General features: G+C 48.7%; 1 protein-coding gene and 1 pseudogene across 1 annotated transcript; both read left to right on the forward strand.

Moving 5' to 3' along the window:
* The first annotated feature begins 22,559 nt into the window (after window positions 1-22,559).
* On the forward strand, window positions 22,560-24,507 carry LOC123102369 (60S ribosomal protein L5, mitochondrial-like; annotated as a pseudogene).
* Window positions 23,865-25,410, forward strand: LOC123102368 (cytochrome c oxidase subunit 3). The gene has a single exon (XM_044523701.1). The coding sequence runs from the start codon at window positions 24,510-24,512 to the stop codon at window positions 25,350-25,352; it is 843 nt and encodes a 280-aa protein (XP_044379636.1). The 5' UTR covers window positions 23,865-24,509; the 3' UTR covers window positions 25,353-25,410.
* Window positions 25,411-72,089: the final 46,679 nt, after the last annotated feature.

Genomic DNA, 72,089 nt, shown 5'->3' on the forward strand with positions numbered 1-72,089 from the left:
GACTGACATCATGAGCATAAAATACTTTTCAGCACATCATTGTTATATTATACCTGTGTTCATAATGTTTGCGAGTACATTCAAAGTACTCACTGGCTTGTCCCTGGCTATTGTCTTGGCCAGATTTTTCTTGCTCGGAGAGGAGCGACGCGATGCCAACCCCGGAAACCACTCAATGGAGATAGCAGCCTCGCGAAGATAGGAATTTAACCTGGTCAGCTGTTCCCGTGGGGAATGGAGTCCCATAGACACAGATGTTTCACAACCCGCTTCCGCCATCAACCACTAGAAACCATTTGTTGTACCCACAGGCCAGAATGGTCTTGTACTACATATTTTGTATTTTTGCTTGGAGTTTCTGTATCAAGTTGGAGCCTCATCAGCTAACAGTAATCCTGGGGCTGATGAGCATGACGGTCTTTTCTGGAAATTTATTACCCGGAAAACCGGTCGTGACACCGAAAGCTAGCGTTCTTAAGGGAATATTCGGTCGGTGAACTAAAGATGATCTTTTTTTATTTTTATCTATAAGCCCCTGGATGTTTTTCCTCTGTTTCTTTTCGCAGCATGGACATGCACCTTAGGGCATGCCTCCCAGGGAAAGGAACCCCTAACGGAACGATTCTCCCTGGAAGATGTTTCTTACTAACCATGTAATATAACATAACTAGTCGGGCACTTGTCTGTTCAAGCCCTAATGACCTCTACACCTGGTCTCCATGCATTCCCCGGTTCCTATATAACCGCATGGAATTCGGACACACTCTGGACCGTCAGGTCCCGAGGCTGAAGCGAAAAGGTCGGCCATGAAAAATGATCTACAATCCGGCTAGAAGGCATTATAAATGTCAATTAAATTACATAGTCATTTTGACTGATTGTATTCCTCTTCAATACCATCCAAAAGGCTGTCTAATTTACAGTCCTGCTGGGAATACTTTGCAGCCAACTCTACTTGGTCGTATACTAATTTACAGTCCTACAGGACCAACCTCGGCCATGTGGTTGGGGTCAGCCTTTGCGTACCGCGTCTTCACCATGGCCCAGGCCTCCCTAGCGCCTTGACGGCAGGCTGATATCTTCCACAATCGGAAGCACCGCTTTGCCCCCTTTAGCTTCTCCGCAAGCTCTCCAAGCCCTTCGGGCATGGAGACGGATGGCCATAGGGCCTGGGCGATGCCTTGCATCCCCTGCCGAACTCGATCGAGCAGTCGCGAGAGCTCGAGAAGAAGGTCACCCGTAGAACCGGGCATCTCCTCTGCAGGACGACCTGTTAGCACACCTACAGACATTGCTCTGTTAGTCGACTTCCCCGCCGAACTTTCTTTCAAAGGTTCGTTCAAGCACTTACTAAATATGCCGCGCCGAAGCCGCTGCTTCTCCTTCACGGAGTCTGACAGCTGGGCACGAACATCTTTCAGCTCGATACCCAGCTTAGTGTTGGCATTTTGGAGATCGTTCTTCTCCCGCCTCACCTTTGTCAGCACCTTCTCACCAGCCTTTAGCTGGCGTAGGAGGTGTTGCCTTTTCGGATTCAATCTGGCGCCATTTGCAATTTCATTTGTCAAATTTGCACCAAGGCCGTGCTTCGCAAAATACTTATCTTTCGAAAAGTATATTACTAGAGGGGGTCTCCTTGGGCTCCCCTGCCGCGGATAGTGTGGCCTCAAGTTGGGCTTTGCACTCTTCCAGCTCCTTGGACAATAGGGAATTCTTTTCCGTAAGAACCTGCATAACAAATGATCCTTAAATCAGTTATTCTAACTATTTCAAGTCTCAGGGGCTACTGGTATATACATATAATTACCAGAATTTTCTTACCCGTATGTCTTTTACATACTGCTCCGTGGCTCTGGCTAGACCATTTTGAGCGGCACGGAGGTACGCATCTCCCGAGTTGAAGGCATCTAATGCCCCTTGGGAGAAACAAGTGTCGCGAAGAATTGTCCGGCGACGCCTGTGGTTCATGGCACTCTCCACCTCAGAGATGGTGGCAGACAACCCGTCCACATCCTCCGTCGGGGGAGCGTCTGGTGCGCGCCTTGCGTTCGCCTCCGCCTCCGGACCAGGCTTTGGAGCCTGGCTGGTGGAGGCGCGACTGGCAGCCTCTCGGGATATAGTCTGGCGAGGTCTCTTTTTCCTGAAAAGAGCGCGAGTGTCAATATGCCTCGAAGGTATAACACCTGGGATAAGGGGGCGCGCCATACCTTTGCGCTGACGCCTCAGTCCGGACTACACTTCTTTTCTGCCCTCGGGGCCCTACGGCCCCTGGGTAATCGGCCGTAATGGCCACCAAGGCGTTCTCCTTGCTCAATTGATGGAACACTCCATCAATCAGCTCCACAGATATGTCCGGATCCTCTTGAGAGGCCGGGTCGAGGGACCGTCCTGGGTCCTGGGGTTGTGGAGGAGGGCTGCTTATTTCCTTAATAGCCCGGCACAGTTCCTGCGTTGAAGTCGTCAGACTGAATATTTAACAATGGGAATACAAAACGGATGGACAAGTAAATACGACCGCTTACCTAGCTTGGGGGATTGTGCATGGAGAATCCACCCTGAGGGTTGACGCGGAGAAATTCCTCCTCTTCTCCCTTATACAAAGTGGACAAGATCTTTAGTAGAGCGGCAGCTGAATCCGGCCCCTTACGGCCGTAGCGGGTGGCGTCGTCCTCCCCGTTGAAATCCCACATGGGGTGGCTTCTATACTGAAGCGGCTGCACCCCCCGCATAATGCATTCAGCCATAACCCCGATCATGGTTAGTCCAGAATGGGCTAACAATCTTATTCGGCCCATCAGGTAAATGATGTCCCTGTCACCTCCCCTCCGAGGGCTCCGTGGGTGCCAGCTTAGGCGCTTCTTTAAGGGAGCACTGTTGAATTCAGGGAGGCCGATCCGGACAGGATCCGGCAGCGGGACGTCTTCTATATAAAACCACTCTGAGGGCCAGTCCTCGGACGCCATCTTTGGGGTTCCAGACAGATATCCGGTCCCGGCGATGCGCCACACTTCGGCTCCGCCCACTTGATACATTGACCCCTTCTTGGAACGGGGCACGAGGCAAAATAGCTCCTTCCACAGTCCGAAATGAGCTTCAAGACCCAAGAACAACTCGCAAAGGGCTACAAAGCCCATGATATGCAATACTGAGGCAGGCGTGAGATTATGTAGCTGGAGGCCGTAGAACTCCAGCAACCCTCGGAGAAATGGATGGATTGGAAATCCGAGCCCCTTATTAAGTAAGGGACGAGGCACACCCGCTCTCCTTTGGAGGGATTAGGGGCATTCTCTGCTTGCACTCCGCTGTTGTAGACTTCAAGACCAGCTCGAACTGGGACCATATAGGCCGGGCAGAGAAATCCCTTGGTCTGGAGTGTCACTAGCTCGCTATGCAGGATGGAACATCTCTCCCAATATCCAGGCTTAGGGCTGGGAGGGCGAGTGGAGGAGTTGCGACGGCTGGCCATGGTGGAATGGACCTTTGTCGGATGCGCTCTGATGAACACTCGTGGAGGGGAGAAGGTGTGGATTGGATCTAGATCCTCGTCCCCTTAAATAGGGCAGCTCATTTACGCGGCTAGGGGTGTGAATGTAAAAACACTCAGACTTTTCATATTCGTTTGACACGTGGGAAGCGGCCATTATTGAGCGTAGAAGCCAAGGAGCACAACATCTACAAGAAACCAGACTTTATTCAACAAGTACACGGAATTTGGAGGAGAACCCGCCTTGCAATGCTGAAGACAATCTGCGCCGGACTCATCGTCATTGAAGCCTGGTACGGGGGCTACTGAGGGAGTCCTGGATTAGGGGGTGTCTGGACAGCCGGACTATATCCTTTGGCCGGACTATTGGACTGTGAGGATACAAGATTGAAGACTCCGTCCCGTGTCCGGAAGGGACTTTCCTTGGCGTGGAAGGCAAGCTTGGCGATACGGATATGTAGATCTCCTACCATTGTAACCGACTTTGTGTAACCCTAACCCTCTCCAGTGTCTATATAAACCGGAGGGTTTTAGTCCGTAGAAGGGCATACACAACAACAATCATACCATAGGCTAGCTTCTAGGGTTTAGCCTCCTTGATCTCATGGTAGATCTACTCTTCTACTACCCATATCATCAATATTAATCAAGCAGGACGTAGGGTTTTACCTCCATCGAGAGGGCCCGAACCTGGGTAAAACTTCGTGTCCCTTGCCTCCTGTTACCATCTGGCCTAGACGCATAGTTCGGGACCCCCTAGCCGAGATCCGCCGGTTTTGACACTGACACCCACCGTCAAACTCCTAATGCTAAGTGAAAGTGTTAAAACTGTATAGTCCGATTGCCTTGTTCGCGCGCTATCACCTCCTTAATGGACTAAGACGTTGGGTCAAGTGTGAACACACGCTTTTCTGAACATCCCCGCATTATATGCGTGGGGGCTGAAGCCCACGACTGCGAACTTTTAGGTTATATACATACATAAACGGCCGCACAGGAGGCATCATAATACTTTCAGGCAAAAGTATAAACACAGCCTTTATAATCCAAATAGTATTATTTTTACAATTGGGATACATGTCACTCGAACATGATACTCTTCGAGCACTGAGCCTCTATTACACGAGCGCCTTCCAGGACTTCTTCAAAATAGTGCTCAGCCGAGACGTGGCCTACGGCCGGATCCTGGGTCGCAATAGCAGTGGTCTCCATCTCTGCCCAGTATGTCTTAACAAGGGCAAGAGCCATCCACGCACCCTCTATGCACGCCGACCTCTTTACAACGTCGATATGCGGCACATCACAAAGGAATCGTTGCACTAAACCAAAATAACTATTTGGCCTTGGCCCCTTCGGCCAAAGATGATCCACGACAGACCTCATGGCAAGTCCGGACGACCTATGGAGCTCGACCCACTCAGCCATTTGTTCATTCAACAGCAGCAGACGCATGGGAGCACTGAACTGTGACCAGAACAACCTCTCCACTTCATGATCTTTCTGATCTTTGAAAAACTTAGTCGCATCAGCAGCACTCATTGCCAAGTCCGAATACGCATCTGCAGCACTCCATAATTGATCCAGAGGGGCATATTTCGGATCTCCAAACTTCGACCACAACAAAAAGTGCTTCCCAGCCGTGATATCTCCGGCTTGACGGAGCTCCTCCTTCGCCGCTCTGATTTCAGAGCGGGTTTCCTTGGCTGCTTCCATGGCTTTCTTCAGGTCAGCCGCTTTCGCTTGGCTTTCCTTTTCAAAGAGCTCATATTGGCCGGCGGCATCTTTCAGCTCAACAGCCATCTTGGCTATTTCATCTTCGCTCTGGCAACGAGCAGCCTGTTCGGCTCTTAAGTCTTCGGCCGCCTTTAGGGCGGCCGCATCACTTCTCCTCGCTTGTTCCTTGGCTCGGGCAAGTTCCGTCCGAAGGGTCTCCACGGCCGCAGCTCCATCTCCAGTCACAACATATTATAGAGACTAGCATCAAGCTCCTCTTAATATTTTTTGACCATCCGAAAATACATACCCTATGCCTCGTCAAGCCACATGTTCACAAGCGCAATGTCGGCATCTGCCGTGTAAAGTTGCCACCTCAGTCCAGCCAGCCACCGGACCCTCAGCCGCCTACACATGAAAGCAGCGCGATCATTACCTGGGACTATAATCCTCTGTTTGCCGCGTCTAGACAGCAACCAAAGTCTCAGGGGATACTATCTGTATAGAGCACACCTAGCATGTGCGGTATAGTCAAAAAAATTATATATTGCTTTGCATACCTCAAAGCCTCTTAGCAGGCTCGTAAAACCCTCATGCAACCCACTTTTAGCGGATGAAATCCTCTCAGCAACTGTACCCATTAAAGTACGATGTGCCTCTGAGATAGACGCTTGCTCCAAAAGACCCATAAGTGCATCCGGTTGTGCACCAGACAATCCCAGACTCTTTCGTTGCTCTCCTTAGGAGCCGAATACTCCGGACTTCGGGTGGCCGAAGGGTCACCTTCTGGCCTTGGCGGATCAGGAGAAATCCTCCGTGATGACACCTCAGGGTCGTCCGCCCCACGTGGCGGGGAGGCAGGGGGAGGTGTTTCGCTCTCTATCATCTCCAGAAGAAGATCCCCCAAAGACGAACTCTGTCGAGAAGGGCTACAAGCCGGACTACAAGATATATGCCGCAGTTATTGTCCTTGGAGATAAAGCAGGATATATTTACCAAAAGTACTCTTGTTCACATATAGCTCTGTCGAGAGCTAGCCCCCTTGCGAGCACTATGTGGTAAGGACTCCCTCTAGGGCAGGGCCCCCTGGCGAAGGTTTCTTCCCTCGTTTGGAAATCTTCGTTTCCAAGTCTTCAGAGGCGGTCCTTTTCCTTCCTTGGGGAGAGGGGATTCTGGATTCTTCTCCCCAATTATCCTCCTTCGCGGAGACACTAATTCCCGCGGTTTGGATGAGTAATGCGTGAAGCCCGCTTTCGGCTTCTTTATTCCTCCCTTTATCTTCCCCTGATGGCGCTTGATAAGGTGAGCGCTCAAGCATCCTAGCTAGCACAGGATCTGGTGAGCCTTCGGGAAGGGGGCCGAACACCTGATCATCTTCACGTTTCTTATCCAGTCTTGGCCGAGAGCGATTTTTTCAGAATGATGTTGTGACCAATAAAAAGACAACATGTTCGGACGCAGAATTACTTACGTGGGTATCTGGACGGTTGCAGTTGAGACCCGCATCCTCGATGGTGTCCGGACACTTTATTCGTGATACGAAGAACAATTTGTACATCTCTTCCAGCGTCACACCGAAGAATTGCTGAATAGTTCACGATCCTTCCTGGTTGAACTCCCACATACGGAGAGATCGACATTGGCATGGCAGGACCTGACGGACTAGCATAACTTGCATTACCTTGACAAGACTGACATCCCTCTTGAGGAGATCTCGGATGCGACTTTGCAATGTCAGCACTTCATTAACTGGCCCCCAGTCCAGCCCCTTGTTGATCCATGATGCCAGTTGCGGTGGGGGGCCCGAGCGGAAGGCGGGGGCAGCGGCCCACTTTTTACTTCGGGGAGCTGTGATGTAAAACCACTCCGCTGCCATAAGTTGGACACCTCCGGGAAGGAGCCCTTAGGAGAAGGAGCATCGGCGCCTTTGCTTATTATGGCACCTCCGCATTCTGCGTGTCGCCCATCGATCGTCTTCGGCTTCACATTGAAGGTCTTGAGCCATAAGCCGAAGTGTGGGGTATTACAGAGGAGGGCCTTGCACACAACGATAAACGACGAGATGTGAAGGATGGAATCTGGAGCTAGATCGTGGAAATCGAGCCTGTAATAGAACATAAGCCCTCTTACGAAGGGATCAAGACTAAAGCCTAGCCCTCGGAGGAAGTGGTAAACAATTACGACACTCTCGTTGGGTTCGGGAGTGGGGATGACCTGCCCTTGAGCAGGCGGCCTGTGCGAGATTTCGGTGGTCAGATACCTGGCTTCCCTTAGCTTCTTAATTTTCTCCTCTGTGACAGAGGAGGCCATCTACCGACCTTGAAGGTTGGATCCGGACATGGTTGAAGGTCTGAAGCACTTAGCCTAAGCCTTGGGTGTTGGAACTTGAGGTGGGAGGGGAAGGATCGGGCGCGAGAAGAAAAGGACAGGTCTTGGCCCCTTTATAAAGAGGGTGAATATCAAGCGTCCTCCGCGTGGCCGTTTGGAACTTGCCTAAAATCGAGGAGTCATACTAACAAACATGATTGGGTTACCCACACCCGTATTGATGGGAATCCCGTGTTAAGGGGAACACGATCTCTGCTTCGACAAGACATGCCAATAAAACCACCTCACAACACGTGCAGTGGCAGGCAGGAAAAATGGTTCGTCATGACCGGGCCACGGCAGGACATCATGTTATAAAAAGTTGTCAGCAGATTAGATTTGTGGAATAATATACACTCTACGGTGGTATGTGTTATTTATTTTGCAGAGCCGGACACGATCCTTGTGTTCAAAATCTTCTATGGAGTATTCGGAGAAGGAACCCGCCTTGCAATGCCGAAGACAATCTGCGCGCCGGACTCATCGTCATTGAAGCCTGGTTCAGGGGCTACTGAGGGAGTCCTGGATTAGGGGGTCCTCGGACAGCCGGACTATATACTTTGGCCGGACTGTTGGACTATGAACATACAAGATTGAAGACTTCGTCCCGTGTCCGGGTGGGACTCTCCTTTGCTTGGAAGGCAAGCTTGGCAATTCGGATATGTAGATCTCCTCCCTTGTAACCGACTCTGTGTAACCCTAGCCCCCTCCGTTGTCTATATAAACCGGAGGGTTTAGTCCATAGGACAACAACAATCATAACCACAGGCTAGCTTCTAGGGTTTAGCCTCTACAATCTTGTGGTAGATCAACTCTTGTAATACTCATATCATCAAGATCAATCAAGCAGGAAGTTGGGTATTACCTCCATCGAGAGGGCCTGAACCTGGGTAAAACATTGTGTCCTTCGCCTCCTGTTACCATTAGTCTTAGACGCACAGTTCGAGACCCCCTACCCGAGATCCGCCGGTTGCTTATTGAGGGGACTATCCTTCGCTGCATCCTCCCGTTCCTCCTGTTATCATCAAGATCAATCAAGCATGATCCAGTGCCCTAGTTCTCATCTTCACTGCCCCAACAAAGCACTCCAACCATGTCCGGAGCGCAGGGCAAGTGGATGGCCTCCATCGTTAAGGAGAAGGACATCACCCAACTTCGGGAGGTCGGATATTAGGCCAAGGAGGTCGCCCATCACCTTCCAGTCGAGGGACAGATCATCCCTACCCCGGAGCCCCATGAGAGGGTAGTTTTCATCCCCCACTTTGTCCGCGGGCTAGGATTTCCACTCCACCCCTTTGTCCGAGGACTCATGTTCTACTATGGGCTAGATTTCCATGATCTGGCCCCAAATTCCTTCCTCACTATCTCGGCGTTCATCGTCGTGTGTGAGGCTTTCCTTCGTGCCCCCCTGATGTCTATTACACAACCTTCTTCTTGTAGACGTTGTTGGGCCTCCAAGTGCAGAGGTTTGTAGGACAATAGCAAATTTCCCTCAAGTGGATGACCTAAGGTTTATCAATCCGTAGGAGGCATAGGATGAAGATGGTCTCTCTCAAGCAACCCTGCAACTAAATAACAAAGAGTCTCTTGTGTGCCCAACACACCCAATACAATGGTAAATTGTATAGGTGCACTAGTTCGGCGAAGAGATGGTGATACAAGTGTAATGTGGATAGTAGATAATAGTATTTGTAATATGAAATAATAAAAACAGCAAGGTAACGAAAGATAAAAGTGAGCGTAAACGGTATTGCAATGCTAGGAAACAAGGCCTAGGGTTTATACTTTCGCTAGTGTAAGTTCCCTCAACAATACTAACATAATTGCATCACATAACTATCCCTCAACATGCAACAAAGAGTCACTCCAAAGTCACTAATAGCGGAGAACAAACAAAGATATTATGGTAGGGTACGAAACCACCTCAAAGTTATTCTTTCCAATCAATCCGTTGGGATAGTCCTATAGGTGTCACAAACAGCCCTAGAGTTCATACTAGAATAACACCTTAAGAAACAAATCAATAAAAACCCTAATGTCTCCTAGATACTCCAATGTCACCTCAAGTATCCGTGGGTATGATTATATGATATGCGTCACACAATCTCAGATTCATCTAATCAACCAACACAAAGGACCTTAAAGAGTGCCCCAAAGTTTCTACTGGAGAATCACGACAAAAACGTGTGCCAACCCCTATGCATAGGTTCATGGGTGGAACCCGTAAGTTGGTCACCAAAACATACATCAAGTGAATCATGTGATATCCCATTGTCACCACAGATATCCACGCAAGGCATACATCAAGTGTTCTAAAATCTTTAAAGACTCAATCCGATAAGATAACTCCAAAGGAAAAACTCAATTCGTTACAAGAGAGTAGAGGGGGAGGAGAAACATAAGATCCAACTATAATAGCAAAGATCGTGCCAAATCAAGAACATGAGAGAGAGAGAGAGATCAAACACATAGCTACTGGTACATACCCTCAGCCCCGAGGGAGAACTACTCCCTCCTCATCATGGAGAGCACCGGGATGATGAAGATGGCCACCGGAGAAGGATTCCCCCTCCGGCAGGGTGCCAGAACGGGTCTAGATTGGTTTTCGGTGGCTACGGAGGCTTTTGGAGGCGGAACTCCCGATATAATCTCTATTCTGGAAGTTTTAGGGTACGACGATATATATGGGTGCAGGAAGTACATCGGAGGAGCTATGGGTGCCCCACAAGGCAGGGGCGCGCCCTAGGGGGGGCGCCCCCCCACCGTCGTGAGCACCTCCCGTATCTCCTGACGTGGGGTCCAAGTCTATCCGGTGGCTTTCGTTCCAAAAATAACTTCTCCAGTTGATTTTGTTCCGTTTCGACTCCGTTTGATATTCCTTTTCTTCGAAACACTGAAATAGGCAAAAAACAACAAATCTGGGCTGGGCCTCCGGTTAATAGGTTAGTCCCAAAAATAATGTAAAAGTGGAAAATAAAGCCCAATATTTCCGAAAACAGTAGATAATATAGCATGGAGCAATCAAAAATTATAGATACGTTGGAGACATATCAAGCATCCCCAAGCTTAATTCCTGCTCGTCCTCGAGTAGGTAAATGATAAAAAGATAATTTTTGATGTGGAATGCTAGTTGGCATAATTTCAATGTAATTCTTCTTAATTGTAGTATGAATATTCAGATCCATAAGATTCTAGACAAAAGTTCATATTGACATAAAAATAATAATACTTCAAGCATACTAACTAAGCAATTATGTCTTCTCAAAATAACATGGCCAAAGAAATCTATCCCTACAAAATCATATAGTCTGGCTATGCTCCATCTTCACCACACAACAAATTTAAATCATGCACAACCCCGATGACAAGCCAAGCAATTGTTTCATACTTTTGATGTTCTCAAACTTTTTCAATCTTCACGCAATACATGAGCGTGAGCCATGGATATAGCACTATAGGTGGAATAGAATGGTGGTTGTGGAGAAGACAAAAAGGGAGAAGATAGTCTCACATCAACTAGGCGTATCCATGGGCTATGGAGATGCCCATCAATAGATATCAATGTTAGTGAGTAGGGATTGCCATGCAACGGATGCACTAGAGCTATAAATGTATGAAAGCTCAACAAAAGAAACTAGTGGGTGTGCATCCAACTCGCTTGCTCACGAAGACCTAGGGCATTTTGAGGAAGCCCATCATTGGTATACAAGCCAAGTTCTATAATGAAAAATTCCCACTAGTATATGAAAGTGACAAAACAAGAGACTCTCTATCATAAAGATCATGGTGCTACTTTGAAGCACAAGTGTGGAAAAAGGATAGTAGCATTGTCCTTTTTATTTTATTTTTTATTTTTTTATTTTTATTTGGCCATTTTTTATTTGGCCTCTCCCTTTTTTGGGACAATGCTCTATTGAATGATGATCATCACACTTCTATTTATTTACAACTCAATGATTACAACTCGATACTAGAACAAAGTATGACTCTATATGGATGCCTCTGGCGGTGTACCGAGATATGCAATGAATCAAGAGTGACATGTATGAAAGAATTATGAACGGTGGTTTTGCCACAAATACTATGTCAACTACATGATCATGCTAGCAATGTGACAATGATGAATGTGTCATGACGAATGGAATGATGGAAAGTTGCATGGCAATGTATCTCGGAATGGCTATGGAAATGCCATAATAGGTAGGTATGGTGGCTGTTTTGAGGAAGGTATATGGTGGGTTTATGGTACCGGCGAAAGTTGCGCGGTACTAGAGAGGCTAGCAAAGGTGGAAGGGTGCGAGTGCGTATAATCCATGGACTCAACATTATTCATAAAGAACTCACATACTTATTGCAAAAATCTATTAGTTATCGAAACAAAGTACTACGCGCATGCTCCTAGGGGGATATATTGGTAGGAAAAGACCATCGCTCGTCCCTGACCGCCACACATAAGGAAGACAATCAATAAATAAATCATGTTCCAACTTCATCACATAACGGTTCACCATACGTGCATGCTACGGGAATCACAAACTTCAACACAAGTATTTCTCAAATTCACAAATACTCAACTAGCATGACTCTAATATCACCATCTCCATATCTCAAAACAATTATCAAGTATCAAACTTCTCATAGTATTCAACGCACTCATAAGAGAATTTTATTATTCTTTAATACCTAGCATATTAGGATTTTAAGCAAATTACCATGGTATTTAAGACTCTCAAAATAATCTAAGTGAAGCATGAGAGTTCATCTATTTCTTCAAAATAAAACTACCACCATGCTCTAAAAGATATAAGTGAAGCACTAGAGCAACAACAAACTACTCCAAAAGATATAAGTGAAGATCAATGAGTAGTTTAATAATTATGCAACTATGCGAAGACTCTCTAACATTTAATAATTTCAGATCTTGGTATTCTATTCAAGCAGCAAGCAAAGCAAAATAAAATGACATTCTAAGAATAGCAAACATCATGTGAAGAAGCAAAAACTTAGGATCAACCGATACTAACCGATAGTTGTTGAAGAAGAAAGGTGGGATGCCAACCGGGGCATCCCCAAGCTTAGACGCTTGAGACTTCTTGAAATATTATCTTGGGGTACCTTGGGCATCCCCAAGCTTGAGGTTTTGTGTCTCCTTAATTCCTCTCATATCACGGTCTCCCTAAATCTCAAAAGCTTCATCCACACAAAACTCAACAAGGACTCATGAGATAAGTTAGTATAAACCATTGGAGAGTACTTTCCACCAGGTCAGAGCCATGGATCCAAATCCTACTAGTTAGCTTTGAAGGTTTAGGCTTGAGAGAAATCTTGAACAGAACACCGCACTCCCTCCTATCAACTTATTCAGATTTGCTTATTTCTTTCTCTTTCGTTTTTGTAGATATAGGCTTTGGCGTATTCTCTCAAGGCTCGAGTGAAGTGACAAGCACATATTACCGGAAGCTACTGATCCCGCCCGGCCAGCTCAGCATGCTTTAGAGCTCCTTGATTGGTACGAGGTAGTGATAGCAAGAGGCAACTCTCAATTGTTGTAATATAGAGACCTCTTTCAATGATTATAGATCCAAAGGATCGTTATTGATAGGAAACTGCCAGTAGCCCTTGACTTTTACTTAAAGAATTGAATCCGCCTTCTTCTTCTTATTCTTCTGAAAGTCTCCCAGGCGTGGTATCATCGGATCCACAAGGTCAAATTGTATCCATTTGTTCGGAAACCGGAAATGCCAACTACTCACTTCTTGCTGAGGATGAAGGTGCCATGGGTGATAGCGCCAGCCATTCCCTCATTAAAAAGAAAGCGCCAACCCTGCTACTAAAGCTAAGGCCAACCGCAGCCCAGTGAAATGAAATGCGTATGCAAAATAACATAGATTAATCTTGATGCGATCGATGCAGACACACTTCTTTTCTTAAAGGCTACAGTCAGAAACAACAACTTCGCAAATCACCCTAAGAGTGCCATACGAAAAAACAAAAGCAACTGTGGGTATAGACCAATTTCCTGCCCCAGAAGAGGCTCAGCCTACCAAACCCTGCTCTTTGCCTGCTTACCGAGCTCTCCTCATACCGAGTATCTAGGCATTTCTTCTCACAGACCGGTTGGGAGAAAGTTGGCATTCTTTAATATGTCACTGGGGACCCGTACTTACTTGATGGAATGGATGGGATGATGTATTTCAGTTCAGCCAGTAGTGGAGGTTTCCTCGGCCTAGTCGCGTAAGAGCCCCCTTCTTTTTCTAGTTAGTTGAAAGAAAAGCAATGGGGAAGGTTGGCTTACCAGTTAATTGGTCTGTATCATATCTTGCTATGGTGGGACATCCTCTTCAGTTTAGGTATCCGGGCTGGCTGTTAGCTTTAGTCGTTCGGCACTCTTCCTTCATTCTCATTTAACAAGGAGAAGTGTCTAATCAAAATCATTGGTTGAGCCTCGCGTATATTATATGATGTCGTCCTGGAATTGAACTAGCGTTTAAGGTCGATCAAGTTCAAACAATTCGGCTCTGCAAGATCAATCAGATATCAAGTAAGAGATAGGCGCTTCCTATTAGTTATAGACTGCTTCTGTGACAAGTGGATCCCTTTAGGTTTAGTTGTTAATTGTACTATTCTCTTCAATAATTAGGTCTTCCGTATTCCTATTGGGGTCAGTGGTCTTCACCACTCACTGAGTCTGGATTCGTTTCATGGGTATTATTTGATGAGTGATCATCAATCTCTTCCATTGCTCCTATGTGCTGCTATACATACAAGGTACATGGGCCATGGGGCCTAACACACACTATACAGCCCAGCCCAATACTCAACACTCCCCCGGCTAAAGATATCTAACATGCCTATCTTGTTACAAATTGCTAAACCCTCACAAGGACCTACTCGTTTAGTAAAACAATCAGCTACCTGTTCACTATACTTAATGTTACCCCCTTCTTCGACCGAACAATCTCAATCCGAAGGAAGTATCGAAGAGGTCCAAGATCCTTTACCTCAAATGCTTCTCCCAGTCTTGCCTTCAAACATTTTATTTCTTCAACATCGTCTCCAGTAATCACAATATCATCCACATACACCGCCAAAATGGTCATATGGATTCGTCTATGCCGGTACTGTATGATCTCCATTACACTGAGAGTAGCCCATACCACAAACAACTCTCCTGAACCTGTCCACGCCCGTGGCGACTGTTTCAAGCCATACAAAGATTTCTTGAGCCTACACACCTTCCCATCAGTCTGTTTGTTCCAAAACCTGGAGGAATGTCCATATGGATCTCTTCTTGTAAATAACCACCATGAAGAAAAGCATTCTTCACATCTAGCTGATGTAAAGGCCACCCAAAGTAAGTTGACTGCGCATGAGATTAAGGTTCTCACCGTGTCCATCTTCGCCACTGGTGCTTTGGTCTCATCATAGTCTATCTCCCGTCTTCCTATAACCTTTTGCAATTAGCCTTGCCTTCTATCTATCCACCTTACCCTCTGGAGTCTGTTTTACGGTGAACACCCATTTGCATCCAACTGCTCTTTTTCCTGCTGGGAGTGGAAGAAGATCCCACGTCTTGTTCTTCTGAAGTGCACCAAGCTCCTCCTTCATTGCGTCTTTCTTTCCACCGGGGATCCAGCTTTGCAGCCTTCCAATCCTTTGGAATAGACACTGATTGTAGAGATGCAATGAATGCTTTGTGTGCGGGTGAGACATAAGAGTCTGAAACTCCATTTGCAATGTCATGCTCATAGCCATATCGGACCGGAGGCTTTCCAGCATTAGTCCTAGTCTCTCTGCGTAGTGCAAGCGGCAATTCCAAAGAAGTATTACCACCTGTCTCATTTTAACCTCCATCTTGCTCTTGTGGCTCCTCCTCGACTACCTCAGGTTGCTCTTGTGGTTCTTCATCCAAGACCACTAGTGGTACAAGAAGAAGGGGTCCCAGCTCGGGGGCGGGGGTATCTTACTTCTTTTCCTCTGCGTTCGTGACAAGCTAGTAGGCACTCTTGTGTGGGTTGGCTCATTCCCCCGGAAAACGAATATTAAGAAGATAGATACCATTCCGTCGATACTAGATTCATTCTTTCTGCTCAAAAAGAACAAAGCCTCTATTGTGGGAAAAGTCTTTGAAACCCGAAGTTCTAAAATAGAAAATGGAATGAAGAAGGGGTGTGACCTTATGGCCAACTATACTAGCTCCCCTAGAGGGATAATATAGCTCCTAAAGGATGATTGTTTATGGTATATTACCGTAATTGGAGAATTTGACCTGGTGCTGACTTGCTGCTGTTCTGAGAAGGGGACCTTGCAAAGCTTGACAAGTTTTTTTATATTTATCGATCCAATCTGTCTACAGATAGGCGCCTGCTGTGGCAGCAATTAATTAATCTCCGCCTTAGCATACAAGGACCATGGCTCGCAGCGGGTAGTTACGGTGGTTTTGAGGAGACCCGCTCAAGGTCGCTGGTTCGGAGCTATTCCGAGATCTCAAGGAGCGCCAAGCTCAATACGTGCAAGAAGAAAGAAAGGCTTCCACCTACGACTGCAGCTGCTGGTACTTTATCTCTGTCGCTTTCAACTCCCACTCCTTCTCCCTTTGGTTTCTAGAGGAAGTGATAAATAATAATATATCTTGTGTAACTAATCTTTCTTATCGAAAGGTTATAGTTCGTAGATCATTTCTATAAGGACTATTTGAGCCATATCCGGTGCTTTGGACCTCTTTTAGCTGCTAGGTATCTACTGGGTTCAATCCCCACTTCCGCTTGAAATGAGTAAGTCAATCCTCTTGCTCGGCTGTGATACGAATACTATTCATACGCAGACCCGGATCCAAGATATGGGGCATAGACAGATAAGAATGGCTTCTGAGTTGCATTCATTGCACTCTGGAATGTGGGGCTCCTTGGCTGATGTGATGGAGCGGTATCAGCAGATACTTGCAAAGATCAAATCAAGCAGAAGAAACAAGGAAGTTAACTCCGCGCCATCGGCCACCTTAACACGAACAGCTTGGGACAGAGGTGTAATGCCTGACAGAGAATCAGCAATAGAATGAATTTTGCATGCATTTTTCATCAAGTGAAACTACTTGAATAAACTGGAAGTTTTAAACCAAGTACTCTTGAAATCGCTACCCCCTGGGATGGAAAAAGAGGCTCAGGTTTTAGCCCTCCATTTTACCCCGGAAGTCGTTGTTCGTCTTTCGATATGAGAGGATGGCAAGTGTCCGCAATGACTTAGCGACTTAGCCAATTGGTTACAGATTCTAGACTGATCGATCAGATCACATCATCTCGAGCAAAGAGCTGAGAGCAGAGAAGCGACATCGCTTTGACACTCCTTCCTCTTTTCATTATGAAACCAATATCAAGCAAGATATGAAGAAGAGGGCGGCTCCCTGGATTGAACACATAAAGTAGTGCCAAGATCTCCTCTATGCGAGAGAGAAGTTCTCAGAAATGATGGAGCTGTTGGTTTCGGTCATTGTACGCTTGGTTGCTAAACCGCACCCTTTACGGCATCTGTAGGAAGAATTCATTCTGGTCCCAAAACTTATAAGAGATCTCGGTAGTGAATATGCAATGCTGAATTCCAATAAGTTGGTACTTCGCACAAGGAAGAAGCTCGTGTTAAAGATAGTTTCATCGAGACCGAACCCTACCTTAGCGTCTCATCCCCACCCACCAAGTCTTTATCCGCGGTGAAAGGAGTGGTTTAATTCGATGCAAGGTGCAAACGAGCTTTTCCAAAGATGGAGTCCTTTCAGAAATACATGTGCCAGAAGAAAGCAGATTCTTTTTCTATCATAAAATGAATCTGCTTTCTGATGGCCATTTCGGTCCGTTGTGGGACCACGGCTTGCAAAGAAGGTATTTAGCGCAAAGAACTTCTTCCGCTTTTGGGGATTCCACTAATTGATAGAAGGAAGTGGATGCGGCAGGATTGGCCCCAATTGAATCACTAGTAGAAGAGATCCACGTGCAGAGACTGTTAGGGAGATGCAGATGGAGGGACGTTTGGATTGTTGCTAGAAGGGCTTACGACGAATAGATTGTTGGAATGGCTTTAAGTGAAAGGGAATCCGGCAGCTTATATAGCGCTAGTGAGAGGCCTCCTAGTCTATTTCGATGGACGTCTCCTAATCCTTCTTTTTCTATGGGTTCAGGAATGCCATGCCAATAACAGATAGAGCAGCTAATGGTCAAGCCAGAGGCAGCAGGTCTCATTCCAGACTCCACTCAGAATACCCGGCTCTTTTTCTAGACTCCACTAGGAAGACCTTGCTCTTTCACAGATACGGGGATCAGACATGGCTATCGCTTCGACAGCTTCTCCGGATGAAAAGACGCCGCCCAATGGATGGAGTTGGAGGGACACGGAATCCTTCCTAAGATGTGCCTAGAGAGAACAATCCTTTCAGAATCTCGTACGTCTAAGTGATCAACTACTTGTGCCTCCGAAAAGCTAGAAATCAGTAAAAGGAATGATCTACAGATAGAGGGTTCAAACCATATAGCAGCACTCATCCCGCCCTGACCCGAGTCCCCTAGCCTCTCAGCTCAGCAGTTGTTGTAAGGAGAAGTAGCAGGATTGTTAGTTTATGTGCCGAGCAGGCGCAGGGATGAGAAGAGAATTGCATAGAATAGAAGCAGCTAAGGCTCCTTCCTCTTCAGATTCCTACTAAAGGGCAGCAGGTGAGTGAGTCGGCCGCATTGTTCCATCAGTGTGTCAAGGTCCATCAGTGTGTCAAGCAAGTTAGAAGAATAGCTTGTGCTTGTAGTGCAACAGTTGCTGCAAGAGCAAGAGCTACTGGTAAGGTTTAGTGTACGAGCCAGATCAGAACCTGAACTCGATTTGTCACTGTGCGCCGCTAGGGCAAGGTCAGAATGAAGATAGCAAGGGACGTTACTCCAACTAGAGTAGTGAAATACCGAAATCAAGGAATCTCTCCGGGAAGACAGTCAAGGAAAGGGAAACATTACTCTACTAAGAAATAAACTCGTATAAGAAAGAAGAGACTTGGATTCCGGATTCCAATCTTTGATCCAGTTTTAGGCCAGTGCTCAAACTTGGAGAGAAAGAGCTTTTCCCTCAACTTCACTCCCTTGACTTGACTCCCGACCGATGATCCTACTAACGTCATTTTGACAGCTATGGATATGGAATTCAAGCATGCGTAGACACCGACCATATAGATTCTCTGACCTCTGCCCTGGAACCACACATCGGGAGGCTGCCAGTACGTACTGCTATTTGACCTCGATACCCAGTCCGCTGATAAGAAAACTTCTGTTTCACTTAGGTGCTGCCAGTGTGGAAGAGGAGATTCGAGCCTCATAAGTGAATACGGAAATCCATCTGAACTGGTATCCATCCCTGGTAAGTAAGCTTCCTCGCTCGGTTTGTTTGCTATTGCTATAGTTCGATCCTTAAAGAGAATCACTGGCCCGGCTATCTCGAGGGATGGGATGAGAATTGGAATGAGAATAGGAATTGGAGAACAGAAGCAAGTGTGGAAAATGTTACTAATGTCAATTAAAAGAGTTGGCATCGGATCAGTGGTGTCGTTCGGATAGAGGGAACGAATAGTGGGTGAAATCCAAAAATCTTCTTTCCTTTTGGGGATGAGAGCGACTACACTACATAATTGGAACTTGCCTTTGCTTTATTGCCTTAGCTTCATTGGTATTGGAATTGTCTTCTATGTGGAGATCCAAGGCTTGGTTTTCTAGCGCGAAAGCCGTTGCTAGCATCTGTTTGATTGCTGGGTTGGGTTAGCAAGTTATTTATTATCCATTGGCTACATCACGATAGCCGTACTAGAACTTGACTTTCCCATTCTTGAGCCTGGCCACTACTTTGTTTGATTTTCTTGTCCGGGGTTGATGGATTTGCTGCTCTAAGGCATTGGAGGTTTAAAATTAGCATCTCGTAATGATCAGGATCTCTTGCCAGGTCAGGATAGCATCCATTCACTAATCGAAATCCGCTTTTCATTCTTGTTTATGGATATGGATCTGTTGTATCTGCTGGAGCTTGCCCCGGGCATTCAAGCAAGAATTTCCTGCTCCCTGTTCTCCGATAGATCTGCTCTACGTTCCAGACTGGCCGGCCTATTATCACAACTTCTGATTCCCTGAAAGCCTAGCTATCAACCATCGACCGAGGATCAAGAGCAAGTTCATTTTCCAAATCCATATTCTGGTCTCTGGGCAAGGAAGTGAAGCACAGCTGTGTTTCTGGGGAAGCAGGTTTCCGCTCTTCCTTCGACTTCGATATATGTTATTTCTGAGGAATGTTACTAATCCGAGTAGTTGTTGTTGTTGATGGACGACTAGTTCGAGTAGTCGTTGTTGATGCCAGTCCAGTGTGGGTAGACGAACTAACCTAACCGTCAACTAAAAGCAAGCTGTAGAAATGGGGATCAGTGGCAGAATTTACATATAAGTTCTAAGTAAAGGTTTCAGGACTCAGTGGAAGTGATCCGGCAGACCAGTCAAAGAAAAGATTGATCAACCACTCACAACTGGAATGAAGCAATCCTATCCCAACAACCCAAGATCTTAGACTCGGCCAGGGATCATTTCTATCTCTATCTCTTGTGACCTGGAGAACTGCACTTTGAAACAGGCATGTCAATCAGAAACAGCCACAGGAAGCCCTCGGATTGAAGCTGAATCCGCCGTTCCGGATCGGCGGGAAGGTATCGGGCCAGAAATCTCAGGAAAAGCAGTTTTTCTTTAGTGAATTGACGCGATCTATCCTCTGTTATCAACCCAATGAGTAACGTATAATGTGTAGAAGAAAAATGGAAGCTTTATAGCACATTCCCTCTCTTTATCGGGATTTCCTTCAACGGGTTTCAAAAGTGAGTTCTAGGGCAGATTCGTCTAAAGAAACAGGGCTTGTCCCAAAGCCAACTCATAACAGGCTCCCTGACCCACGGAATAAAGATAGATTTCCTTGCTTGCGAGATCAAAAACTCAAGCGCCATCCGTTTCCTATTTGATTTCAGAACAGCGGAATATCATCACCCGTGGTTCACTTGAGCATGAATAGAGTTCGGTCTCCTTATGAATTCAAGTTGGTAAAGAAGTGGACTTCGGAGCTTTCGCTACAACCCCTCCAAGGCGGGCAACTGTCTCATTTGACACTAGCACTTAAATAAAGAAAGGTAGGAAGGGCTCCCTCCCTCTAATGAAATGGGCTTCTTTAAATTATGCAATACGTTCACCAGTCTCGGATCTTTAGAAAAAGGAACCAATCCTATTTCGGCACTCTTTAGAGGCTATCGCTCGTTTACCGCAGATCTCTACCCCACAGCTGGCTGATAAAATCACCTTGGCAATGTGTCAAGTCCTTTCAGTCAGAGTTCAACTCTTCAGCGAAGGTGAAAAATCTACGGTCTTCCATCCGCGGAGGTAGCCATGGACTCCATAGTATATGTTGGTAGCTAGCGTACAGGCTTGATGTGAGGGGGGGGGGATGTTACCTATTCTATTCCCTTGCTTGGATAAAAACACCCATCTTTCCGTACGAAAGACACGCAACTAGAGCAACTTGATATTACGTATGTAGACCTGGTCTCCCTCAATAATAGTTGGCTCACCCGATTGACGATTTTCAAAGATCTACGCCAAGCGCCTCGAAGCGGGGATCCACTTTTTACTACTTTAGAAAGTGAGAAGCCTTTGGCTTGATTTCTTCTGTGGCTTCTTTATGTTTACCCACGCCGCGGCTATTCAATAAAAGGATTGGTAGTTAGTTGCCTCACCCTATTGGTTGTTGGTTTTCTTTCTCCTCTGCGTTCGTGAAAAGCTAGTATGCTCGCGGAAATCGTCTAAAGGAAACTACTCGCTAACTCGCTAACAAGACGGACTTCTTCCTCTGGCTCTGCCAGGCTATGCTGCTCGCCTAAATCGGTATCAATAACTTCTATCGTACTTCGACCTCTCATTGCAATGATAAGTTGGCTACGACGAACTAATAAGTTTCTCTTCTTGTCACCTTCTTTAAGCCTTTCCTTCTGCTTCCATCGAGAAATATATATAGATAAGCTTGGAGAAGCGATTAAGGTGTTTCCACTCTTAGGTTGTTCAATATGCGAAGACCGTGTCAATCACTACACCAGTGATACGAAAAGCAAGCATTCTTCTCCAGCTGACGTACTGACACCTCACTACTACTTAATTAGTGAAAGATACGTTGGGATGTTTTCAATTCTCCATCAAGAGGCGGGCAACTATCTCTTTTCACACTAGACTTCGGATCGCCTTCCTACTGGTTTTCTTCTCGGTCTCCCCAACTAGGGGAAACCTCAAAGCAAACAACAGAGCAACACCTATCTTTTTTCTTTAAGCACTGAACATCCGGATCCCCTTCCGACTTGCTTTTCCGGGCACTGGTCTTTCTAACAACTGGAACTCGTCTCCCTTTTCCTGATTCGCATCTTCTTCGGCTTTTGCTACGGTCTTTCCTTCAGTCAGTCCTTCCTTCAATATTTTTGCCTGCGGATCTCTCTCTTCAAAACATATATATCTTTCGGCGCCAGTCTTTCCTGCCTTACCTTAACCCCGCTTTCACGTGGCGAATCGGTATGAGGTTTCAGTGATCACTTTACGGTATTATTTAAGCTTTCTTGGTCACCGGACAGAGTGAGAACTGCTCAGCTTGCTTTCTTTCCCTAGCACACACTTAGTAGATAGTAGGCACAGGTCCGCTAAGAGCTCATCGAACTTAACTTGTAGAGTGAGACCTGTGCTCGATATGGTTCATTTCAGTGCTCTTTCTCTCGGTATCGTTCACCACATGCCTGTGATCGATCTCTCTCAAGCTAGGTTTGGTATCGGTATCGGTGAAGTCCGTCATTGAATTGAAGTGGTAGAGTGGTAAGTGGGCGTACAGTCTATGGATTTCCTATCAGTGGCATTAGTTCCTTTTCATTCTCTAGATAGATGGGCAGAACAAGCTTCTCTTTATATTCTATTCTAGAAAGGATCAATTAGGTTCTCATCTCCTATTTGTTTGAGCCATTCATTATAGTGGTGGTGCCGGGAAGGCTGCTTAGCACTCTAGTCCTTTTGAGTAAGGAATTGTAGCATGGGCAGGCAATCTCTTCGATTGATTCCCCTCCAGGAATTACTTGAATTAATTAGCCGGCCCACGGAGTGAAATATCGAACTTAACCTATAAATAACTAGTATCTCAAAAACCAAATAAAAGGCTTTCTTTTAAGCTTGTTAATGGAATTCCACAGGAGTCAAGCGCTAGCAAAGAAGAATTGGAAATCAGTCGCTTCCCTTCTGGACTCAAGTCAGCAGAAGAGTGAACTTCATATTAATAGGTAAATCCTACATCAAGCGTAAAGGAAGTACACTTTTTTTGATTCGTCGCTTAATAACTCGTACTTGACGTTGGTTTCGGTTCGATCAACTATCCTTTTTGAAGCGGATAGTTCACAGTGCTCATTCTCAAAAAAAGCGGAAAAGCCATGATGTTTCCACTCCATTTTCATTACGAAGATGTATTACGTCAGGATCTGTTGCTCAAACTGAATCACGCCAATGTTATGGAAGTTCCTGGATTGTTTGAAATAAGATTAGTACCAAAAGCTACCTCTGATTTCAGAATCCAATTTGGAAAATTGGCTATGGAGATTTTGTGCGGTCAGAGATTCATACAGACACAAAGGGGCCCCTATTTTCAAGCAGGAAAGTCGTTTCGATCCAATCCATTCTTGGGGTCCGAAAAAGACACTGGATATGTCAGTGACTTTGCATGACAAAGCGTTCTCCGAGGGCATGGAATGTACCATTTTTTGGTCAGAATCTTTACAGTAATGTCTATGTTGGATTCTCCGGTCGAAATACGGGAAAACTCCATCAAATTCTTTATGGAAACGGAGTTTTGCGAATTCTCCCCGGAACTGGAAGATCATTTCGAGATCTTCGAGCATATTCGAGGGTTCAATGTGACTATTGTCATTTCGGCCAATACAAAAGATGAGACTTTACTACTGTGGAGCGGCTTTTTGCTAAAAGATGAGGGGGAAACTAAGTAAGATGCCGGAGAAGCGACGAAATATACGAGATCACAAACGTAGATTGCTCGCGGCTAAATATGAATTGAGACGAAAGCTTTCTAATTTTGTAACCCGATCTTCCGTCTGATATGCGGGACAAACATCGTTATAAGTTGTCCAAGTTGCCAAGAAAGAGTTCAATGGCACGAGTAAGAAACTGAGGTATTTTCACGGGTCGCCCTCGTTCCGCAGTTGAGTTCTTTCGCATTTATCGTATCGTTTTTCGTGGATTAGCATCTCGAGGTTCTTTGATGGGCATAAAGAAATCGTCTTGGTAGCAACCACCAAACCAATAGAACAAAGGTTAGCTCTGCAGCTAGTCCACAAGCAAGGGTTGTAGGTCCATTACCGTCCGGCTCCCGACCGAAACTAACGGAGTCATCCCAACTCTCGGATCGGAGATGCTAACGGGACAGGAATCGAAGTGGGGGACCTCTCTACCGCACCTGTCTCCCCAGACATAGACTACGTAAAGGGTAGTACTCTTGGAAAGAGAGAAGATCACCGCGTGAACAAAATCCAAAGTAACGAATGTCACTCCCGAGGGATCGACCACTATCATACATGAAATTTTGCATAGAATGATTGTTCATGTTCACGCCGGAGTGCTGAGGTTGTTCCCACCATTGAAGTCAGAGTCTGGGTGTGTTTTTCTTACTAATACGGAGAGGGTTCCGAATGATAAAGACCAATCAAAAACTTCTTCGTTTCGTTGGTAGAACCCACGCCAACTCTTTTCTCTAAATAATAGAGAGATCTTTTGATAGTCTCACTTCTATCAATGCAATGAAAGAACTATCCCTTCCTATTTGTTTGTCCTAATGAGACAAAAAAGAGCCTCCTTCTTTACCACTTTAGGGGATGGGGGTGAAGGGGGGTTTACATACAACCAGGGCAAAGTGGTTTATGATTGAATCTCAGAGGCATTCTTATCATTTGGTAGATCCAAGTCCATGGCCTATTTCGGGTTCACTCGGAGCTTTGGCAACCACCGTAGGAGGTGTGATGTACATGCACTCATTTCAAGGGGGTGCAACACTTCTCAGTTTGGGCCTAATATTTATCCTTTATACCATGTTCGTTTGGTGGCGGGATGTTCTACGTGAATCCACGTTGGAAGGGCATCATACAAAAGCTGTACAATTAGGACCTCGATATGGTTCTATTCTCTTCATAGTCTCGGAGGTTATGTACCTTTTTGCTTTTTTTTGGGCTTCTTCTCATTCTTCTTTGGCACCTACGGTAGAGATCGGAGGTATTTGGCCCCCAAAAGGGATTGGGGTTTTAGATCCTTGGGAAATCCCTCTTCTTAATACCCCTATTCTCCCTTCATCCGGAGCTGCCGTAACTTGGGCTCATCATGCTATACTCGCGGGGAAGGAAAAACGAGCAGTTTACGCTTTAGTAGCAACCATTTCACTGGCTCTAGTATCCACTGGCTTTCAAGGAATGGAATATTACCAAGCACCCTCCACTATTTCGGATAGTATTTATGGTTCTACCTTTTTCTTAGCAACTGGCTTTCATGGTTTTCATGTGATTATAGGTACTCTTTTCTTGATCGTATGTGGTATTCGCCAATATCTTGGTCAGATGACCAAGAAGCATCACGTTGGCTTTGAAGCAGTTGCATGGTACTGGCATTTTGTAGACGTGGTTCGGTTATTCCCATTTGTCTCTATCTATTGGTGGGGAGGTATATGAAAGAAGGGAACGAATAAGTGGATTGAGGAATAAAAGCTCGAAGACAAAGAGAACTTCTCCGGGTACTCAAGATATTGTGTTTGGAGAGGTGTAGATTGTAGATTCCAGCCGAGCCAGACCCAGGAAGAATACGAAGACCAATTTCCTCAACCGCGCACACGGATAAGACGCGAGACAGTTTCTGAGGGATAGAAGTCTTGATCGGGCCAAGCCGGCATAACAGTTAGTAGTTCGCATTACTTTCTCTTCCGAAGCGCGCACATTCGAGTTCAGTATGGATGCACTAAGCGCTTAAGACCACTCGCTGGATGATATGGTCAATCATACTCCAGAGTGGGGACAGCATAACAATAACATTCTATCTTTAGATTCGAGATGTATTGATCGAGACGTGCCTCACTCTAGTGAGGATTTGAGCTCCCCGATAGACGTAGGGCCCGCTCGGTACACTGTCATTGTTTAGGGGGGTTCTTAATTCTAGCATGAAAGTCCGAGTTGGAGGAATGATATTGGGCTTGAGAAGTGAGCAAGGAACCTGACATAACATTCCTATGGTTCCTCTGTCCCGGTCTTGCACCACTCTCATATCCATCAATCAATTTCATAGATAGTTACTATGGTTGTTTCTTCCTCCATTCACTAAAGCAAATGGAGCCTTTCCCTCCTCGAGTCAGCAAGCCAACTCGAGCGTTTTACCCTCGTGTCACTAGCGCAACACGAGCCATTCAAAAAAAAGTCTTGGAACTGAATAGAAATCCATCTCTATACAAACTCTTTATGTTCTTGATATTGATTGAGTTACGAGAATGAAGAAGCGTAGCACACCTTTTCTCTCAATTCAAGTTTCCATTCAATAAGTGCATCAAGTATTTCATATAGAAAGAAAAGGAACCACTTCTCTTCTCTTAAGTATATGAAAAATAGCTTTTTGGTCCCTTTCGTCCAGAGGTTAGGACATCGTCTTTTCATGTCGAAGACACGGGTTCGATTCCCGTAAGGGATAGGTACTTATTCCCGGCCGGCGGTATCAAGAACCCGGATAGTCAGTAGGAAACTCCAATCTGCAAGCGGAACAACGAGTTTAGAAGGCACGTTCTTGAAAGAGCAGGCTGACTATGAAACTCATATAAGGCTCGCGATCGGGTGCATTGTTGACTCGGGGGCGGTTCCATAGGCGGCTACTCTAAGACGGATCAAGTTGGGCTATATATTATGGCAAGTTGACCCTACTTTCCAATTTCGTAGATAGAACAGTTCTAGTAGAAGGTTAACCCGGCCTTCCTAAGAGTACTAGGTTAAAGGGGAGACCTCTAAAGCCCAGAAATAACTATCCTATCCCTTTAGGAATCCAAAAGCGCCGTATCTGTGGATCACTGACGGCTATACCCAATGAGCAAAGTAGAAAGAGCCTAGGAAAATGCATCTTCTCCCTATTCAGTCAGCAGTTGTCCATCGACTAGTCTTATTTACCGCACCGCCCGGCGAAAAGGGATTTCTCAGTGATAGACCCACGAGAGCGTGTGTGCCAGTGACAAAAGAAATGCGAGACGATCTGGGAAGTGAGGGATGCCCTTCCTGGGTATCACGAGCGGCGAGGCAGGTACGGCTGGAGGAAAAGCAAGGCAACAGGGTGCTAGGTTTAAGCAAGTATTGTCCGTCCGATCATTGGAATCGGCTTAGCCGAAAAAGGCAGATCTGGTTTCACTAGTAGGAAGAACACCCTTCTAAGGTGAAGGTATTCCATTTCTAAGAAGGAAGTTCTATATATTCGAACTGGAGAGAAGCTCCAAAATGGAAATCGAAAAGGAACCCCTTGTCCGTCCAGGTACTCACCCCGCCGGAACTCGCAATCAAACATAGGGTTGGCAAACTAGGAAGGCACAGAAAAGAAGGCAGTTGCGAAGGCGAGCAAGGTATTTTTGAATTTCCTCAAATTGATGAATCAATGAAGTAGTTGAATTGAAGTAAATGTGCCTACGAAAGAAGAGTTTTCGATATGGATATGCGAACAGGAAGAAAGCAAGCATATATTACTATTGCATTGGCAACGAACACCGTCAAACAAAGATAGCTGTTGAGGAGGAAGACCTGGATAGGGAGCCGGTTACGAATAAACCTGGGACTAGGAAACCCCGAACTACGAATGGAAACACTTTTTCAAGCAGGGGTAAACGGATCTGGTTAGGAAGCCGGAGATGGAAGAGAGGGTGTCGTGTCGGATCTTCAATCGGGGCAAACAACGGATGCTCGGGATAAAGCTGGACTTCGATTGGTTTTTGATGGATATGAGCTTTCCCTGAATAAGGATCAAAATATGCTTCCTAAAACAGCATGCGCAATGGTGGGCCGAGTACATAGCATAGTGTATATCAAGTATCCAACGCCTTCCGAATAAGGAATGGAAGCCGACTTAATAAAACTACATCTTGCTGATGTAGGTGTAGACAGTATTCTAAAAGGAGTGACAATATTGGGTGTAAGGATTCTTCTATGCAAACATTGACCACTCGTATGGTAGCCTCACAACCATCTACAAGGGAGACTTCCACCTCAACCTGAAGTTCACCCACGTGGAGCCTTTACTAGTCGGAGTGGTAAGACTACAACCGATCCTCTTCCCCAATGCCAGCGTTGTATGTACCACCTGCCTTCTACCCTAGCCGGCCCAATACCTTCTCCGCAGGGACCTCAACAGTCCACTACTTCTGCTGCACAGCCTAGTTCTTCTACACCAGCAGCTATTGCTCCTAATGATCCATCATCAATCTGCTTCACCTGTCAACCCGAAGCTGCCATTTCCAGGACGGTTTGTGAAGTCAACTGAAGACAAGCAGATTGCAAAGTTTCTGGATATGATGACAGATATGCAGATTACCACCCCCATCCTTGATGGTGTCTTACAGGTGCCGATGTATACACAGTTCTTTAAGGACCAGCTCGCAAAGAAGCGAAACATTAACGAGCCAGAACTGGTTACTCTTACTAAGGAATGTAGTGCACTCGTTCAAATAAGCTACCTCTCAACTTAGATGAGCCTGCCAGTTTCAGTATTCCATGCTTGATAGGAAGTCAAACTTTCCATGCTTTATGTGGTCTTGGGTCTACTGTGATTCCCTTCACTGTCTACGAGCCACTACCATTGGGTGATGTACGGCCGACTAGCATCACTCTCCACCTTGCTGATCAGGATCCGGCAGACATTTTGGGTGATATCCCTGCGATAGTTGGTAACTTCGCATTTCCAGTTGATTTTGTTGTCTTGGAGATGTAGGATAAGAGCTTTCCTATTTTTTTGGGAGACCTTTTCTCGATACTGCAGGGGCTGTCATCGATGTGAAAGATGCTAAGCTCACGCTTCAATTTGGTGAGGAGAAAGTCTCATTTGACATTAGGTATATCTTCCAACTCACCTTCCTCACTGTCCAGACCATAGTAAGCAATATGAAACGAGTCACTTAAGCCCTAGTAAAAGGCTACTCTTTGAATCCCCTCTTTAAGGCATATAAAATTAGTACTCTTCCTGAGCTAGCTTAAGCATATCTCGAGCGAGTGAGTTTCCCTCCATCAAGTTCTAAGCGATCCAATAAGGTCCTTGCTCTCGAGCCAATGCCAATACCAATAGAGAGGGTCTAAACGAAGGATTCAAAGGAGGTTACTGGTTAAGGGCAAATGCAATCTCTGAGCCAGTTGGAGAAAAAAGGTAATCAAAGAAAGTTTCAGTTGGACTTTCCCTGCCAACCCTACCCAAATTTCATACCCTGCGGTTTTCGTTCCTGTATTGATATTTCGTTCCTCGAATCGAGACTTTCTTTGTCGAGGATCTCTGGTTTAGGGTACTCCATCGAGTTTAAGTTTCTTCTTCTAATGGCTGTGTCCGTCTAAGGTGGCTATTTGAGCGATTTAAGTATCGCGGTTGTCTTGAGCTCTGGATTGATGGACGGAAACCCGGGGCTGGGTTCGATTTCAACTCGGAGATAGCCGGGTCTATAGTAAGAGCCGCTTTGTGAACAGCATCGGATGACATGGCCAGGGTAGCCGCAATAGAGCAATTATGCCTTAAGCCCAAAACTCTTCCTTCTAGGGATCAGATCAACCTAAAGCACCATCAGTTGTGGATGAATCCACAAAGTCTTTCTACTTAGCTCGTCAAGCGAAGTAGCTATCAACGACTTTAGCATGACAACTAGAACATCAAGCCATGGTAAACTGCCAAAGCTTCTGCTGTAGTGTAGCACCAGGGTTCAGCCTTCTCCTTGCCGAGTTGCATCGCCCGCATCGTGTTCAATTGGAAAGTCTGGCAAAGGCGCTTCCAACTCCTGGTTCAGGGTCTGAGGTTACCAAACAAAGATGAATCCTGCGCAATCAGAGATTAAGCCATAAGATCCCACCCAGAAACTGGAAGAGTCGGGGGCACCTACCGAAGGAGTCTTCCCTCCATCAATTCAATGACAAAATAGCTCTATTGAGAGGGCCTTTGACAACCCTCTTGAATGTGGCTCGCTCCTAGTTTTTCTTCCCCCCGCCCGTTCTATCTAGGCTGGTGGCTATACCAGATTTCGTGTCTGATCGAACTTGAAACTAGCCCATTGAGCTTCTTGGATTCCAAACCAGAAAGAAGGATCGCACACAAGAAAATAGAGTTGGAATGAAAGATGGGGGTAAAGATGAACTTTATTCTCCTAGCTGCTCTCCATCCAGCAAGTTACTCTCTTTCAAAAGATGACAACTCAAGATTACCAATCAAAACCAACGCTTTTTCTTCTCCTATAGCTTCATCATTACATCTTTCACTAGTTGTTGGATGTGAGTGATGAGATCGATCCATGGAATTTTTACCTCACTCACATACTTTGGAAGATGAAGAAATTCTCTTGAATTTACTTATGGGCTGGCTCTACATGTGGTCAGATGGGTTCCCCTCTTCAGTCATTTGGTACCTCTCCAACGCTTCCTCCTATTCCTATTGATCAGATCAAAGCCAAACCTATCTAGTCTTGCACATTGTCACCCACCGCTCTTGCCAAAAACAAAGAAATTCTATCTTGGGAACTAAAAAAGAATCGGAATGGGAAGTATTTATTTCTTGATTCTCCGGCTAGCATCCTTACTTCCTTCTTCAATGGAAATTCTATGTTTTGGCTCGGTATAAACAAAAAAATGAGAAATTCTCTTATTTGTAGAAAAGTCTTCTTTTGGTTAAATCTGGAGAACCCAGTCGAAACTCTGATTCATGTTTGTGGATTTTAATAGCTCTCCTATCTACTCGGAAATGATCTTCTACCTTTACTGTCTGTGTTCTTTACATATCTTTTGATTGTTTTTCAAATCATTGTGTCGTTACAAATTCAGTGGTTGCACCCTTGTGAGCAAGTTGTTGCCGGATTGGATAGGAGAAGTGAAACAAAGCTACGAAGGATCAAAATTAGCTGAAGAAGTTAAGAAGAGCATTAGTGAAGCGAGAGGAGGACAAGATGGTTGGGAAGAGGAGGAAGGGGTATTAAGGAAAAAAGGGAGGCTTTATGTGGGGACCGCTGGAAATGCAAGAGCCAGGATAGCGCAAGAACTGCATGGGACAGCTACCGGAGGCCATTCAGGTATACTAGCTTCCTATAAGAGAACTAATAGGAACTTTGTCTGGCCAGGAATGGATGCCTCTCTTGAGGACAGACTGTGACGGTAAAGCAACAACATCAACTCGCAATGGCCCTCGTGCCATGAGACATGGATTTTAGTCGACGTAGATTGGATCGAAAGATCGCACTTCCGCTCTTCTCCTATCGGACTAGTCACTTCCCACTCTCCTCAAGTGAACAGTTTAGCCACTATCCTCCCATATACTCTGCTTTTTCATTGCTTATGAACTGGAACTTGTTGGTGCATGGATTTCACGTTTCAGCATCACTTTGGTTTGTGCATGGTTGTGAAAAGAAGGCTTTCTATACACTTATATGAACTTCATTGGCGAAAGAAAGAGAAGCTTGCCTTGATAAAGCACAACCTTTCGCACTCCAATAGGCATATATTGTTACAAGGTTATGCCCAAAGGTCTCAAAAACGCCGGTGCTACATATCAACGCGCCATGACTAAGATCTTCGATGAGATAATACATAAGATTGTCGAGTGCTATGTAGATGATCTCGTTGTAAAGGCGGTATCCTACGAAGAACATCTTCAACATCTCAGAATCGTATTCGACCGCCTAAGGCAACATGCACTCAAGTTAAACCCGTTGAAGTGCACCTTCATGGTCTCGTCAGGCAAATTCCTAGGGTTTGTCATTCGACATCGGGGAATAGAAATCGACCCGAGTAAAATCAAGGCCATACTCGAAATGCCTCCTCCTCAAAACCTTAAGGAGCTGCGTTCTCTTCAAGGGCGCCTGGCATACATCAGGCGATTCATAGCCAATTTTGCAGGAAGAATCCAACCTTTTACAAGAAAAACCAAAAAAGACATTCCATTCTTTTGGGATGAAAACTGCCAACAAGCCCTAGATGGCATCAAAAGCTATCTCCTCACTAAAATTATTATTCAACATTGAATACTAAATGCCTCTGCATATTTAATAGTCCTATCCTCAAATAGAATCATTAAAGAAGCAAACATATGCAAACAATGCAAACATAACAGCAATCTGCCTAAACAGGATAGTCTGTAAAGAATGCTGCAACATCCATACTTCCCTAGCTCCAAAGATTATGAAAGAAAATTCCCACTGTAGTAAATTTATCATAGCTTAATATGAAAAAGGGTTAAACATTTTATCACATTCTGACTTTTCTAGGGAATTATTGCAACAGCGGTAAACTTTCTGTTTTCAAATAGCAACATGTGAACTCCTAAAATATGCATAGTAAAGACTATCAATGCCAGTTTTATTGAAATAAAAGATGAAAAACATTGTTCTAAAAAACAGCAAGCAAATCCTAAAAAAATAAATTGACGCTCCAAGAAAAACACATATCATGTGGAAAATAAAAATATAGCTCCAAGTAAAGTTACCGATGAACGAAGACGAAAGAGGGGATGCCTTCCGGGGCATCCCCAAGCTTAGGCTCTTGGATATCCTTGAATATTATCTTGCGGTGCCTTAGGAATCCCCAATCTTAGGCTCTTTCCATTCCTTATTCCATAGTCCATCGAATCCTTACCCAAAACTTGAAAAGTTCACAACACAAAACTTAAAGTAGAAAACTCGTAAGCTCCGTTAGTATAAGAAAATGAATCACCACTTCAAGGTACTGTAATGAACTCATTCTTAATTTATATTGGTGTTAAACCTACTGTATTACAACTTCTCTATGGTTTATAAACTATTTTACTAGCCATAGATTCATCAAAATAAGTAAACAACACATGAAAAACAGAATCTGTCAAAAACAGAACAGTCTGTAGTAATCTGGGTCAAACTTATACTTATGGAACTCATAAAATTCTCAAATAAATTACTGGACCTGAGGAATTTATCTATTAATCATATGAAAAAATAATTAACTAAATAGCACTCTCCAAATAGAAATGGCAGCAATTCTCGTGAGCGCTAAAGTTTCTGTTTTTTACAGCATGATCAACAAGACTTTCCCAAAGTCTTCCCAAAGGTTCTACTTGGCACAAAGACTAATTAAAAGCAGAAAACCACATATAAACAGAGGCTAGATAAATTATTTATTACTAAACAGGAAAAAAAGGAAGGAACTAAAATAAAATTGGGTTCCCTCCCAACAAGTGCTATCGTTTAACGCCCTCGCTAGGCATGATGATTTCAATGATGCTGACATAAAAGATAAGAATTGAAACATAAAGAGAGCATCATGAAGAATATGACTAGCAAATTTAAGTATAACATACTTCCTATGCATAGGGATTTTGTGAGCAAACAACTTGTGGGAACAAGAATCAACTTGCATAGGAAGGTAAAACAAGCATAACTTCAAAACTTTAAGCACATAGAGAGGAAACTTGATATTATTGCAATTCCTACAAGCATATATTCCTCCCTCATAATAATTTTCAGTAGCATCATGAATGAATTCAACAATATAACCAGCACCTAAAGCATTCTTTTCATGATCTACAAGCATAGAAATTTTATTACTCTCAACATAAGCAAAATTCTTCTCATTCGGGATAGTGGAAGTATCATAAGAGACTTGGATACTATAAATTGTTTCCACATTAAAAGAGTAATTTTCAGAGAAGGGGTAATCATAATCATGACAAGTTTTATAAATATAATCACTACTTTTTATAGCATACGTATCATCACAATAATTATCATAAGGTGGAGGCATGCTATCATCATAAAAACTTTGCATATCAAAACTTGAGAGGCTAAAAATATCATCATTATTAAACATAGCATCCCCAAGCTTGGGACAAACATTAATTGCAGCAAATATATTCTCAAATATGTCATACTCATCAAACATAGCTTCCACAAGCTTGGGCCTTTTCATATCATAAGCATAATCACTCTCATCATTAATAGTATAGATAGCACCATTAGTATAGCAATTATCATATTCTTCCAAGCAAGTGCCAACAAGATTTTCAAGATCATAAGAAGTATCATTATCTTCCACAATTATATTTTCTTGAGGCACAATAGTAATAGGAGCAGCATTATTTGGGAGAGATATCTTTTTACCTCTCTTCCTTTTTCTCTTCGTCTTCTTCACCACATCATGTGTGGGTTCAATCCTCTTTTTGGAGCTCCTTATTAATGAGATTGGTTGAGTAGGAGGCTCCTCCTCGTTACCTGATTCATCATAAGAAATAATAGGAGGGTATTGGGAAGTCTCTTCCCTTTCATTAGTATTCTCTGCATCTTCTATTTCTTTTCTTTTCTTTATGTAATTGGCAATATAAGGATTTTCAATGCAATTCACCGCACAATACATATAAATCTTCTCTAGATCAAAATGAAGAACTTTATCAACATTAAACTTTGGAATACCCTCAGTTATTTGTTTCATTTCTTCATAACCCAAAAGAAGGCTAAGCTCTTTATGATGCTCAAGGGTAATCAAATTATCACAATGTTTGGACACGACTTGATCATGAAACAAATAGCATTGGAGCTTTAAATGACCATGTTGATTGCAAATTTCACAAGGGGCATGAAAAATATTGAATTTTTCAGCACATTCATCTAGCTCTTCTTGCAACAATTTGGTTTCACAAGGGGGGAAGGAAGAGGCCGGCCTCCACAGATCTGGAAGCGGAGGTGTCCAAGAAGGGAAAGGCTTCCCTCACAGATAGCTCTACGTGGGACGTCGATAACAGCCTAGAACGGCTCCCTCGAGATAAGCCCGTGGCCGAATCGTGAGTATCCAAAGAGCATGACGCATTCATATATCCTCCTATTTTACTTCGTAATTTTGACATGTCAAATCATGTATTTGCAGTCTGGCTCGTTCCGCCCTTGAGCGATCCTCATCTTCGGGGAACTCGCTGCACCCGAAGGGGATGGACAGCGGGTCCCCTCCGATGGCCTCATCTCCTAGGGCCATGGACGGCACCAAGGTGTTGTCCTAAAGGACCCTCGACTAGGGAGAGACGCAGGAGGCCGTCAGGACGGCACCTGAGGGTGAGACCTCGACCGCCGAACACATGGGGGAGCTGATCCCCATGGAGATTGGCGATGGCGGCCATGTCCATTTCGGCCCCCAGCCGAATACGGTCCCGGAGACCTATACGGCTCCGGAATCCGGCGAGCAGCCACCTTCATCAGAAGGAGGTGTGCCCATTCCGCCGGTGACCTCTTTCCAACCAAAGTTGCCGAATACTCTGCTGGAAGCGCTGCGAAGCGCTTCTATCATTGAGGAACACTGTACCCTTATGGGTGCGGTGATTGACAAGATTCAGTCTTTGAAAAGCGGACTGACCGAAGCCTGCGCGAGCCTTCTAAAAGGCTTGAGGTAAGTGTTGCATTTTTGTGAAAAGAAATTTAGAGTATAGACAGTAGCCCCTGAGACTCTGTCCGGTGTTCGGAAAGAAAAGCCGAATAGAGGATCAAATAGTTTGTCACGGGAGATTAATTTTATATGTCTTTGTAAATAAGCAGGCATCGCTGCTAGCCACGACTTCTCATGTTGCTGAAGTCTCCGGACTGAAGCAGAGGCTGGAGCAGACCGAGGAAGAGCTCGGTCGTGCGAGAAGGCAGCTTGCGGACAAGCAGGGTATGTGACAACCTATTCAAATATAGCAATATATGAATTGCTTGTGTTGATCTTGTGATAATTTGTAGGGGCGGTGTCGGTGTCAAAACCGACGGATATCGAGTAGGGGGTCCCAAACTATGTGTCTACGATCGATGGTAACAGGAGGCAGGGGACACGATGTTTACCCAGGTTCGGGCCCTCTTGATGGAGGTAATTCCCTATGTCTTGCTTGATTGATATTGATGATATGAGTATTAGAAGAGTTGATCTACCACGAGATCATAGAGGCTAAAACCCTAGAAGCTAGCCTATGGTATGATTGTTGTATATGATCTATCGACTAGCCTGGACTCGGTTTATATAATGCACCAGAGGCCTAGGATAACAAGAGTCCTAGCCGAATGCGCCGATGGGGAGGAGTCCTTGTCTTGATCACCAAGTCTTGTGGAATCTTCCATGTATGTGGCAGCTGTCCGAACTGGCCCATTAGTATATGGCCATGGGGGTCCTCGGCCCAATCTAACAGATCGGGAGACGACATGGTGAGTACCCCCTAGTCTAGGACACCGTCAGTAGCCCCCTGAACCGGTCTTCAAGTTAGGGACGCTCCTCGATTATTCTGAATTGTTCTTCATCTTCGGTTGTCGGTCTTGAAAACTAGTTCAACAAATCTTCTCATCTTCGATCTTGAGGATCTCCGAAATGCATTCGACAAGTTTTCACGTCGGGTATCTGAGGAGCCCCTTTAAGTTTCCGGCCTTTATCAATGCCTTGTTATTTTTATGCCAAACCTCGGGTTTGAAGTTGTTTCCGGGAGGCAGTGTCCTCTTGTGTCCGAGCTCTAACGCCGGACTGCATTTGAGGTATCTTTTGCAGCCGAGCACCAATGCCGGACTGCTTTCGAGCTCCAACACCGAAATGTATCCGAGCTCCAAAGTTGGATTGTGTCCAAGCTCCAACACCGGACTATATCCAAGATGTCATAGATCATCTTGTTCCAAAAAAGTTGAAGGAGTTTAGCCGAGCTTAATGCTGGAAATGCCCTCCATGGAGCCAGCTACTAGCGCCCAAGCTTTATGCCGGACTGCTTCGGAGGTGGTGCACCACCCCGACTATGGGCCAATTTTTTGTCAATATTTTTGATTGGTGCAATTTATTCTTTGCCGATATATATAGCCAGTAACCCTCGACGTGTGTATCGGTTTAAAACCCGAGATGCACTTGAAGGATGATGTAAGACCACTGATCCCAGTAGCCTCTAAGACTCAGGTTGATTTGCAAAATCGGCCTGAGGATCAAGTCCTAGCTCGGCAGAATACTTCGGGATACAAAAAGCGGTGTTCTCAGTGCTCGAGACTCAGGTTGGGTGCGGTCGACCAACCTAAGGATCATAATCTCCTCGGAAACTATATTGCACTTAAAATTTTCTGCATTGGACAGGCAATGCAGTAGCCCGCGAGACACTGGTCCGGTGGCAACACCAGATCAGGGGATCGAAGTGCCCCTTTAATATTTGTAAATAATAAGCCCGAAGCCCAGTAGCCCCCGAGCCTTAATGCGGGCACGGGTGGCCGAATTATGGATCGATATCCATAGTAAAATCGGAAATTATGTGTAATGACTCTATGTATCCAAGTACTTTACATCCTTAATGCTCGGATCCGCATTGTACAAAACTTTGTTGACCGACCATCGGCTAGGAGTGTTTGTCCTACTTTATAAAGCCTTTATGAGGGCAAAGATTTGCGACAAACAAGGCAATCTGGCCATACAGTTTTATAAACAAAGGTATGCAGAGAGATATGTTATGTTACTGTTTAACATAAGAAATGTCTTCCAAAGAAAATAGTCCCGCTATCGGTTCCTTTCTTTGGGTTGTCATGCTAAGCATGATCATGAAACCTCAGCTCTAATGTAAGAGCAAAATATCGAGGATTTAGTTTAGGAGGCCAGTTAATATCCCCCGGTAGTGTTCGGCGACAGTCGAGGTCAAGCCGTAAACACTTCGGCCATTGTTATGAATGGCTCGTCATTTAACACCGTCATCGGATCGCTGACCAGTTTACGCTTATTGTGACAGTCAGTTTTCGGCTTTCTCAACAAAGGTGCTTAACCATGTGAGCTGGAAGCACAATCGCAGTGGTTCTCCCTTTGCACACCTAGCCGAACAAAGCGGAACGTAGGAGGCAAGCGCAGGATCCGGGAAACCCATCTATTGACCGAAGACACAATTCGAAACCAATGCATATAGAGTGAGATCCGAGAATGTTTTTGCCAAATCTATAAAGGTGTCCGGCATTGCACTGTGAGACTTCTACTTGAAACACACAAATAGTTTAAAAGTGCCAAAAAGCTTGGAAAATCAAAAAACATCATGAAAAACATGACGTCCGAACAAGATCAAGTGTTCGGTGCCAATCCAAAAATTGGAAGAGAAAGAAAAAAATTGTGCTTTTGTCGTGATTTGTCAACGACCAAGAAGAAAACACATTTACAGCTCATATATAAATTTTAAGAGCCCCCAAGTGACTTGGGTAAGAATTTTATGTATAATGATTGTATGTACCAAAGTACTTATATCATATTTGTGTTCACCCGAACTTTAAATGTGTCTTAACCGACCGTCGGCTTCTCCCGCTTCGGCCAAGGGCCGAAAAGTGTCATGTACTCCGCCTGTCGAGAGTATCGACGGTGTTTCCGATGACCAGGCAATCAGGCCATAGGGCTATATTACTAAAGAAGTGTAAGAAGCATCTTCGAAGAAATTAGTACCCCCACCGATACCTTTCTTCAGTGCTCATTATTACTATGAGACTTGTGCAATAGATTTTTTGTACTCATGAGTTCCGTTGTGTGCCGACCATGATTGAAAACAATAAGAGTGCTAGCTTTCGGCTTCACCCAGTCTGAGGTCAGAGCTCGGATGACCCGGTCGTGACAATCGTAGAGGTGCTCCCTTTACTCCCTAGCCAAACAATCAGGAACATAGGGGTAAGCACGGGAGCCAGGCAACCCAGCTTGCAAATCGCTTTGGTCAATATGGTGCATATTGTGGCGTAATATGAACAAGGAATGAAGCCGTACAAGTATAATCATATGCAAGAGGAAAAGCTCCATCAAGGGAGCCCCCAAGTAAACAGGGTATTTGAATTTGTGTGTCACAAACAAAGTTTTGACAAGGAGATTCTCTACAAGCAACTTTTTTTCAAAAAGGTTTAATGCTTGGTTGAACCGAACAAAAGTTAAAATTTTAAAACTTTGAGCATGAAGGAAACTTAGCTGGTTAATGTGTTCGGTATTGATGACGCGGCCCGAGCTTGATGCGGGACAAGGTTCCATCCCCCAAGCCGGTCCCAAGGTGGCGGAGCAAGGAGCTCGACACTCCGAAGTGGTGACATAGCACGGTGAATGCGGGCTGGCAGAGTGATACCGAAGTCCCTGGCATGGGTCAATGAAGTGTTGACGAAGCCCCCCGTCCAGCCGAGATGACGTGGTATGTCAGTACGCCGAGTTGACGATACTGCCCAACCCGGGTCATTTTCCTGTGCACAAAAAATAGTGCAAACCGGAGATAATAGTAATAATAATAAATAAATAAAAATCGTTGCATAATAAATAATTTATGCAAAGTGAGTAATAAAAGAAATATGGCCTGGAGCCGAAGTCAATGTCGATGCAGGGCGTCGGCGTGATGCGGTAAAGGCGTGGAAAATCCTGAATTCACAGGTCGGTCCGAGTTCCGGATGCGGCGTTCACTGGACCATGTACGGAAACTGATCGAACCACCATGCGACCGTCGTTAATGCGGCCATCATTTGATAGACATGTGTACATATGATGAACAAACCAGAGTAATAATTCCTTGGGAAAAATGAACCCAAACAAGCAAAAAATACTAGGATTAATAGCACCTGGTTTATTTGTTGTAGCAATCCGAAGAAAGGTGATTTCGAAAATTGGGACTCGATCCGCACACCCATTCCCTAATGGGCGATAAAGCGATGGTATGGCGATGCTGGCAAAGGTTGGTGTCGGAGTAATGGGCCACGGGTAGGCTAACCCGAGCCCCAGAACCTTTCAAGACATCAGGGCAGGCTGCGCCCCTCAAGACCCCAGGACGAAGAGCCGCCTTCTGAGAAGTCAGCGGCAAGGTGACCGACTGTCCACTCATGGCCGAGTCCCAGGGACGACTTCAGATAAGCCGACTCTTGAGTGGCGACTTCCAGAGAAGCCGGCCTTGGGGAGTCGGCCCATGATTCCAGCAAAACCCCATGTCCTCATCAAGAGGGACAGGACAGGGGACTGGCTACAGTGAAGACTGCTCCCACCCCTTTCCAAAGGCAAGCATGGTCACAGTACGCTGTACCGCGGAGATCTCCATGCGGCGTGCCACTGTTGCCGTGCCAGCCCTGACGTTAGCACCGAAGGACCGAATCCTGCGCCCACGACGGCTTGTCTGTACGACCTATCGGACTCGTTGGGAGTCGGCCCCGGGGAGTCGGCCAGCTCCTTCCCCGGGGCCCACGCGCCATTACCAGATGTGACGGAGATTGGCAATAGTGATCGCCCGCCAAGCGGCGGGGCTGTTACCACGACTCCATGACGCAGCTCGCGTCATTAGAAGCACGGCTACAGTAATCAGCAGCCGGCAAGACCCGCCCGCGGCGGACGCGGCCTATCGGCTCCGTACCTAGCCAGTCAGCGGGCCCACCAGTCGGCGGGCCCCAGCAGTCGGCGGAGAAGACGGAGGCCGGAGGCACTGACGGCTGGGCCCGCGCCCAGCCGGATTACCATTGTACCCCTAGGGGGTAGGCCTATATAAACCCCCAGGGCACCCATGCAAAGGGTTGGAATCCATTAGCTGTAAACCAGATCATATAGGAGGGAGAGAGATAGCCTTGCCCTCTCCTGCCTCCAGGAAATAGCTCAAGGTGCAATCGTGTAAACACTTTGCCGTAGTGATCATGCGGAGACCCCGCAGAGCAGCAGTAGGGGTGTTATCTCCCCGGAGAGCCCTGAAGCTGGGTAAGATTCACCGGTGTGCATGTCTACGCCTCATCCCGTTTCCAGGCACCGGCGACATTCTACTCGCCCCCACCATGATAAGCTATCCTTTGGCATATGTCGCACCCAACCCCCGACATTTGGCACCCACCATGGGGCCTGATGCACCCTGTCGGAGACCTGTTCTGGAGGGGAACCCTTTTCCTCCCCGGCGAGCGCAGCCAGCCAGGCACGCCAGACGGAGTTTGCGCCGATGCGCTACATGGCATTGAGATCGCCTGCGCCGCTAGCCGCCTCGCCGAACTTGTCGGCGAGGTTTGCATCTCCGATGAACCTGCATCCGACGCAGGCACGGGCGGCTCCGAGAGCCTCCTCGCGGGCCTCCTCGATCAACTCCATGTCGTCGGCGAGCCTGCCGTGGACTTGGAGTCCGTAGCTTCCACCGACCCGATGCTGGTCGGCTCCGACACCGCGTCGCTCGACGCGTTCCCCACTAGTGTGGTGGTCTACGACGAACCTCTCCCTCGCGCGGAGAGCGACGGAAGCACCGTCACCGAGGTGCTCGTCATCAGTCATGACGAGCTTCCCGGTGGAGGAGTGCATGATCCGCTTGGCGCAGGGCTACAAGACCTGACTGCGCCCATTCCGGAAGACGCTGACGCGGAGACGTTGGAGGCGCGCCGCCTTCAGCTCGTCGAAGGTGCAAAGAAGCTGGCTAGCATGAGACGGTTGTCAGAAGCCTACCAGCAAGAGATGGATCGCGCTGTTGGTGGCTCGCCAGCCCCGGCTGGTCCCAGCCGCCTTGGCACGGTCCGGCAGCGCGGCGTAGCCATCGCCGACCTGTTCGGGGCAAGACGCCCTGTGTACGCTACACCTGTGGAGAACATTCGAGCCGCCCAGGCGGAGGCGGACGAGCTGGACAATTTCAAGGGCGAAGAGCGCCACCTGATGATGGAGCGAGTTCAGCGGCTCCTCGACACGGCTGTTGCGCAGAATGAGGCCGGTTGCCACATAGAGGCGCCACGGCGGCAAAACAATGACCTTCGTCGAGACCAAGGCGCGACGTCTCGGACGCCAACTGGTGGTGCCCGAGGAAGAAAGGACAAGGATCCGACTATCAGCCACAGTCGGACTCACATTACCATAGAGCGTGATCGAGACGGCCGCCCGAGAGCAGTGGAACGACGGGACGACTGTCCACCTCCTCCTCCTCGCAAGGAAAGGCGAGTCTCCCCACCGCATGTTGATCATCCAACTCTTGGTGACCGCCTTGGCCGCCGAGAGGGAGTCGGGGAGAATGACGTCCGCCACCGGATCGACTGGCTTCACCGATCCCTCGCGCTGGAAGAAGAAGACGAGTTGGGTCCTCCTTGTTTCAGGCCCCGCATTCGAGACGAGCCCTTTCCCAAAGGTTTCACGCTCCCAAGAGACACACCCAAGTACGCCAGCTCCGTGAAGCCGGAAGACTGGCTAGTCGACTACTCCACGGTTGTCAGCATAGCGAACGGTAACAAGCGTGTCGCCGTAAAATACGTTCCGCTCATGCTCCAGGGCATGGCCCGGACATGGCTAAACAGCCTGAAGCCCCGCAGCATCAACAGCTGGGTCGACTTCACCGAAGCATTCGTCCGCAACTTCACCAGCACATACAAGTGTCCTCCCAAGCCTTGTCAGCTCTCCTTGTGCATGCAAGGTCCCGACGAGTCGACTCACGACTACCTCACGCGTTGGGCCGAGCTTCAGAACTCCTGCGAGGGCGTGCACGAGGAGGAGGCCATCGAGTACTTCACCGCCGGGTGTAGAGAAGGCACCCTCCTCAAGCACAAGCTCCTCTTCGATGAGCCAGAAACCCTCGACGAGCTGCTGATCATAGCGGACAAGTACGCCACGGCCGACTCCTCCATGAAGGCGGAGATTCAAGTCAGCGCCACTGGCAAAGTGGCTTATCAAGCTCCAAGAACTCCGGCGGGAGATGCCAGTCAGTGACAATAGCAGAATGACCACAAGCGCAAGGCCCCGCAGCCGGCTTCCAGCAGCCGGCAGGTCGCGACAGTTGAAGCCCAGCAGCCGGATGGGCAGCCTCCGCCCAAGCGATAGAAAGGCGGCAAGCCCAACTGGTTACCGGCCTTCCCCTACGAGCAGACTCTGGATGGACCTTGCAAGTTCCATAGCGGCGCGTAGCTGTCGAATCACACCACCCGGAAGTGCCACTGGCTCACCAGGATCGCCAAGGGAAACGGCCTCCTACCTCCCCCGCCTGCTGGGCCGCCGCCTCCGCCTCCGCCCCAGCAGCCGGCTGTCAGGCCAGTCGGCGGAGTACAAGATGAATACCCCGAAGAACATGGAGGCTACATGGTGTTTACCAGTATGGCTGATGATCGACACAGCAGGCAGCTGCAGCGACAAGAGGTGAATGCAGTAGCATCAGAGACGCCAGAGTTCATGCACTGGTCCGAGAAGCCTATCAGCTTGAGCAGAGCTTATCACCCAGAGGTGATGCCGAGTCCAGGCTCTTATGCTCTGGTCATAGATGCCACCTTTGCCACGGATAGACGAGCTGCTCGTTTCTCGCGAGTTCTGATAGACGAAGGCAGCAGCATCAACATCCTGTACAAAGACACCATGGAGAAATTAGGAATCAAGCAAACACAACTTCAAAACAGCCGGACTGTGTTCCACGGCATTGTTCCTAGGCTTTCCTGCTCACCAATCGGCAAAATCCTGATGGACGTCCTCTTTGGAGACAAAGATCACTTCCGCCGAGAGTCGGTTTGGTTTGAGGTGGTGGACCTTGAGAGCCCATACGATGCACTACTTGGCCGACCCGCCTTGGCCAAGTTCATGGCAGTCCCCCACTACGCCTACCTCAAAATGAAGATGCCCAGCTCCAGGGGAATTCTGACTGTAGCCGGCGACTACCGGAAGTCGTCCACCTGTGCGACTGAGAGCAGTCGGCTAGCCGAGTCCCTGGTGATCGCAGCCGAGAAGCGGCTCCTGGAATGGGTTGTGGCGATGGCTGGCAAGCAGCCAGAGGTGTCTCCCAACCCTAAGGAATCGGAGGCTGAGGGTTCGTTCAAGCCGGCCAAGGAGACAAAGAAGATACCCTTGGACCCGGAGCACCCGGAGAGGTACGCTGTCGTAGGCGCAAACCTCGACAGCAAATAGGAAGGTGAGCTCGTCGATTTCCTCCATGAGAATCGGGACATCTTCGCATGGTCCCACAAAGACATGCCAGGTGTACCGACGGAATTCGCCGAGCACAAGCTACATGTCTGATCTGATGCAAAGCCGGTCAGGCAGCCCCTGCGCCGCCTATCAGAAGAGAAGAGAAGAGTTGTCGGAGAAGAGATAGCTCGTCTCCTAGCAGCCGGCTTCATTATGGAAGTATTCTTTCCAGAGTGGCTGGCCAACCCGGTCCTAGTACTGAAGAAAAACAAGCAGTGGCGAATGTGTATTGACTACATGAGCCTCAACAAGGCCTGCCCCAAGGACCCGTTTGCTCTGCCAAGAATTGATCAGGTGATAGACTCCACCGCTAGATGCGAGCTGTTGAGCTTTTTGGATGCATATTTAGGATATCACCAGATCAAGCTGAACCCAGCTGACAGACTAAAGACCGCCTTCATCACGCCATTTGGAGCCTTCTGCTACCTCACCATGACATTCGGCTTGAGGAATGTCGGCGCCACCTTCCAACGTTGCATGCAGAAGTGCCTCCTCAAGCAGCTCGGCAGGAACGCCCACGTCTACGTGGATGATGTGGTGGTGAAGATGGAAAAGCATGGAACACTGCTGGAAGACCTCAAGGATACCTTTGAGAACCTGTGTTGATTCCAGATCAAGCTCAACCCCAAGAAGTGCGTCTTCGGAGTACCAGCCGGCCAGCTCCTTGGCTTCCTGGTCTCTAAACGTGGCATACAATGCAACCCCGTGAAGATCAAGGCCATTGAGAGGATGGAGGTACCTAGCCAACTGCTGGACGTGCAAAAGTTCACCGGCTGCCTGGCATCCATCAGCCGATTCATTAGTCGGCTGGGCGAGAAAGCTCTCCCCTTATACCAACTCATGAAGAAGACCACTTTTTTCGAGTGGAACCACAAGGCGGACGAAGCCTTTCTCCAACTGAAAAAGATGCTGACTACTCCACCTGTTCTCACTCCCCCTAAAGGCGACAAGCTCAAATATGCACTGCAATCCATTTTGCCGCCTCCAACAACGTCGCCGAGTACGAGGCGCTCATTCACGGGCTCCGGCTTGCCAAAGAACTTGGCATTCGCCAGATCCTGTGTTATGGCGACGCGGACTTAGTGGTCCAACAGTCATCTGGCGACTGGGACGCCAAAGATGCCAACATGGCTAGCTATCGTTTCCTTGTGTAGCAACTCAGTGGGTATTTCGAGGGGTGCGAGTTCCTCCATGTGCCAAGAAACGACAACGACCAAGCAGACGCCTTGGCACGAATCGGCTCTACCCGCCAAGCAATACCATCCGGTGTCGCCCTTCAACGCCTCCTCAAGCCGTCTGTCAAGCCTTCACCAGAATCAGACTCCATCTTCGTGCCGGCTCCTCCAGAAGAAGTCGGATCCGACTCCAGCGCCCCGGCAGACGGTACGGGGATTTTGGCAGATGGCTCCAAAGCCGCCACAGCCGAGGCCGGCCCAGGGACTGCAGTACCCGGCCCGGGGACAACAGCGGCGGGCTCGAAGACTCCAGAACTCGGCCCAAGATCTGCGCCAGTCGGCCTGAGGACTTCATTAACCCAGCAAGCGGTTGTTGACTCCAACCCGCCGCCTCCCAGCCCAGCCGCCCTCGTCCAAGTCGCAGTTCTGGCAGTCGAAGAAATAGCAGCACCCTCATGGGCCCAGCCCATCCTCAAATTCCTGGTGAGCAAAGAGCTGCCGACTGATGAGACCTCAGCTCGGCAAGTACAACGCCGAGCGACAGCCCACACCATAGTTAACAGAGAGCTGGTCAGGCGCAGTGTCACTGGTGTCTACCAGCGCTGCGTAGAGCCAGAGCAAGGCCAAGAAATTCTCAAAGACATCCATCAAGGTGAGTGCGGCCACCATGCGGCTTCAAGAGCACTCATCGCCAAAGCCTTTTGACATGGTTTCTTCTGACCGACTGCCTTAGAAGAGGCCAAGGAATTGGTCCAAAAATGCAAAGGGTGCCACAAGTTCTGCTCCAAGCCGCATCAGCCGGCTTCTGGACTCAAGACCATCCCCATTGCCAGGCCTTTCGCAGTTTGGGGTCTAGACACGGTGGGACCATTCAAGACGGCACGAGGTGGCTTAACTCACTTACTTGTCGCAGTGGAAAAGTTCACCAAGTGGATAGAAGCGAAGCCAATCAAGAAACTAAACGGTCCGACTGCCATGACTTTCATCTCCGATATCACAAGTCGGTACGGCATACCACACAGCATCGTCACCGACAACGGCACAAATTTTGCCAAAGGCGCCTTGGCCCGTTTCTGCGCAACACAGCGCATCCGACTGGACCTAGCGTCCGTCGCCCATCCATAGTCAAACGGCCAGGTGGAGCGAGCAAACGGTCTCATCCTGTCAGGCATCAAGCCCCGACTGGTCGAGCCTCTGGAGCGGTCGGCTGGCTGCTGGCTCGACGAGTTGCCAGCCATCCTCTGGAGTCTGCGCACGACTCCAAACAAGTCAACCGGCTTCATGCCTTTCTTCCTCGTCTACGGTGCCGAAGCCGTCATCCCAACGAACATAGAGTTCGACTCCCCGCGAGTCACCATGTACACCGAGGAGGAAGCAGAAGAAGCACGTCAAGACGGCGTCGATCTACTGGAAGAGGGCCGGCTGTTGGCACTCAGCCGGTCCAGCATCTACCAGCAGAGCCTGCACCGATACTACAACAGGAAGGTCAAGAAAGATCTTTCCAAGAAGGCTACCTTGTGCTCCGGCTGATCCAGCGAACAGCCGTCCAGCACAAGTTGTCGGCACCTTGGGAAGGCCCTTTCATCATCAGCAAAGTGCTGGGCAACGACTCCTACTACCTGATTGACGCTCAGAAGCCCCGAGCACGCAAGAGGGACGACTTTGGCAAAGAGACAGAGCAGCCATGGAATGCAAATCTCCTCCGAAGATTTTACAGTTGATGCAGTATGTACCAAGCTACCTTTTGTATTAAAGTATCAAGACTTTGGGCCCCCTGAGACGAGCTCGGGGACTGCCCTCTTTTGTATATATGATAACAGTTATGCCTATGAGTATGTTACTCTTTGTTATGCCGCTTAGCACTGGGCTCGACAGGTCGGCCCGGGGACTTGCCGCCTTGCACTATGAAATGCTTCCTGCAGCCGGAAAAGTAGTGTGTGGCGCCTAAGCCATCTCGTGTCAGAAGCCGCAGCTCGCAGAGCGACTGTACGGTGGGCAGGAGTAAGGTAGAATGGCCGTTCGCATGAAAAATGGCTAAGGACTCAAAGCATAAAACATAGCTTAAGCCGGCTTCCAGCCTTCCTTTTTTCTTTTTGCAAACCGACTATTAAGCAGTCGGCTCACCGCCTTCTATTCAACTTGCTAAAAAACTCTAAAAACGCTAAGTACTTGCCTTCCCAAAGTAGCCAAGCATTTGATCCAACGGCAGTCCGCAGAGCGGCTATCCGACTGGCAAGACAGGCAGCTAAGGGAAAGCGACAAAGGAAAAAAGCCAAAAGAGCAATGAGCAAGAAAAGATAGAATTTGGATAAATATTTACATAGCATAGGCCCTTGGCCGAATCTTCGAGCAGAAGTTCAAAATACACCCCGCGGGTGGAATTGTGCAAATTAACAAGTTCTTCAAGACTACTAAAGCAGATAAAATAAAGATAAGGTGGCAGCTTAGGAAGCGGCAGACGGATTCGGAGGGTCGGAGGAGGTGGCAGCATCAGGCATCGGGCGGCCGGCCAGGCAGTCTTGGCTTGATCACTTTCGGCGGCAGTCGGCTCGGTCACACGCGGCTCGTTGCTGGAGGCGCGGTCGAGCTGAGGCTGACCGTCTGCTCTGTCTTCTGGTGTTTCCGTCTTGCCGCCGTCCTCCACCTCGCCTTCCTCCTCGACGCTGGAGCCGATCACCTCCGCTGAGTCCTCGCCGTAGTCTGGGTTCATCCCAAACCACTCCGGCGGTACCTCCTCGCCGTCTTCAGACCGCTCAGGGACGAAGACGCTGGTGTCGGTGTACTCGGCGATCGCCGCGGCACGCTTGACGAGGTTGTCTTCCGCGACTGCCAGCTCTGGCTGGGCCTCTGACCGGAGTGTGGCCAGCCGGTCTAGATCCAACCCCGGATACCACGCCTTGACGAACTCCAAGGCCCGGCGCGCTCCAGCTCGGGCCGAGGAACCCTTCCAGGCCTCAAGATGACCAGCCGCAACCTCTAGCCAGTCGGTAGTCAGGCTGGGGGTGCGCGGAGCCTGCATGTTCGGCCACAGGGAGGCAATCGCCTGGGCACCGACACGTTGAAGCCGGCGCAGCATCCGGTGAGTCGGACGAAGGCGAGCCTCGATGTTCAAGATATGCTCATCAAGGGTTCGGGGGGCGTCGGCGGCGATCTCTGCACCTTCCGCCCTCCGACCTTCACGGTCAGCCTCGATGGCTTGGATGGCGGCCTGTGAGTGCCCAGGGAAGAAGTCTGCCAAGACAGAAGAAACGAAGAAACAAGTCAAAAATCAGGAGTCGACACGATTTATAATCGGCAGCTCGAAGAAAGAAAGTAAAAGAGACTCCCCATCAACAATGTCTTCAATCTCATGGAAGTCGGAGGCCAGCATTGCCTCTCTGTCAGTCCAAGAGGAGCGCTCGCTCACGAACTCGGCTAGGAGGGCGGTTTCCGCCTCTTCCGCCTCCTTCGGCGTCTTCGCGAGCAGCTCCCTCTGCTCTGCCAATTGAGTGGCCAGCAGATCATGCTCTGTGGCGAGCTTGCTGCACTCCTCCCCCTTGGCGCGCAACACGGAGTTGGCTTCGCTTAGCTGCTGTTGAAGAACAGTGTTGGTTTCTGAAGAGACGGAAGAAAGAAGGCGTTAAGTTATCAGTAAAGAAGGTCGTCGGGGAGATCCGGCCTGACTGCTCAGCAGTCGGCTCGAATCTTGGGGACTATAGCCCGCGGGTGCGCCAGGGCGCTCCCGCAAAGAAGAAAAAGGACTTACTCCGACTCTCCGACAAGTCGGCGGTCCGCTTGCCCAACTCTTGAACGTTACGGTTGAAGGCAGGTTGTGGTAGTCCTGCGACAAATATTTCAGACAAAAGTTAGTACCCAGAGCTCACCAATTGGAATTCCGGGCCGCCTACTCAGCAGTCAGCCCGAAACTCGGGGACTACACCCAGTGGGTGCGCTGGCGCACCCCCACAGAGAGGAACAAGAAAACAAGGACCAAAGAGAAAACATACCCAGACGGCTGCCCGTGATGCCAGGTACGCCTTGGTGCAGTTCTGGATGGCGTCGCCCTCAGCTTGAAGCTTCGTTTGGACGTCCAGAAGCGCCTGGTTCAGTGGCCCTGTGCAGCCTCCTCGCACCCACCCAATGGGCGCGGCGCTCGTCGCTTCGGCGTCTGGGATCGCCGAGCTGGCGGTGCCGGTCTCCAGGGGGCATGGCGCCGAAGTCGCCTTCTCAAGACGGCGGCGTGTTGGCGAGCTGACTTGAAGGAGTAGCCTCGCCACGGCCTCGTCTTCAGTCAGCGGCACCGGCGGATCCGCCGGCTGTTCTCCTTGCGTGATCCCAGACGGCGGCGGAGGTGGCAGCGGGATGATCACATCCGGCGTGGAGGAGCCGCCGCCTTCCTTCTCCATGACGGGGTTCTCGCAGCTAGCTTCCCCAGTCTGGCCCGCAAAGTCTGGAGGCGGCGGCGCAGAGTTCAGCAGGGTGACGAACACCGCCGATTGGCGGTGCGCAGCCTCCTCAGCCTGCCGCTTCGTCGTGGCGACGGCTTCGGCCTCCGCCAGTTTCTTCTTGGCGGAGGCCTCTGCCATATCGGCCTCCACCTTCTCCAGGCGGGTGGCCTCTTCCTCGTTGCGCTTCTCCTGCGCATTCCGCTCCATCGCCTCCCGAAGGTCAGCAGCGGGGTCAATCCATCGAGTGGTGGCGGACGTCTCCGCTGACCCCATGACTGAGGCGGCGGCAACCCTCTCAAGAGTGAGGGAGCCCTGAAGCGAGGGAAGCAAGTAAAAGACTCAGACAAAGCTACAGAGAAAGAATAAAATGTCAAGACGGAATACTCACGCGGAGACCAGTGGCGGCTTCTTCACTTCCTTACGGAAGCAGATGGCCTTCGCAGCCGCCTCGTCCCGCCGGGTCGCCGCAGCCGAACTCTTGGGCTTCTTCGGCCAACTGCCGAACAAAGTCGGCACAGCCCTGCGCTTCTTCCCGTCGCCTGGAGCACCCGGTGTGGCAGAAGTGCCCGCGCCGAGATGGCTGGCTCCTAGCCGGGAGCGGGGGGCGATCTACTCATCATCATCGGGCCAGTCCTCTAGACTAGCCCCGAGCCGCGTGCCGCCTCCTCCTTCGGTGTCGTCTTCCAAAGCCTCCACCCCTAGATCGGGGTCGTCGACGTCGCTCTCCGCCCGGTTGGCAAGGAACTTGCGGGCCGGCCCCGAGGTGCCGGCTGGTGGATGGAGGAGGCAATTTTGACCAAAGCCGACCGGTCAGGTCGCACAAAACAGACTCGGCAAGAAAGAAGACAACTCGTGAAAGAAAGAAAGGGCAACTCACTGTAGGTGGGGGGTTGGCACGGGAGTACGGCTCCTTGCCGAATCGCCAGTCCTCTAGCAGCTCGCTGTCCGAGAGGTAGTTCACCATGTAGGCCACCTCCTCGTGAGGCATGTCCTTGGCGCACATCCGACTCGGGTCACGGCGCCCGCTCATTTGGCATATCATGTGGGGGCGGCTTTGGAGTGGGAGAACTCGGCGCGCCACAAAGGCGGCCAGCAGGTCCGGACCAGTCAGGCCCTCCGACTGTGTCAGCACTCAGAGTCATGTGACGGCGCTGGCTCCCGCAAGCGTCAGCGACTTGGCCCGATACGACCAGTTGGGCAGTCTCCCAGTCGGCGGGCCGGCTTCGAAAGCCGGCAGGTTGACCCAATCGCCCCCCACAAAGACGCTCTTCACGTAGAAGTATGATTGCTGCCACATCTTCCCCGACTTTATCAGCTTGATGGTGGGGAAGGGGTTGTCGTCTCCCGATCTCCGCCCGGCGATGAACGCGCTGCATTGAGCCGGCACGCCTACAGCCTGGGTGCCGAGCTTGCAGTAGAAGAACTCCCCCCAGAGCTCGAGGGTTGGGAGGACTCCGAGGAAGCCTTCGCACAAGGCCACGAAGGCGGACAGCACCACCACCGTGTTGGGCGTGAGGTGGTGCGGCTGGAGGCCGTAGAACTCCAAAAAAGAGCAGAAGAAGCTGCTCGCCGGCAGCCCCAATCCGCGTAGGCAGTGCGAGCGGAAGATGACCCGCTCGCTCTCCTCCGGCGCTGGGGAAATCTCCTCCCTCGGTGCAAGCCGCACCCGCACGTAGTCCTCGCCGGGGAGCCGATGAGTCTTGTGAAGGAACTCGATGTGGTCGTCGTGAACTTCTGAGCCGTCCCAGGTGCCAGAACGCACTGAGGGAGGCGCGGCGGCAGAAGAAGAACTCATCGTGAGCTGATCGCCTTGGCGTTCGTCAGAGCTTGGGCACACGGCGGGGCGAGGGAGAAGAAGAAGAAGGAGAAGAGCAAGGAGTAGTGGGAAGGAGGGGCGCGCGTGCTCTGCCGCGCCCCCCTCCTCCCCCTACTTATAGCCTCATGGGTTGTGAAGCCGAGGGGGCGGTCGTGGGATTCACTGCGCCCACGGCCCCATGACCCACACATTTCCACGACAAAGTTATTGCACGCAGTAACTCTGCGGGAATCCCAACCGTCCACCTGGGCCACAACGGATCCGCTTGGGCGCCGAGGCACGGTAGTGGCGGGCCCCGCCTACGGGCCTGTCCCATCATGCACGTAGGCTGGCAGACTGGCCCGACCGCGCATTGCCACGTGACAGGCCCGGAGCGGGCGGCGGCCTGGAGGCTTAGCCACCACGCTACATGGATCCCACCATGACGTTCGAAATACTGTGCAAGTCAGAGTTGGGCGAGTCCGACTCCTTCTAGACGCCCCGGCGGAAATCAAGCGAAAACCATGTGTCGAGCACCCGGATAGAGAAACTGCTGAGGCTTCTTGGCCGATCGTCTGCAGCACCTCACCAGCTTCGGGGACTACTGTCGGAGTAATGGGCCACGGGTAGGCTAACCCGAGCCCCAGAACATTTCAACACATCGGGGCAGGCTGCGCCCCTCAAGACACCAGGACGAAGAGCCGCCTTTTGAGAAGTCGGCAGCAAGGCGACCAACTGTCCACTCATGGCCGAGTCCTGGGGACGACTTCAGATAAGCTGACTCTTGACTGGCGACTTCCAGAGAAGCCAGCCTTGGGGAGTCGGCCCACGATTCCAACAAAACCCCATGTCCTCATCAAGAGGGACAGGATAGGGGAGTGGCTAGAATGAAGACTGCTCCCACCCCTTTCCAAAGGCAAGCATGGTGACAGTATGCCGTACTGAGGAGATCTCCGTGTGACGTGGCACTGCTGCCGTGCCAGCCCTGACGTCAGCACCGAAGGACCAAATCATGTGCCCACGACGGCTTGTCTGTACGACCCTGGGGCGGCGGGTCCCACCAGCAAGTGGGACCCCAGGAGACGGCAAGTGCACCGCAAGTCGGACCCGTCAGGAGTCGGCGCTCGAGAGTCGGCCGGCTCCTCCCCCGGGGCCCACGCGCCATTAACCAGATGTGACAGAGAGTGGCAATAGTGATCGTCCACCAGGCGGCGGGGCTGTTGCCATGATTCCATGAAGAAGCCCACGTCATTAGAAGCGCGGCTACAGTAATCAGCAGCCAGCAAGACCCGCCCGCGGCGGACGTGGCCTGTCGGCTCCGTACCTAACCAGTCGGCGGGCCCCAGCAGTCGGCGGAGAAGATGGAGGCCAGATGCGCTGACGGCTGGGCCCACGCCCAGCCGGATTACCGTTGTACCCTTGGGGGGTAGGCCTATATAAACCCCCCAGGGCAACCATGCAAAGGGTTGGAATCCACTAGCTCTAGACAAGATCATATAGGGAGGAGAGAGCTAGCCTTACCCTCTCCTGCCTCCAGAAAACAGCTCAAGGAGCAATCGTGTAAACACTTTGCCGTAGTAATCATGCGGAGACCCCGCAGAGCAGCAGTAGGGGTGTTATCTCCCCGGAGAGCCCTAAAGCTGGGTAAGATTCACTGGCGTGCATGTCTACGCCTCATCCTGTTTCCAGGCACCAACGACGTTCTACTCGCCCCCACCATGATAAGCCATCCTTTGGCATATGTCGCACCCAACCCCCAACAGTTGGCTCGCCGAGGCAAAGCCCTCGGTCCAGCTAACGTGACGAAGCTGGTCGGCTAGTGATGCCGAAGTCTCCGGAGTAGGTTGATGAAGAGATGGCGAAGCCCCCGGTCCAGCCGAGATGTCGAAGCCTCGACGTCAGCCGATGAGTCGAAGTAGGTCGGCATGATGGACACCAGCTTGAAGAAGCAATAGTGCGGCCCTGCCGATGCAGGTCGTGACGTGGTCGATGCCGTCTTGATGAAGTGACCATGCGGCGATGCCGGTATGCCCGCTCCGTGTAATCTATGGGGCGGCGATGTTGGTGATGCTTTATCGTTCGCGATGCCGGACTCGTGTTCGGCTTGCTGAGATGATGATCTGAAGAAGTTGAGCTCGGCTCAACAAAGTGACGACGTGTCTAGCGCAGGTCGGTAGCCTTGGAGCAATATTGCCGGACTGGTTTGACACCAACATGATGATGAAGATGACCTCAGGGGAGGCTTAAAAATTTATGGGCACGTGTTTAAAAACAACGGACAATACCCTAGAACAGAATTCCTCTAAAAAGGTTGTCCAGTATCACGTTCACAAAGAAACATGAATTCGGGTCGGACCCGTATTCGCGCAGAAAACGGATCCAAAAATTGTCCCACTCATCGGAAGGTTCACGGAGTTTGAACCGTCGGATTGAGCTGAAATTGGGAGGGGTGATAGAAATGGGAATTCCGCAATAGATAGACGGTTGGATATTACAAAGGACCTCCGAGCTGGGCTCTGGAGACCATGCCATAAACTCGTCCAGATTCTCGTCCAGATTTGACAGGGCTCCGGTATATCGTATATTGTCGGAGATTCCTCCATCGGAATTCGACGAAATTTTGCATGGCTGTTGTAGACGTAATTTTGCACTATTCCACCTAAGAAATCATAAAACTGACGCTCGAGGAGGTGGTGACGGAAAATACAAGTTCGCTGTCCATAAAAATAGCACGGCCGCCCGAGGGCAATGTTGACGTTGAGCCCTCAAGCTCCATGGATGACTCCTCTATGATCCTGATAGAGATCGGAGTTGATGTTGAAAAAGGCCCCCATCCGAACATGATGATCAGAGATGGAGCACGGTCCTCGGTCGAGCCAAGGTGACCAGTCGAGCCGGTGACGAAGATGTCGGTGTCGCAGTTGACCTGCGGGCGAGCCATTAATCCTTTTGCCAATCATACAACGGATATATCATTGAAAGCACCAATGTCGGTGTCAAAACCGGCGGATCTCGATTAGGGGGTCCCTAACAGTGCGTCTGTAATCGATGGTAACAAGAGGCAGGGGACACGATGTTTACCCAGGTTCGGCCCCTCTTGATGGTGGTAATACCCTATGTCCTGTTTGATTGATATTGATGATATGAGTATTACAAGAGTTGATCTACCATGAGATCGTAGAGGCTAAAACCCTAGAAGCTAGCCTATGGTATGATTGTTGTATATGATCTATCGACTAGCCTGGCCTCGGTTTATATAATCCACCAGAGGCCTAAGATAACAAGAGTCCTAGCCGAATACGCCGGTGGGGAGGAGTCCTTGTCTTGATCACCAAGTCTTGTGGAATCTTCCATGTATGCGGCAGCTGTCCGAACTGGCCCATGAGTATACGGCCATGGGAGTCCTCGGCCTAATCTAACAGATCGGGAGACGACGTGGTGAGTACCCCCTAGTCCAGGACACCGTCAGGCGGCGTCCGAGGTAGAAACCCTCAAGGCAGCGCTGGCCGAAGCCTAGAAGAGAGTGGCAGACGAGCAGGCTCCCCACGGGAAGCACAAGGCCAAGGTCGGCGAGGTCCATCAGGAGCTGCAGGACTCCATGAAGTAGTGCGAGGCCTTGGACAGCAAGAATGCGGACCAAGAGTCTAAATTTTCTTAGGCTCATCGAAGTGCCCAAGAGGCCCGGGTCGAAGCCCAGGGCACCTCCCCAGGAAATCCAGGAGGCCAAGAAAATTGCGGTGGGTAAGGCTTTTATTATGTAGAGCAAGTATATGAAGAAGAGATATCTCATGCGAACCCGGATTTGGAGTTCTCCCGGGGTGTTTCCGGATCTACCCGCAGTGCTTCTGATGCCGTGGCATTCTTCCAAGCCAAAGAGGGGAGCTCAACGGAGAAGTTGTTCCGGTCGCAATATCTTGCGCCAGAACATCCGATGGCTTTTAGCGACCAGCTAAAACAGCTGGTCAAGCTGCATAGGGTGGCTGAACTAGCTATGAAGGACTTAATAATCCGGCTATGGCCTCAAGAAGCTATGCCTGGCAGCTACTTCTGACTCGTGAAGTGGCTGGTCCATGCCTGCCCTCGACTTGACGTCATCAAGCGGTCGTTCTGTATAGAAGATGCGCGGATGACCTTTGCCCGTGTCAAGATGCAATGGGAGAAGATGAATGTCGTCAAGCTCGCGACCAAAGGACCGCGTGAGGGAAAGGAGCATCGCACGCCCACGCGATATTTCGATGATGTCCTGGAGGGATCCCGTATTATAGCGGAGCAATGTGCTAAGGACATTATTTTCGAATGAATACATTCATGTAATCCCGTCCTCTATGATGAAAACAAGGCTTGCTATGCAATATAGTGCTTTGCCGTTTTCATTTAATTTGAGAGTTGGCCAGTCGTCGGCTTCAGCCCCCACGTAGGTAGTACGGGGGTGTTCGGGATGAATCTAAACACGCTTTATCCAAGAGTTTGGTCCTTAAAGGAGGTGTTTAGCGCAACGAACCAGGCAATCGTACTATGTGGCTTTATTACTCTCACTTAGCCATAGGATTTTGACAATGAAAATATAGGCACAACCCCTAGTATCCAGACTAGGGTGTTGTAAACACCTGATCGGATGAGAACCGATTCGTCGCATAATGCAGGAAAAATCGCTAAAGATTTGAAACCTCCGAAGAGCTGACCGGCTCACACCGCATCATGATAGCCTGTTTTTGGCTTTCTCTACTAAGGTGCTCATCCATATAAACTGGAACACAATCGCAGTAGTTCTCCCTTTACTATGCTAGCCAATATAGGGGAATGTAAGGTAGTAAGCACAGGAGTTGGGCAACCAACTATTGACCAAGGACATGATTCAGAGCCAATGCATATAATGCTAAATTCGGGGTGCCGAACTATACTGTAATAGTGTTTGGACTTGTTGCCATAGTGTGGGGCACAATAAAGCCCCCGGCGAATTATGGCGTACCAAGGTGTACGGATGCAAATTAAAATAGCAAAAAATAAAAATAAAGAAGAAGCTAGTGCCACAGATTTGGGGCTGCAAACTATTTCCATTATAATTTTAATTAATACGTGGGAGCGTACATGAAAAAACAAAGGGGTGCAAGAAGCAACAGTGGCTATTTAACATGCCAAGACCAAGGAGGACCTGCGTACGGGTCCTGAAAACAGGTAGAGTGATCGCCAAGACGAACATCTAGAGATTCCCCCGCACATCTATGCTACTTATCACCTTGGTCTGTCTATTCTTCGAAAGGACCGATTATGAGGCCGGTGAGAGGGAACTGCGGAAAGGAAACCTGAGGAGGAAAAAAAGAAAAACTGAAAGTATGTGTGTCCAGGGGAGGTCAAGCCTTATTATGGATCACAATCTAGTTATGCCTCCATCGATGCCCATGGTATTATGAGTGCATAATTATGTACGCGCAGCGCGAACGCCGCCTCTTGGTGTGGTATGGGACGAAGGCCGAATTGCTAGTTGAGCTCTTGACAAGCTGGGCCATCCTGGTGCATGGTAGTCCGGACTCGTTTGACAGTGTCTGGGAGTACGGCTACCGAATTAAGGTTCTGCTTGCGGAGGACGCTCTGTACTTCTGCTGCCAGGGCAGCGGTGTGCTCCTCGGTACAGAGGGAGTGCTCCATATTTCCATTGACTGTTATGACACCATGTGGTCCGGGCAGCTTGATCTTGAGATAAGCATATATAGTGTGGCACCGCATTGAATCGGGCAAACGCAGTTCGTTCGAGCAGTGCGTGATAGCCACTACGAAAGGGGACGATATCGAAGATTAACTCCTCGCTTCGGAAGTTGTCCGAAGATCCAAAGATGGCCCCCAATGTGATTGAGCCCGAGCAGCGGCCTCTACACCTGGTATGACTCCTTTAAAGGTAGTGTTAGTGGGCTTGATCCTTGATGGATCGATGCCCATTTTGTGCATTGTATCTTGGTAAAGCAGGTTCAGGCTGCTGCAGCCGTCCATGAGGACTCGTGTTAGATGAAATTGATCAATTATTGGGTCGTGGACCAGTGCGGTTTACCCGCCATGACGGATACTGGTCGGATGATACCTATGATCGAAAGTGATCGGGCATGACGACCATGGGTTGAATTTTGGGGTGACTGGCTCTATTGCGTAGATGTCCCTAAGCACGCGTTTGCGCTCCCTCTTGGGGATATGGGTGGCGTATATCATGTTCACCATTTTGATTTGAGGAGGAAAGTTCTTCTGTCCCCCTATGTTCGATGGACGGGGCTCCTCGTCGTCATTCTCGCTTTGCGACCCCTTTTGTTTGTCTTCGGCATTTAACTTGCCGGCCTGTTTGAAGACCCAACAACTCCTGTGGGTATGATTGGCTGGTTTATCAGGGGAGCCATGAATCTGACATGGGCGATCGAGTATGCGGTCCAGGTTAGAAGGGCCTTGATTCTTTCTTTTATATGGCTTCTTCCGCTGACCGGACTTGGAGCCACTGAATCTGGCATTGACCATTGTGTTCTCGGTATTATCACTGTTGCCTCGACGTTTATGTTTGTTGCGTCGGGGCTTGCCGTTGCTATTTCTGGCTTCTGAAGTCCCAGGTTCTCTTGTATTGTTATTACTGCGGGCTAGCCAGCTATCTTCGCCAGCGTAAAAGTGGGTCATGAGCGATGTGAGGGCTGCCATGGACTTCGGCTTTTCTTGACCGAGGTGTCGAGTGAGCCATTCGTCCCGTATGTTGTAAGGACCGGATTTTCAGGGTATTAATTTTTCCCAGTAAATGGCCCTTGTGCTCACCAGCCCTAGGATTATTATTAGCGGATGAGACACCAACTTGATACAGAAACTCCTAGCAAAATACAAAATGTGTAGTACAAGACCATTCTGGCCTATGAGTATAATAAATGGTTTCTAGTGGTTGACGGCGGAAGCGGTTTCTGGTCCATCAGTGTCTATGGGACTCCATTTCCCACAGGAACAGCTAACCTGGATAACTCCTATCTTCGCGAGGCTGCTATCACCATTGCGTAGGTTCCGGGGCTGTCATCGCAACGCTCCTCTCCATGTAAGAAATCTGGCCAAGACAATAGCCAGGGACAAGCTAGTGAGTACATTGAATGTACTCACAAACATTATGAACACAGCTATAATATAACAATTGATAATGATGCTCTGAAATATTCTATGATATCACGTCACTCACCAAATAAACATCCATGATGCACACAAGCAAGTTATTCATATACCACATGAATATGCAATAAGGGAGTAGAAATAGAATGCACCGATCGGGTGTCTGAAGCGACGCCTCGAAAGGATAATAATATAAAGCATGCCTCAGTCGGGCGTCTACGCGACGTCACATAAAGGGCTTATAAAGGAAATAAGTAGCAAACATGGCCCAGTCAGGCGTCTCCGCGACACCACATAAAGGGCTTGTAGAGTAACTGAATAACAAGCATGCCACAGTCCGGCGTCTCCGCGACACCACATAAAGGGCTTGTAGAGTAACTGAATAACAAGCATGCCACAGTCGGACGTCTCCGCGACACCACATAAAGGGCTTATATGAGAGTAATCACAATGAACATCCAGGAGGTAGAACCGTCCCAGGATACTCAATAATTCAATTAATGTAAATGGTTAGTCCATAGTAATAGTGATCATAATCATCATAAGTCACAAGTCATGATCCATGTTCTGGTTCAGCAGTTTTTCCTCCAATGACCGACACTAAGACCGACCCTTGACCCATCCCAGACTATAGTCATTAACCATGGACATGGCTATTCGAATAGATATAATCTCTGCAGAGCGTGTACTCTTTACCCACGAGTAATGGATTCCTTTAGTCCAACGGGACTAATTCCGTCTACGGTCTTCTAATTGAAATCACACCAGACCGCACACACCAGCCTAACTTACCGGTGTCTAGAATCACCCACGACACCCGTTAAGTGAAACTCTAAGTGGGGAGGCTACAACCTCGATTAGCATGAGATCACAAAATTTATAACGCGCGCAAACTAGGGGAGCTACCCCCTCGGCTCCAACCGGAAACACCCATGCCCCCGGACCAGGTGGTATGCCTACTGGATGCAGCCGGTATCTTCCACCATGGCCTCTCTGTACGGTGTGTGCTAGGAAGGGGTTGACAACTTACTGAACCGTACCCTACCTGTGGCAGGGACAAGTGGTAGTACGAAACAAGAATGGGTGTTACTGGAACAAGACTCGATCTATTGTCGACTTAGGAGGTTAAAGCATTTCCTGCATGATAAGCATAAGAAATATATTTCACACCAATCAGACAGAATCACCACTCATCATACCTCACCATGCCTTACCAGACACAACCGTCTCGACGAAGAACTAGAGACAAGCTCGTGTCTACCCAAGTCAGAGGCTTTTCCAAATTCCTTCCGGTAGGCGTGAAAGGCATACTAGGGTGATTACTATCACAAACATATCAAATTCCAACAGCACAGAATCCTCAATATGCACTCATGAGTATGATCACATCATCACATAAAATAACGAATACTCCGTGTCAAGGTGGTGTTGTAACCGTATCAAACAACACATAACAATATTATGCCAGGGTTCAAAATGCTTGCCTTCAAGAGTATGCACGTGGGGGTGCATTTTTTTAAAGCTGCCTCCCTCTCCAAAATCCTATTTAAGAAAAATTCAAATTAACACATAGTTTCAAAAAAGTACAAAAAGTTGTTTGAAATTTTTTCTAATAAACATGAAACTAAACTACAAAAAATTTCAGAAACAGCAGAAAAATAATCAAATCAATCGGACTTATATTTAAAAAGTTATAGCCAGTCAAAGTTTAGTCAAAACCTGTTTTTAATAAAAATCAGAAAAAGAAAATGGTTCGCAGCACTTACGTTTTCTCCTATCGAAGGAGTATTTTGTGGAATGCGCTTCCACTTAAAACACGCTTCGGCGGGCTGGGTCACTGACAGTGGGTCCATCGGGCCGACTGGTCAGGTTTGACTAGTCGCCCGCGCCTCCTTCCTCCTCTGTCCGAGCGGAGGCGGGGCTCCCATGATTGCCTCCGATGAAAGGCGGCTCCCCACGGGGTTTCGAGGGCTGGGATGGATCCGCCGGTCCAGGGCGGTCCTCCCAGTGGTCTCGTGCTACGGTGGCTCCTGATCGTGTTTGAGAGGTGGGGTGGCTCCGCAGGATCGAGGGGAAGAGGATGGAAGCACGGGAGGGGTTAGGGGCCTCGGTCTTGGCCGGATTTTACCGAAACGTGGAGGCGGCCGAACCTGCCAGAGATGGGAGAGATGATGGCCTCTGGCCAAAATGGGGAAGGAGGGCCCTTCCTACCACTTGAGTAAGGCTGCTGACGAGCTAAGGCGTGATCGGGAGGGCTGTTTATAGCCCGGAGATTTCGGTTCCCACGGCCGTGGATAAGAACGCCGGCGAACCGCCGTTCTGTAGCCAGGGGCGCGTGGCGATGGCTGGCGTGGTTTGGCAGGGCGAATGGCTGAGCTCCGGCTGTTCAAGGGTGAGCTGGCGCGTGGCTGTGGCTCGGGCGTCGCCGTCCATGGCTGGAGCCTGCTGTGGACGCCGGCGTGCCGCCAAGGGAGCTCTGACGGCGGCGTTGTAGGGTGCCAGGGTGGCTTTTAGGGTTCTGGCCAGTGGGAGAGGGCAAGGCGTGGCTCTAGGGGTGAGCAAAGGCCAGGGGCCAGACACGGCAACTCGGGCGCACGCACGTGCAAAACGCGCGCTCTGACCGCGCCCAGAGCACGCACGCGAGGTGCTCGGCAAAATGCCAATGCCTGCCAGGGGGCTCTAATCCACATGAGGTTTAGCAGGGTGGTGCTATAGACTAAGGTAGAGCCATGAGACATGTTGTTTAGACAAAGCAAGCAGGTTCAAAATGCAAACTAGGTTTCATGCCAATTCTGTTCATGAACTCAAGGTGTTCGACAGAATGCTATGGTCATCTAGTCATCTCTTGGGGTGGCCAAAAACTCCAGATCATAGTCTCTTTAGATGATAAAAGGGTGGCAAGGTTAGTTTGACAAAAACAAAAACTCCCTAGTGCAAGTTTTTGAGAAAACCAAATCTGGACAGAAAGTAAAGGGCATTATTGCACGGACCAAAAATACTCCAATGGGTCCAATCTCCTGGACTTAAGGGTTTGGTAGGGTGGACTATAAGCAGGAAAGATCTCATGGGCACTAGAGCAAAACAAAATAGAGTTGCAGTAGAAAATACCAAACTGGGCCAGAGAGCAAAAGAGGATGATTTGCTCAAATTTTTCAAAGAACTCCATTGGGTTTTTGCATAAAGTTGAATTATATACTCCTACTAACATCTCCCAACTTTGGTGGAATTTTAAAGCAGTATTTGAAAGGGTTGTAGTGCAAATGGATCCCTAAAACTTATGAAAAATCACTTTAAAAGAAATAAAGCTCAGGAAAAATAATTGTAGAAATAATTCCACTGATAGAAGAAATGCTCTTGGGAAGATATACAAGTCCAACAATATTTTTGAAAGGTTTTCACTTGGGGTGAAAACTCCACAATTCAGGAGAATAGAGTGGTTCTGAATTAAAGGAAAATCCAGAAAATAAAAATTTAATCTCCTGGCAAAATTTTAATTAATAAATCATGGTTAAACTTTTTGGGTGTTACAACACTACCCCCCTTAAGAAAAATCTCGTCCTCGAGATTTGCTAGGGGCTGTTTTGAAAAAGAAATACTCCTACTATCTCAAAGTAATATCACAAAAATAACCATCCTACCCATGCAATAAAATGTGGCTACAGTGAATGGGCAAATAAGTGGCGTAAAACTACAATGTGGAATACTGGCGCTGCGTGGAAAAAATCCATGGTTGAGCAAAACGAGAAATTTCTACTTTTGGCTATAGTGAATTTAGAATAAATTTCTAAATTTCTAAAATACGCTGGTCGTACCCAAGAGCACGGTCCTCTCTCTGACTAACAGATCGACCCGGGGCCCACTGTTAGTCTCTTCTTCGACATTTGGCTCTCTCTTCTTCCTCTCTCTCGCGCGCTTTCCCACGCTTTCTCCACCAACGATGTCTAGCGCGTAGCGCACCTAGGCCGTACTGCGGTAGTGCGCGGTGTGCTAGCTACCGGTGCAGCGTGCACTCACCTCGCGGGCCAGTGCGCTATCGGCACTACTCGCGGATTCACCTCCGAAAACCGGCGATCGAGCGACGAGTGGCGCTAGTGGACTTCGCCCACCGTACACCGATCTTGAGCTATAAAATGACAGAGGTGCTCCTCTCTTCCTCCTCACACCTGGCCTCACTTCTCCTTCTCATTCCTGCTCCTCAATTTTTGTTTACAGGAGCTCGAGACGAGGCTCTAATGGCGGAGGCGATGTCGGACTGGTACATGATCCTGATGTGCGGAGGGTTGGCGGCATTGCTGGGGTTCTCCGTGCTCTTGTGCGCGATGATCCTCGATGATCATCGTGATGCTGCTGTTCGAGTGTTAGCTCTCCGCGGTGGCGGTGATCATGAGGATTAAGTAAGGTTTCGGGTGCTAACTGTTGTCAGTAAGTTGGAGGCAACTTGCACCCAAATAATTATCCACAAATCTCTCCTTTGGTGACTGTGGTGTGCTACGGGGGGTGATCAGTTAGGTGCAACACATACACGTGGATTTGCAATTAGTGCGTGTGGTCGAGTGGTTGGGGTTGCGAGTCTACTGTAGTGGTGTTGCGTGAATAAAAATCTATGACGTGAAGAGACATATCCTGTAACAACTCAGGGAAAAAATCTCACCTCAGAAATTACCGAGAGTGAAATCAGTTAATCAAAATTTACAGCAGTAAAAACTACTCACGTTAATTGAAACCAGATATTTAATCCATTGCACAAATTTAGGATACCACGCATATGTTGCAACACATAAATAAGTGCCGGGGAACAATAAACATAGCAGTGATGTCTACAATGAAAACGGTAAATAGACAGGGTCCTGAGAAAACGTCTCTGGTACTAGGGCACACTCTTCTTCTATCGGGGGCAGCGGATTGACTAGACGATGAATTCGTCCCTCCTGGTCGGGCCTCAGTGGTCTGCCGACGGCGATCTGAGGATTTAAATCAGCGAGGCTCTAGAGATAACCCATCACCCGCTGGGTCAAATGCCCTTGAGCGATGACATACTGGGCAAGGTTGGCCAGCACTGGGTCTCTCTCAATTCGTCCACCGGAAAAGGATGCTACTTCTCCGGGTGCTGCATGACTCGGGAAGTAATAATACCCTCGTTCGCTGGCATAGGGCACCGCGAATCGACGGTGAGCAAGCTCTTTGTACGCAGCAGCTTCTACGGCCATTTGCGGAGTCGGCATAGATTTTCCCACGAAGGAGACTCTGTTGGGTCTTGGTTTGGGTTAGCGGGATGGATGTGCACCACTTCCCAATATTTTGAGGTGGAAGGGGTGATCCTCGATTTGAGCAACTCGTATTGGGATCGATGGGTAGAACTCATGGTACTGCAGGTAAAGTCCCACAATATTTTATAAAAACTACCAGGGGTTGCATATGGAGTTCTTTGATAAATACTAGGGCTCGACATGGCAAAGAAATGCGCGTGATGGTTGTGCACGAGGAAAGGGATGCTTGGTAAGGTCACGAGGTGGCCTTTTATATAGCATCTGGGCTGGGTCATTTATCACGGTGAGGGGCAACTAGTTTGTCGGTTCTGCTCTATGGCGTCGGGGTCAATGCCACAGATCCACATATCTCACAAAAGTGATGTATTACTGTGGGTGTCGTCGGGGTGGTTTTTGGTAGCTACGCCCGGAATTAAAATATAACCGTACGCCAACATGCTTATGCATGGCTATAATTTAAAATAGGGGCGCATAAGCAGACAGTATTTAATTATGGCGATACAAGATCATACAATTACAGGGCGTGGACATACTAAGACTTGGTACTACTCGAGTGACTTAGTCTACCTCGTTTATATCTAAGCGGGCGTACCTTGTGGACATCGAGGCTTCTCCACGGGTTTCACCGTCGGGGTTAGCTGGATGGAGATGAGGGGCTGCAGGGTCGGGGTAGCGATGATGACCATCGCGGGGGTTGTTGGCCACAATCCCGTTGGAGCGTGTTCCCAAAAGGCGACGAAGCACTTCTGGGGACGCCAAAGCATTTTGGTCGATGGCTGGGGTAGACCTCAAGGACTCGATCGGTTGTCCGAACAGCACGACTGGGGTGTCGGCGTCGGGCTCATCTTCTCCTCTTGCCGGGGCTCGGCGAACCAGTTCTCCACGAGCTGCGATCAGATCAAGGGTGATTAGATCGAACAGTTCCTCTAGTGCACTTACATAGCGCACCAGATGCAACAATGCAGGATCCGTCTCGTGATCTCCGTTGGCAACCTGGGGTGGCCTACCATACTCGTCACGGCTGGGGTAGTACTAGAACGAGCGACAGTTAACTCTGGGTGACAAGTGCCGGAGTTGAAGTATAGCCTCTCGAGCAGCTAGTTGGACGGCTTGTGGCTCAAAGGAAGTTGTCCTTCTGGTGAACCTGTAGGGGCGTTCTGGTGATAGACCCCAACCATAGACGTGCAATGTGGCCCAGAATTGACGGCTCTCACCGCTCATGGCCCCTTGGTACACAACATATTCTGGGGGATCTTCTAATGCAAAGGCACGATGGGGGAGGTTTGCTAGCACGGTCACAAAACCTCCAGGGTTGATTGCTGTGGTCTCATTGTGCATAATGGGGCTAGGCATCTTGGCTTGGTTTTGGCTTGGAGACTGTGCTGTGCTAGGTTGGGGCTAGCGTGCCCTTTTATAGAAGAAGGGGACGGAGTCTTCCTTCGCACGCTTGCGAAAGAGACTATTCATGTGTCGGTCACTGGCGCGTGATTGATAGGCTAGGCTGATAGGTTGGGCACTGACTGCCAAAAGGTGTCGGGGTCACTGTGTGGCTATCTTACATGAGAAGCTTGGCCAGGGTTAGTTTTAGGTCTGGTGGGTTGGTCAACCTAGGTTTATTGACCTGGCCAAGATAGGACTAGCCAATGGTCAGCCTGTCTCTGATACCAAGGTTGTCAGGACTGGATTTTCAGGGTATTAATTTTTCCCAGAAAATGGCCCTTGTGCTCACCAGCCCCAGGATTACTGTTAGCTGATGAGACACCAACTTGATACAGAACCTCCAAGCAAAATACAAAATGTGTAGTACAAGACCATTCTGGCCTATGAGTACAATAAATGGTTTCTAGTGGTTGACGGCGGAAGCGGTTTGTGGTACATCAGTGTCTATGGGACTCCATTTCCCACAGGAACAGCTGACCTGGATAACTCCTATATTCGCGAGGTTGCTATCACCATTGCATAGTTTCTGGGGCTGTCATCGCAACGCCCCTCTCCATGCAAGAAATCTGGCCAAGACAAAAGCCAGGGACAAGCCAGTGAGTACTTTGAATGTACTCGCAAACATTATGAACACGGGTATAATATAACAATTGATAATCATGCTTTGAAATATTCTATGATCTCACGTCAGTCACAAAATAAACATCCATGATGCACGCAAGCAGGTTATTGATATACCACATGAATATGCAATCAGGAAGTAGAAATAGAATGCACCGATTGGGTGTCTGATGCGACGCCTCGAAAGGATAATAATATAAAGCATGCCTCATTCGGGCATCTGCGCGACGTCACATAAAGGGCTTATAAAGGAAATAAGTAGGAAACATGCCACAGTCGGGCGTCTCCGCGATACCACATAAACGGCTTGTAGAGTAACTGAATAACAAGCATGCCACAGTCGGGCGTCTCCGCGACACCACATAAAGGGCTTGTAGAGTAACTGAATAACAAGCATGCCACAGTCGGACGTCTCCGCGACACCACATAAAGGGCTTGTAGAGTAACTGAATAACAATCCATGTGCTCGTTCAGCAGTTTTTCATCCGAAGACCGACACTAAGACCGACACTTGACCCATCCCAGACTGTAGTCCTTAACCATGGACATGGCTATTCGAATAGATATAATCTCTGCAGAGGGTGTACTCTTTACCCACGAGTAACGGATTCCTTTAGTCCATCGGGACTAATTCCTTCTACGGTCTTCTAATTGAAAACACACCTGACCGCACACACCACCCTAAATTACCGGTGTCTAGAATCACCCACGACACCCGTTAAACGAAACTCTAAGTGGGGAGGCTAAAACCTCGATTAACATGGGATCACAAAATTTATAACGCGCGCAAACTAGGGGAGATACCCCCTCGGCTCCAACCGGAAACACCCATGCCCCCAGACCAGGTGGCATGCCTACCGGATGCAGCCGGTATCTTCCACCATGGCCTCTCTGTACGGTGTGTGCTAGGAAGGGGTTGACAACTTACTGAACCTTACCCTACCTGCGGCAGGGACAAGTGGTAGTACGAAACAAGTATGGGGGTTACTGGAACAAGACTCGATCTATGATCGACTCAGAAGGTTAAAGCATTTCCTGCATGATAAGCATAAGAAATATATTTCACACCAATCAGACAGAATCACCACTCATCATACCTCACCATGCCTTACCGGACACAACCATCTCGACGAAGAACTAGAGACAAGCTCGTGTCTACCCAAGATAGAGGCTTTCCTGGATTCCTTCCGGTAGGCATGAAAGGCATACGAGGGTGATTACTATCACAAACATATCAAATTCCAACAACATGGAATCATCAATATGTAGTCATGAGTATGATCACATCATCACATAAAATAACGAATACTCGGAGTCAAGGTGGTGTTGTAACCGTATCAAACAACACACAACAATATTATGCTAGGGTTCAAAATGCTTGCCTTCAAGAGTATGCAAGTCGGGTGCATTTATTTAAAGCTGCCTCCCTCTCCAAAATCCTATTTAAGAAAAATTCAAATTAACACATAGTTTCAAAACCGTACAAAAAAGTTGTTTGAATTTTTTTCAAATAAATATGAAAATAAACTAGACAAAATTTGAGAAACAACAGAAAAAAATCAAATCAATTGGACTTATATTTAAAAAGTTATAGCTAGTCAAAGTTTAGTCAAAATTGTTTTTAATAAAAATCAGAAAAAGAAAACGGTTCGGCAGCACTTACGTTTTCCCCTAGCGAAGGCGTATTTGGTGGAATGCGCTTCCACTTAAAACACGCTTCGGCGGGGCTGGGTCACTGACAGTGGGTCCATCGGGCCCACTCGTCAGGTTTGACCAGTCACCGGCGCCTCCTTCCTGCTCTGTCCGAGCGGAGGCGGGGCTCCTATGATTGCCGCCGACGAACGGCGGCTCCCCACGGGGTTTCGAGGGAAGGGATGGATCCGCCGGTCTAGGGTGGTCCTCCCAGTGGTCGAAGGGCTGGCGGGGACGAAGGGAGTTGCCAGCGGTGAGCTCCACGGTGGACGGTGGTTTCGGGAGAATTGGGGTCTCGAGCTACGGTGGCTCCCGATCGTGTTTGAGAGGTGGGGTGGCTCCGCAGGATTGAGGGGAAGAGGATGGAAGCACGGGACGAGTTAGGGGCCTCGGTCTTGGCCGGATTTTACCAGAACGTGGCAGCGGCCGAACCTGCCGGAGATGGGAGAGATGATGGCCTCTGGCCAAACTAGGGAAGGAGGAGCCTTCCTACCACTTGAATAAGGCTGCTGACGAGCTCAGGCGTGATCGGGAGGGCTATTTATAGCCCGGAGAGGTCGGTTCCCGCGGCCGTGGATAAGAACACTGGCAAACCGCCGTTCTAAAGCCAGGGGGTGCGTGGCGATGGCTGGCGCGGTTTGGCAGGGCGAATGGCTGAGCTCGGGCTGTTCAGGGGCGAGCTGGCGCATTGCTGTGGCTCGGGCGGCGCCGTCCATGGCAGGAGCCCGCTATGGACGCCAACGTGCCGCCAAGGGAGCTCTGGCAGCGGCGCTGTAGGATGCCAGGGTGGCTTTTAGGGTTCTGGCAAGCGGGAGAGGGCAAGGCGTGGCTCTAGGGGTGAGCAAAGGCCAGGGGGCAGACGCGGCGACTCGGGCGCACGCACGTGCAAAACGTGCGCTCTGGCCGCGCCCAGAGCACGCACGCGAGGTGCTCGGCAAAATGCCAAGGCCTGCTAGGGGGCCTTAATCCACATGAGGTTTAGCAGGGTGGTGCTATAGACTAAGGTAGAGCCATGAGACATGCTGTTTAGACAAAGCAAGCAGGTTCAAATTGCAAACTAGGTTTCATGCCAATTCTGTTCATGAACTCAAGGTGTTCGACAGAATGCTATGGTCATCTAGTCATCTCTTGGGTGGCCAAAAACTCCAGATCATAGTCTCATTAGATGATAAAGAGGGTGGCAAGGTTAGTTTGACAAAAACAAAAACTCCCTAGTGCATGTTTTTGAGAAAACCAAATCTGGACAGAAAGTAAAGGGCATTGTTGCATCTCCTGGACTTAAGGGTTTGGTAGGGTGGACTATAAGCAGGAAAGATATCATGGGCACTAGAGCAAAACAAAATAGAGTTGCAGTAGAAAATACCAAACTGGACCGGAGAGCAAAAGAGGATGATTTGCTCAAATTTTTCAATGAACTCCAATGGGTTTTTGCATAAAGTGGAATTATATACTCCTACTAACATCTCCCAAGTTTGGTGGAATTTTAAAGCAGTATTTGAAAGGGTTGTAGTGCAAATGGAACCCTAAAACTTATGAAAAATTACTTTAAAAGAAATAAAGCTCAGGAAAAATGATCGTAGAAATAATTCCACTGATAGAGGAAATGCTCTTGGGAAGATATACAAGTCCAACAATATTTTTGAAAGGTTTTCACTTGGGGTGAAAACTCCACAATTCGGGAGAAAAGAGTGGTTCTGAATTAAAGGAAAATCCAGAAAATAAAAATTTAATCTCCTAGCAAAATTTTAATTAATAAATCATGGTTAAAATTTTCGGGTGTTACATATGCTAGGTTTAAATGCCACCAAGGCTTCGGCATCCAGACAGTCGACGATCTAGTTCTTTTTAGTTAAGAACCTAGTCCAGATTTTCCTGGCTGACTCTCCAGGCTCTTGAATTATGTGACTTAAGTCATCGGCATCCGGAGGTTGAACATATGTACCTTGGAAGTTGTCAAGGAAGGCTTCTTCCAAGTCCTCCCAGCTGCCAATGGAATTTTTGGGCACGCTGTTCAGCCAGTGCTGGGCTGGCCCCTTGAGTTTTAGGGGGAGGTATTTAATGTCATGAAGGTCATCGCCGTGGGCCATATGAATATGGAGAATGAAGTCTTCAATCCATACCGCGGGGTCTGTGGTTCCATCATTTGATTCGATATTCACGGGTTTGAACCATTCTGGGAATTCGTGTTCCATGACTTCATCAGCAAAGCAGAGAGGGTGCGCGGCACCTCTATATCGGGCCAGTTTGTGACATAGTTCGAATGGAGTCCGTCTACGGCTTTCGGCTCGGACATAATTGTACTTGCCATTTTTGGCTTGATAGCCATTGTCGCACGTCGAGGCACGCCCCTGTGATCTGTAGATCAATCTGGCCGGACATGTTTTATTCTTCAGGCCCTATCAGAGATCATACGTGTATCCCTGAGCAGTTTTGTCTCTGCCTTAATGGCGAGGTAAGGCGGGCTGGTGTTCGACTTGTGTTGCCGCTTTGTCCCGGTCATGTGGCGGCCGATCAGCCGCATTGTGCGCTGATGGCGTGGGCTCCAGCGCCTCGTCATCGAATTGAGGTAGTAATTTGCGCTTCGGGTAACTTTTGAGTGGTTTCTTGAGGCCGTATTCTTCGGCTTTGAGGACATTAGTCCATCTATCATTGAGAAGATCTTGATCAACTTGAAGCTGTTGTTGCTTCTTTTTCAGGCTCCTTTGCAGTATCTATTAGCCGACACTTGAAGCGCTCCTGCTCGAGAGGCTCCTAAGGCATGATGAAATCCTCGGTGCTGAGGCATGCCTCATCCTCGGAGAGCGGAAGGTAATTACTATCCTCCGAGTCTTCATATACGGCCTGTTTGTCAGGGCTGACTCGCCCATCTCTTCCCGTTCGTCCTGTTTGGAAGTTTGCTGAATAGGGTCTTCATTGTCTTCGGCACCGTCCGGTGTGTTATCTTCTCCTGTGCCAGTGTTGTTGTGTTTGCTGCGGCATGACTTAGAGCAGCCGTTGATGCCGGCGCTTTGGTTGTATCTCGGGAGGTTTATCCTCAACCGGATCTTCCTTATCATCGCTGCTATTCTCTTTTGGTGCATCCACCATGTATAAGTCATACGAGGAAGTGGCCGTCCAACGTCCGGTAAACGGCGGGTTTTGGGCCTCTTCTCCGACATCGTCGTCCATACCATCGATGTCGTCAGAGCCTGAAAAAGAAGCACAACAGTTTCAAGTGGCTATTAAGTGGGCGGGGGGTGGGAAGAGAAATTCTCTGCCATCGGCCTCCAGTTCGAACCGGATATAATTCGGTTGTGTATCCCCCGCTAGGGAGTGTTTTTAATGAGTTTAGCAGGTCGACTAAAGGTGAGTGTCGTAAGATGTCCGCAGAGCTGAATTCAACGATCGACGCCTGATCAAGCTCGTCATGCGCAGACGCACAGGCTTTGCAACCTGTAGCCAGAAACGTGTCCGGGGTTCTAGTAACACAGACCTCACTTGAGGTAGGTCTGTGTGCGGCTCCAACACCGCTGGGTCTGCAGCCTCCGTGGCGGGGTTGAGCCTCCCGTCCTTGGATGGCGTGATTTGCTTCGGATCTAGAGCCGGACCGGTTGTACGTTCCATCTCTTGGGTGTGGTTCGATGATGGATTTAAGTCATGTTCATCGTGCTGTCATGGAGCGGCTACTGCCGCGGTCTCGAATCCGTCGAAGATCATGTCTCCGCGGATGTTCGCGACATAGTTCAAGCTTCCAAATCTGACCTGATGGCCAGGCGTGTAGCTATCGATCTGCTCTAGATGGCCAAGTGACTTGGCCCGTAGTATGAAGCGGCCAAACACGAAGATCTGTCCGGGGAGGAAGGTTTCTCCCTGGACAATGTTGTTGTGGACGATTGGCAGGGCCATCGAACCTCTTGACAATTACATAGTGGAACTCTCAATGAAAGCACCAATGTCGGTGTCAAAACTAGAGGATCTCGGGTACGGTCCCGAACTGTGCGTCTGAGGTTGATGGTAATAGGAGACAGGGAAGACAATGTTTACCCAGGTTTGGGCCCTCTCGATGGAGGTAAAACCCTACGTCCCACTAGATTAATATTGATGAGTATAGGGGCTACAACAGTTGATCTACCACGAGATCGTAATGGCTAAAACCCTAGAAGTCTAGCATATCTGATTATGATTGTTCTGCGTCTCTACAGACTAACCCCTCCGGTTTATATGGACACCGGAGGGGACTAGGGTTGTATGAAGTCGGTTACATAGAAAAGAATCTTCACATTGGGATGCCAAGCTTGCCTTCCACGCCAACGAGAGTCCCGTGTGAACACGGGAGATAATCTTTAGTCCAATATCTTTACAGCCCATCAGTCCGGCCCATGCACCATAGTCCGGCCATCCGAATACCCCCTAGTCCAGGACTCCCTTAGCAGGCGCACCCTTCGGTCATCATCCGCAGCTCCCCTTTCCGGCCATTCATTGCGATTTTCGGATCCTCCGCCCTATGATTCTCACCTGGGCCTCCCCTGCGTCGTCCCTGGCTCGCCATGGCACCTGCGCTGGCGCCCGCTCCGGCCGTAGAAGTGGTCGCAGCATCAGGGGAAACCGTAGCAGCTGCCTCCCCACCTCGCTGGCTGGGACGCATGCTCGTGGGCCACGCCGCTACTGGGCTTGGGCCTCTTACCTGGGCTGCACCGCCCATGTGTCAGCCCAGTATGGGGCGGTCTGCTGCTGAGCCGGCCTCCCCGCTCGTGCGGCCTATATGGCCCCCGACCGGTTTCCCCCGCTACGCCCCTTCGATCCCTCCCACACCAAACCCTACACAAACCCTC

This window comes from Triticum aestivum, chromosome 5A (assembly GCF_018294505.1).
Source record: "Triticum aestivum cultivar Chinese Spring chromosome 5A, IWGSC CS RefSeq v2.1, whole genome shotgun sequence".
In the NCBI taxonomy this organism is placed as follows: domain Eukaryota; kingdom Viridiplantae; phylum Streptophyta; class Magnoliopsida; order Poales; family Poaceae; genus Triticum; species Triticum aestivum.

What these genes read in the sequence shown, in the direction of transcription:
- LOC123102368 (XM_044523701.1), top strand. Translation starts at nt 24,510, where the DNA reads ATGGGGGTGAAGGGGGGTTTACATACAACCAGGGCAAAGTGGTTTATG.